The 72089-nt window shown below is 28.8% G+C and overlaps 1 protein-coding gene across 1 annotated transcript; it reads left to right on the top strand.

Moving 5' to 3' along the window:
- The first annotated feature begins 14119 nt into the window (after window positions 1-14119).
- On the top strand, window positions 14120-70244 carry LOC107446563 (acyl-coenzyme A synthetase ACSM3, mitochondrial). Its single transcript, XM_087168030.1, has 16 exons — window positions 14120-14441; window positions 18630-18730; window positions 28824-28936; window positions 37436-37554; window positions 38696-38754; window positions 39975-40029; window positions 42674-42795; window positions 45566-45719; window positions 48074-48202; window positions 49930-50004; window positions 52253-52333; window positions 56274-56369; window positions 60109-60236; window positions 62971-63070; window positions 67443-67556; window positions 69928-70244. Exons 1-16 carry the CDS (start codon window positions 14202-14204, stop codon window positions 70012-70014), a joined length of 1773 nt encoding a protein of 590 aa, XP_087024156.1. The 5' UTR covers window positions 14120-14201; the 3' UTR covers window positions 70015-70244.
- Window positions 70245-72089: the final 1845 nt, after the last annotated feature.

Here is a 72089-nt window from a genome sequence, read left to right as displayed (position 1 = left end):
GCAGGCAAAAGAGCATTTTCCCTTTTTTCCCCTTTATATTCGATAATATCAGAGTTGAGACAAAGAGAAAAATATCACATATATATAAAAAAAGAGAACTGGTAAGGAAATGAAGTGAAAAATATTGACTTTTATCTTTGTTTTTTATTTGCTTCGAGCAAAAGAAGGAAAATATTGTCTTACTTTTTTGGGCCCTCAAGGGCACATAAGAGCGAAAACGAATTTCGTGACACTTACAGAAGTTACATTATGCGATATGTCACAAACGTAAAAGAGAATAGAATCAATATATTCTTAGAAAAAGGCATTCTGGTATAAGAGCGATCATTAGAACAACATCCGGGCGCCATTTTGTTTAAAAGGAAAAATTGGAATACTGTGAAAGATTTCGTGAAAGCATAATGAGGCTTTTTCTAACGGCTCCTTTTACCTTCATGATTTATTAAGACTTTTTTTCAAAACATTTTTCATTGCAATTAACAATTTGCAAAGAATTCTAAAAGGTAAGCTAAATGTTGCTTTCGTTATCCTCTGAAGCCAGCTGAAGTTAGAAATAGAGAGCAGCACCTAATGTGCACATTAACAATTAATTATTTGTTTTTCAATTTAGTCTCGTGTCTATATAGAAAATAACTGGGGCAATTGCACTAAACCTTAAAAATATTCCTCTTGGGTACTCTGGGCAGGGGTCATTAACCTTAAAAAAAATAAGTGTAGTAAAAACCAGCCAATGGTGCAACCTCTGATTTATCAGATTATTAATAATAATAAAAGGCAATAAGTACTGATTGTTTATCGTATTTGGTGTTTGATTTGGTGAAAAAATATAAGCATCACCATTAACGGAAAAATGCTTTCATTTTCCTGTACTTTCACCATTAGTGAATAACCTATCTATATGACTTTAATCGCCGTATCGTTTATTAGAAATAGTTAAAATAATTTAAGTATTAAAAATTCACATAGTGTAAGTAAATCAATAGTAGACCACTAAAATATTTGAATTGGTAATTTTGGGAAGTTCATCCGTCATACTTTTAAAAAATTTTCACGATTCAATTATTGGAATTTACTTGTTAAGTGTTCTTTGTAGAATCCATAATGCTTTCTTTACTTAATTACTACTTGGTTAAAGAATGAATACAATTTCACCTTATATTGTACTTTTTTCTGTTATTTAAATTATTTATATTTGTCCTTCATATCACTACTTGCACTGACCTTTATGTAATCTATGAATTACAAATTTACTAAAGAATCATAAAAATGAATGTGAAATAAAATTAGTCGATTAATTTCACTTTTTGAATAGCATTAAATATCTAATAGTAGACATTGATGTAAACAAATCGATTAATAACAAAATAACAATCGTAAAACTAAATAATAAAATGCTTCTATGAATGATGTTCTCAATCTAGTGCATAAAAATTACAATATTTTCCTGATTTGAAAAAAGTCAGTTCATTGTCTTCACTAAATCACCAATTATTGTAAAACGACAATCAAAATTCCAACAACTATATAATGTAAAAAATCTTAGTGTATCCCAACAGTAACATTTATAATTACAATAAGCGAAAATACACATAAGATTCAAAAAATCTATTTTTACGACACGATATACATTAAAAATTATTAATTTTGGATGGACACATACACTAATTCTTGAAATAAAATTAGATTGCAAATCAAGCATAGCGTAGCACGAGGAGAATATTATGACAAATTTGAACTCGGCTTAACAGAATAGAATCGGATAAAAATTATACATGATAAAATTATTTAATACAGTTTACAGAGACTAAAAAATTAAAATTTAAATATCCGTATAACACAACTAAAAGCATACACACATAATTAAATAGCGAAATTTTGTTTTTGCTGATATATATAACAGCATTAGAGATATAAATAAACTCACGCCAGCTTGCAATCGATTGCATACATTCTACAGACGATATAAAAAATCGCGCCAACATTCATATTTTCTGAGGAGAAAATATTTACCGTTTGGTGTGAATGCGATCGAGCTTGGCCTAAACTTGTGTTTTAGATATAACTACATCCTTTAAATTGAATATAAAAGCTCAATTTGATGTTAATTTAAGAAAAAATTTTCCTTCACACACTTTTTTAAGTTGTTCAACATCAAATTTGGTGAGACAATAGACTGCAGCTTTTACAGTGGTCATTTAGCTAAAGGGTCTAAATTGTAACTTCACTACTCTGTGCTTAATTATAAGAAAATTTTGATCGTTTTTTTTTTACCACTACTAACAGATTTTTTTCCTCATATAACAGCCAAATGTTAAATATCTCCAATAGAAATTCAGTACCAACTAGATAAAGTGTTCAAATTTCAGCTCTGTGGACGATGACAACAGAAAGTTTTAACTAATCACTATAGAAACAATTAATTACCATTTAATTATCAATGGGAATTTGTCACCAATTGAAATTTTAACCACTTTCAAACTAGTTAAATAAATAAAACTTTAATTGCAGCTTGGCTGCTGATGACAATTTTTTCCTGATCACTGCAAACAAAATTTATCGCCATATTACCACCAATTGAAATTTTTATCAACTTCATGTGTAAACTAACATTCATATAATTAAAGAAATAAGAAAGTAAAATAAAAACAGACATTTTACAACTACATTTCTAAAGTGAATTAAAAATAAAAAACTAATTTTAATTTTTACTGACTGAAATCGGAAAAAAAGTGCATCACTTTCGTATTGAACTTTGACTACCACCGAAACTTTCACACGTTTTTCAAAAATAATATATCCACATTTTTCGAAACTAATATATTCACGTTTTTTGTATTAGATCTGAAAAAGATAAAAATGTTCTTTTCTTTTTAGTTCACCGAAAAAACGTGTTTTTTTTTATATATATATTCAATTTGTGTTTGGTACATAAAATTTTGTGATATATATTTCAAGGAATTAGAATGTTATTGCTAAAATACCGGTTAAAAATGATTTATAACTCAATAAATTATATTATAACCACAATATAAACCTTTATTACGTATCGAATAAACATTTCATAGAGCAATAATATGTGAAAATATTTTTTCGCGCATATTTTTTTCATTTACCCAAGTACAAAGTTGGCGTGTTCGAGATAGCTCTTTTCTGTTACAACCACTTCAAATGTGATGCATTACGATGAATCAGAATATCATGTATTGAAATATTTAATATAGTATATGATTCAATAAATCTTTATACAACCACAACATATTCTACTTACAAAAAGGCATTCCATTGAGTAAGGAACTCAATCCATTGATCAAAGATAAAAAGCCTAAGAGAAAAAAAAAGAATCTCTTTGCTTTCAGAACAGACTGTGCCCGAAGGAAGTATAAGAAGAGTTTTACCATCAATCAATCGAATAAAAAGTTCGGTGGAAACATTTTTTTTTACCTTCTCTATAATTCGGAAAACGCTTTACGAAGAAAAAAAGAGTTAAGAGATAGATTAAAAGCCTCGATAGGGACTCTAAAAACTACAATGCGTGAACCTTAATGTTTGAGTAAAGTTTCTCATTCCAAAGTTGTAAAGTAACGTTGAAATTCTTTTGCAAAAACTTCTGCTTTTACCGATTTCTATTTCACGCATTTCTCATTTATAATGATCTTTTTTTACTTTTTTTTTATAAAAGACATTTGCTTTTCTTCAAGTTTTACACATGTATAACAATGGATAATTCAAAAAGTTTAATGGAAAAAGTTTACTGTTAATAAAACTAACATTAAATACAGTTATTTCTGTTGCCGTTAATTATCCAGTTGACTAGAAAAGAAAGTGAGCTTCCTTTTATTTAATGATACTGTAAAAAATCTGAAATTCAAATTAAGACTTCCTTCACACTAAAATTGACTAAATAGCACTTGCTGAGTAAATAGCTAACTAGCTTTTAATCGTTACTTTTGGAAATAACTGCCATTTTTTTGAATACTTGAAATGTAGTTTGATAATTTGAAAATTTTAAATTTTGAAATTAAGTCTAATATTTTATTTTCTCACTAATATTATGTTCTAAATTTCGAAGTAATACCATAGAATACTTATAATTGCTTCAAAAAAGGAATAATAAAGAATCTGTAATGCAACTATTTTCATATTATCAAATAGATGATTGAAAAAATATTTGTTCAAGGTGGTTATAACTAAAGTTACCGTTTAATGCTTTCAAAACCAATGGAATGAGAGAAAAAGCGCCTCTCCTGCCAAGCTATTTCCGAGTATGTACGTACTAAAAAGTACGTATACGGTCTAATACGAGATATGCGAGTACCACATAGAGATCAAATCGGTACGATCTTGGGCTGCTTGGAGTCAGAAAGGCTCTTTTCTTATATGACACGTCGGCCGTGAAGGAAAAATCGCGTAACTACTTAATATTCACGTTTCATAGACCATGGAAAATATAATCTACAGTAAAATTGTTCATATTTCGACCAACAGATGGCTTTTTCGCATACGAAACAAGACGTTATGCAGTATGAAGGGGTTTAAAAAACTCATTAATCTCTTCTATAAAATCACCCTGCAACATATAAAAGAACAAAACATGAAAGTTGACTATAAACTTGTTTTATGAGAATGGCAGAAATCTTTCCAATGCACTGCAAGAATATTTCCGTTTGAAAAGCTTAAAATAACTGACAAGGGCAAAATTATGATTTTAAACAAAATTTTCGAAATTAAGTTTATTAAGAATATAGAATCCTTGCAATTTTAGCTTTCCAGAAATTTTTTAATTTTGTCTGTACTCCAATTAATTACGAAGTTATAGCAGTTTTTGTGCTAGGTGATAAGGCAGATAAATTGGTGTGGTGATTTTAAGTCTTTAAATGCTTTTATATCAAAATCAGGTTTTTCTGCACCTTTCATACCACCATAAACACGATATCTCATATTGCTTTTAAAATAATTCTCTATACAATTTTTCATGGGTGTTTATGATTATAGCACGCATGTTTTAAAATATGGACTAAGAGAAATAGTAGAATTTAATTTTTTATGCATGTTCTTTCGCAAAGACTCTGGCGGAAATTTTTAAAATCTGCTTTTTTAACTACATTGATCCCTAACTCAGTAGTATATGCACTTTCTTTTTGGATAATAGTTCAAAATATAGTTGATATTTTTTTTAATTAAATCCTGAAGGGATTTTTTTGTTTTGGACTATAGAATTTTTTTCATAGTGTTTAGCGTATATGCAAAAAAATGACATATTCTTACCATTAATAAATAGCCATTTAATAAAAAATAATTAATTAATTAATAAAAAGATAATTTACTAGTTTTATAAGTTACACATAGTAAAAAATATGAATTAGATTTTAAAATTTTATATTGACATTTTAAAAAAAAGCTGTCAGAACTAATCGGAAACCTTCAAAAAAACATGTCGAGGCAGGTTTTGAGAAAAGCTGATTAGTCAATTTTAAAAACCTAGTAAGTTAAAAGTGTATTAGGTAAAGGAAGAAAGAGATCGAAGGCAATTTTCAAATAAAATTGGATTGAAAGCAAGTATTACGCTTCATGTTGCTATAATATATCCAGAAAATCTCCGTATTATATGAACAAATGTAATGAATAAACTAAGTTTTGAGAATCCAATTTCATTCCTTTCTACTCCTTCTTTCCTTGCTAAGCAATTGAAGCTTGAACTGATTTTGTCCCTTTTTTCATTCATTTTATTTAAAAAAAATTTAATGCCTGCCTGCCTGCCTGTGCGTCTGCCTGTGGATCTGTCTGTCTGAAATATATATTTCAGTAAAGGTTTCAATCATTTAAACAAAACCTATGTTTGCCTGTTTTTTGTGTTTTACCAAACTTGAATATTTTTGCCAATTTTACGTACGCTTACTTAGTAAAAAGTGTTACATTTGTGTTTAAAACAACGAAAGTTATCTATATACATAATAATAAACGCGGCTGTGTGTGTGTCTGTCTGTAATCACAATATATCGCCCCAGAAGCCTCGCCCAGGCACGAAACTCGGCACATAATTGTGTTTTGACATAATGAAGAAGTGTTTTTTTTCTTTTTCAAAAATTTGGATTAGTTTTTAGTTATCAGTCATTTTGTAAGGAAATCTATGCTTTTTCGTCTTCAAAGAGCCATATTCAAAAAACTATTAAAAAATGCATATACTTTTCTCCCCTCTTTGTATGCTAATGCGAACCTTACAATTGAAATATTAATTTTCGACAACTTAAAATAATAATATACGAAGGAATTAATAATTCAATTGTAAGGTTCGCATTAGTTTACATTTATCAAAGTGGATAAAAGTTTAACTTTTGTATTAAAAATGTGGCAACATATTCGATACCTAAATAGAACGCTTCGCTTTGATATATTTGTCGCTGAACGCAGAGCTATACGCGATAAGCAGAGAGCTCGCCGGACTTAACTATACTCAATATTCAATTCGCGATCGCAACGAACTATAGGGGGCGTTGTTGTATGAGACTAATACCTGCGATTTCTATATGAACAGTCATTCAGTTACTCTAGAGACGTCGTTAATGTAGCACGTAGCATTGCAACGTTCCTTCTTTATTGTGGCTAATTAAATTTAAAAAGAAAAATGCTTGATATTCTTTCTTATGCAAGCGAAAACAAAATGGTATCTCTTTTTATTAGAGAAGGAATATCCAAAACACATCGGAAAAATATTTGTACATTAACAGAAAAAAATATGTATATTCTTATAAGAGTTAAAACCTAATGCCCGAGAAATAGTATTACTAAATTTAATGATATAACATGAAAGGCTCATTTAAACTTTACATTCTATAGTTTTAAGAATCATATTACTTCAAAAATTAAAATGAACAAAAAGTATACATAAGCCTCATAATTTTATGAAATTTAATTTTGTAAACAAAGTTTTTTGACAACAATTTTTATCAAAAAATTTCAAGTTTCAATAAAAATCATTATTTAGAAACTAAGAAACGTAAAATAAAGAATGCTGACGAAACAAAAACAAAAAAAAAAACAATTCTTTTTTATCGCCATTTTTAGTGCTACGAAAATTCGTCTTTGGGATTTGCCAAAAACAAAACAAGATGCAATTTTATATTTTCAGGAGGGAAGTATTTTACCGAAAAAATGAAAATGTACCAATTCCCACAACATAAAACTTTATCTTGGTAAACGTACTTTTTGGAAATGTTATTTCATTTGGAATCTTATTTATCAGAGTTCATATGGCGATATGATTGTTTTGAATCTATGCTAAACTCTATATCGGCTCATTTTCCACCGAAATCCGATTGACTATTTTGATTTTAAATAAAGTGTTTTATTTTATGAATTGTCGCAAAAATTTTAAGTGCAGATTGTGGCACTTAAAAACCGCCAAATCTGTAGCGGCGGTGGCGTTAATACGTAAGTACCGAATTTTTATTCCATACTTTTCTGAATCATATTACTTCAAACATTGGAATATACAAGAAGTATACATAAACACATAATGTTAAACCATTTAATTTTTCAAAAAAAGTATTTTGAGAACAATTTTTATTAAAAAATTATAAACTAAAAAACGGAAAATAAAGAATTCTTAGGATAAAAAAACGATTTTAAGAATTCTTTACATTGAAATAAAAACTTTCATATTGTTTCTTTTTTTATTATTCTTATAGTTCTTAATCAGACGTAAAAAACCATTCTGTAGAGAACCATCATCAAATGAAAAAAAAATATTTACAAGCAAATTTTTTATTGTAAAAATCATTGCACTTACCTGATTTATAATTCCCGTAGAATTCCAAAATGATAAGTTCCTTGTTTGAAAACTTTATTCTCAAATAATAGATACATAGTTTATCCCTTCATTACTTTTAGATAACATACTACACAGCAAAATTTTATAATTGATATGAATTTGAATATGTAGCTAAAAACAGAATAGCTGAATTCTAGTTGAACTTATTCTTTCAAAACTAAAAAATACTTACCAAGAAAACGATTAAAATTAATTAAGAATCAGCACAAATGGCACTATTTCAAGTAACTTGGATAATTTTTTATTGTTGTTTTCCGAATTATATGGATACAGAAATATATACTATTCTATAACGAAGAAGAATATGCTATAACTATTACAATTCTGTATGTTCTGAATTCATATTTATTCACTGGAATGACGAAAGCAATGTTGACTTCACTTTAATTCGTAATGAATTGAAGACAGAAGAAATGCATTTTACCTTAATACACACATCTGTAACAGTATCCGAAATCGGAAGTTATCAGTTGCAAGTTTATTGATATTAGAAATTAAAAATTATTGAGGAATTTTTCTTCAAATGTTTGGCGTGTTCTGTTCCTGAAAGATTTACTAATATTCTGGAGATTTTTTTCAAGTTCTTCGGCCTTTTCCTTAGGGAAATTTTGCTTCTTATTTGCTGCTAAAAAATGGCGTCTGATTCAGTCAATGATTTTGATGGAACTAAATGAAAACGTGATAAATTAATGTCTGATATTTACCCGCTAGACGGCGTACTCGAGCATTGCAATCGCGAATACTATATTTGTCCCTGTTCATAATTGTTATAATAAGTTTTTCTTCTTCTTTCCACGCTCTATTTTTTTTTTCTTAAGCGCAGACGATAATTTTTGTAGCGATATAGAAATAGAAATTGATGCCATAAAAAATTATATAAAAACTAGGAGGCTTCCCCCCCTGCTCGCTGGCGCTCGCCAACCCCAGATTTCGGATTGCTTTGCAATCCGATGCTCGCTTTGCTCGCGCATTGGATACGTTCTTAACGTCTAGCTTTTGTATACTTTTTTGAACACTGAAGTTCCGAAAACTTTAACTGTAGAAAATTCTAAACCTGTGCATTTCAATATTAATTTGAAATTGCAAACAGTTCACATATTTTTCTTAATCACACTATTCTAAATTTCAGTTGTTGAGAAAAGTAACTTTTGTAAGTTTTGTCTTAAAATCTTTCCCACCAGAGGGCTAAAACCATGAGTTGTAAAACAATATGAAATAGTACTGAACGCCAGATGTAAAGCATCGGCTTCGATGAAGATAATTTTGTGAGAATTTTTCACCCGATTAGACATATGATATGCTCACTACGTGCTCTTGCGCGCCGAAGCCTATCAATTAAAACGTATTAGCGTTTTATATAATATAGATCAGCCATAAGATACTCACTACGTGCTCTTGCGCGCCGAAGCCTATCAATTAAAACGTATTAGTGTTTTATATAATATAGATTAGCCATATGATGCTCACTACGTGCTCTTGCGCCGAAGCCTATCAATTAAAAATGAAAACTGTTGCCAACGCGAGAAAAGAAATATCATCGGTTTTATTGATACATACGTATTAGCGTTTTATATAATATAGATAGAAATTGATACCATAAAAAATTTATTCGTTTTCGTGTTCTTTTCATGTATTTAGCATTTTAGTTTTTTTTTCTTAAGCGTTGTAGCTATATAATATATAAAATAGGAATTTAATTGTTTTTGAAGGAACGATCACACTTACCTTGGATCTCTTCGGTTTTTCTATTCTTTATTTTAACAGTTTTTATTAAATGTAATTAGTTATTTTCCAAAAGTTTCAGTTTGCAGGTAAGCACTTTGATTTTAATATTGAAGTTTCATGATTTGCTTTCATAGTAATTGTTGTTCTAAAGTATTCGTTGACTTCTTAAAAACCCGATTACTGACATGGCAGAACCGCCTTCCAAAAAACTTTGTATTTTGCCAAAGAAAAAGATATTAAGAGATTCTCAATGAAGAAGGGCCCAAGAAACGTCTGTGGAACGTCAAAGAAGGATGGGACATGACCGAATTTCGACAAGCAATTCTAGAGCCCAAGAAGTATCAGAGAAACGTCAAAGAAGATTAGAAGAGGTTTTCAGCTGTTGGCCAATGATGATTTCGAAAGCAACTTTTGTATGCTTTTACAATTTCTGAGGCCTTTAAAAAAAAAAAAATAAAAAAAAATAAAGTCTCCACCTGATAGTTATATTATAGGTTAGGTTACCATAGCAAAGTTACATCTTCAAACATCCTCAAGAGCTATAACACATCTGCAGCAGAACTGGATATGAAGACAAAATTGCAGGACAGAAACACTTTAATTGTCCACTAATCTTCAGATTTCCTGCTATGTTTTAAAAAACTTTATTTGTGAAAACCTTTAGCGTGGAGGACAGCTGGACGCCTTTGGCGGCTAGTAAAGGTATATAAGAAAATGTCGATTCGATGAATCTTCTTCTTTCAAAATAATTTAATGATGTAAAAATTGGGTTGGGAAATATTTTACTAATAGTGTATTTTATACCATTAATAAGGATATTATTTAAAAAGAAATTACTATTAAAAGAAAAGATATACTTTCTATTAATAAAAAATATTATTCAATGTTTTTAACGTTTCGAATAATGCTTGAATCTTTCACGAGTTTCATTATCTCAACGAGTTTATACGAGTTCAATCAACCGTTTTTCGAAATTTATTAAGAAAGAAATATTCAACAACAAATGCATATACACACACCTCCTCATTAAAAACAGTCTTACTCGTAATCGGATGCTATTAATCAAGTTGATACCAAACTTTTAATTAACCAGTTTTATTATTTGCAGAAAATGAGAACTAAACAAAAGATAAATTCAGCTAAAGGAAAAAGTAAAGACTATTGAAACAATATATCGATTACAACGCATAAAAAAGTAACTAATGGTTTGAGTAAAGAAAAAAAATTGGTAAAAAAAAACTCGAAACGATCTGGAAAAAAAATATTTTCTTAAAAAAAAAATTACAATATTCAGGGTTGATGAAGTTAATCGATAGATTCTCATTTTACTGTTTTTGATCATGATGGAAATTAGTTATTTCTTTGTTGCAAATATTTTTTAGCAGTTCACTTTAAACAACACAGATTTTTTTTATCAACTAATCATAGATTATTTTTTTTCCTCTTAAAAAATCTATTTACTTAAGGTTCAGATTGTAAAGAACAGAAAAAATTTGCATTTCAATAAAACAAAAAATCTATTTTCTCTATTAAGATGAATAAGTTGGTTAATACGAAGAAAAAAAACTAAGTAACATAAAATAATGTAATCTAGTTTTAATGATTGAACGAGAAGAGAAAGTTTTATGAGTTAATTTTATAAACGTTATCCTTTGAAAAATCTAACTCTAAAAGAAAGTAATTTGTTTTAACTCGAGAATACGCGCATAATATTTGGATTTTTTGAAGCTTTAAATATAATACTGCTTTCGAAGTGCTTTCGTTTGACGATACTTGAATCAATTTTTATCTGCAAATCTTAAAATGATTAAAGGTAATGTAAGAATTGTTTGAAAATGTAGATTAATAATTTTGCTGTGTTACGAATTTATTTAAAACTTCTTTGCGTTTCAGATTTCTTTATGGTTGTTTAAAAAAGAATTAAGCTGTGTTAAATTTTTGGAATGATAAAATCATTATTTTGAATGGTCGTTGAAGTTATTAGCAATGTATGTCAAAAACGGAGCTATATTCTTTCCCTAATAACTCTAAATATCAAAATTAGGGTTAGATTTTTCAAAGGATAACGTTTATAAAATTAACTCATAGAACTTTCTCTACTCGTTCAATCATTAAAGCTAGATTACATTATTTCATGCTACTTAGTTTTTTTCGTATTAACCAACTTATTCATCTTACTAGAGAAAATAAAATTTTTGTTACATTGAAGTTATTAGTAATGTTATTAGTTATTAGTAATGATCGTTGAAGTTATTAGTAATATATGTAAAAAACGACGGAGCTATTGTCTTTCACTAACAACTGTTAATATCATTACTAAATATTAAAGTCACGGATGTTTCTGTTCAGGATTAGCTATAAAGATACCCCGGAAAATATAACATATTATATTATTCTTGCAGATTTCGTCGACTTTGGTACATAAATTAATCTATAATTTCTATTAGAAAATTGAACAGAAAATTGAATTGAAAATTGTAACAGAATTAGTTTCATATTTACACTGGCTAAGTACCCGTCATACGCCCTGGGTAAAACGAAAAGTAAATAATCAATATAGTAGTATTAGTCAACTCTATACAATCACATATATATCACACGCTATCCCAATTTTAAAAAAAAGCTAAATTTCTAATATAATTCTAATATTTCTTTATTATTATTTCTTGAGCTACCCGGTGACTTTATTAAATGAATGAAGCAAAATATGTTTTTGTAGTTCTTCTCATTAAAATGAATATTCGGTACTGCAACTGTTGCTATCGCTCTCAAGATTTTCAAATTTTACTACAATGACTTTGTTACAATTTTACTACACTTATCTCCATTAATTTTGCACTTTAGCTCCTAACTTATTATTTCAATTACTATTAACTTTCTGTTATTTAGTATTTATAGAAATGCAATTCGAAAGCTGAGCAATAAGCGAAACGAATTTCACACATAATTTCAATTCGGGCAGCACCAAGCTGAACTCGTTTTAGTTTGTGAAAATTTGTTTCGGAAGCACAGAAGATTATTGGGAATCTATTTTCCAGGATAGGCTTGCGAAATTTAATATAAGTGGTTTATAGTGTTTTAGATGGTAACGAATTCGTATTTTGTTTAATTAAATATTTAACCATACACTAAATTAATATGAATGATATAAAGGATATATATGCCAAATTTCAGGTTTATTGATGCAGTGGTGTTAGAGGAAAATATTCTTTTTATTCCAATTTCTAGAAAAAACTTTAAAAAAGGGAGAGAAAAATAGCACTTTTGAGCTAGTGACTCCATGCGTTTTTCGAAAAGCATGAAAATAATTAAGTTTCAACAAAATAAATGTTAATTTTTTTTTAAATTATTAAAACTTGCACCTTATTTAGAAATACTGAGTTGTGGTTTTTGATCGAAAAACTGGAAATGACAACTTATTATTAAAATATTTTTTATTCACTTATTGCTCATAAAATGCATTTTTAAACAATGAGTTTTCCATATACTTCTTTAATTCTTATTAAGCATGCGATTTCTTCATACAATTCTTAATAATTAAATTAAATAACTTTTATATAAGGTAAATAGAATAAAATTATGTACAACAGATGGTCATAGTATTTCGGTTATAGGAGATTATAGTAAGCCAAATACTGCAGGTAAGGTACACCAGTTTTAGTTAAGTTTTAACGTAGTTAATATCGTAGTACGTAGAACATATATCATGAAATTTTTACACGAAGTACCATTTTTATTGTTGTTTTTTTTTCATTTACATTAAAAAAGAGCAACTTTACAACTTTTAAAATTTGAATAAAGCACTTAGTTATTTTGTAGAAAGAGTTTTTAGCATTTAAAAAGTAATTCAAAAATTTAGAAGTAAATGTATTCATTTTAATAAAATAAAAATTATGCAATGTCATTTTTTTCCTATTTCTGTTCACTTTATCATTCGTATAGAAATTATAACTTGTAGATTGTAAAAAAATAATATTATTTTATATTTACTGCGATTATAACATATTTCTAAAAATACATTTTATTATTTAGAAAATAACAGTATTTAACTTTCGTTATAAGATGTCACAGCCCTTGTATTATGACTTTGTTCAAAATGTACAAAGATTTGCCATGCGAGAATGTTATAGTTCAGTTTGACTCCTCATAAAGCCCGTAGTTATGGTCCAATTTATATCAGTATTCTAACACACAGAAATTTCATACATATAAAACCACTGTGTAATAAATACATAACTTTCTTTAAAAAATTATATAGGCTTTCAGTTTTAAGTTAAATAAAAAATTATTAAAAACTAATTCTAATATTGATCTACTTATGGAGTTCAATCCTCTGGTATAAAATATTAGTAACATTAACGAAAAATTAAGAAATTGCAAACAATTAATAAAAAATACCGTATTTTGCATATCTTTGATAATTTGAGATAGTAAAAGTTATCTCTAATTATTGCTCTAAAATGCTTTGATCAGGAAATGGAAGATTATTTGTTTATTTTCCACTTTCTTACCTTATCAAATATATATTTCTTGATAAAGCGTATCTGGAATAAATAAAATTGTGACTTCAAAACACTTTAAATGTTATCAAGTTTTCTTACAGGTTAGGCGAATGAACTGATGTCAAGAACCTTCATCTTAAGCAAAAATGAGCACTAACTCAATTTTGCGCATTTTTCTTAAGAATTTAAAATATAAATCAAACCAAATAGCGTTGAAACAATCACCTATAATTGTTTATACCAAATTTTGTAGATATCTAACATCGTTAACAAGAGTTGGTGGCTTTAGTAACTTCGAGGAAGAGAGATCAACATATAATCTAACAGTACCAACACATTTCAACTTTGCTTCAGATATTCTTGATCAATGGGCTTTTAAGGAAAAGGTAAGTAATGCTTGTTTCTATAAAATTTAAATTTCTAACGTATTAAATTGCTTGCTTATGATGTGCCAACTACACAGTAAAATATTCAGGATCAAATTACTGGATCAAGTATCGGTACTTTGAGTACGTCATCCGTAAAATCCATCTTACCGTAAAATCTATTTTCGCTGTAAAATATTATACTGCAATTTTTACCGAAATATTTATTTAATTAGAGGGATTCAGTGGTTTTATGGTAATTATTACTGTAAAAATTACGATATATCAGAATTTTTTTCCGTAACTTTACGATATGATTTTACGATAAAAAAGAACCAACACCCTGAGCGCCGATTTTTATTACCGAAATTTGATTCAGAATTTTTTACAGTGTACCTCTTACACTCTCAAAAAAATCAACTCAATTTGATTCATAATATGAGTCGAATTTATCTCGAACTTTGATTAGTTAACTCGAACCATGTTTCCGTCCAAGTTGAACCATAGTATAGTGCAATCTAATTCAAGAGAGATTACTTTACACCCTATTTTAGGATGACTTGGCACGAATTAAAGTTTCAGTTCAACTTAAAAGAATGTCTCCATTTAAGTTGAGCCAAGTGTGTAATATTATGTAATCTAGCTCAATCAAGATTAATTTGCACCATATTTTGATTTAATTTGCAACGTATGAAAGTTTCAATTCAACTCAGAAGAAGTCTTCGTTCAAGTTGAACCATGTTACAATATCATCTAGTTCAATAAAGATCATTTTGCATCATATTTTGGTTTAATTTTGAACATATGAAAGTTTCAGTACAACTTGAAAAAAAAGCCTTCTTTCAAGTTTTACCGCGTTATTATATAAATCTAGATCAAAACAGATTATTATTATATATATTTTTTTTTGATTTACCTCAAAAAGCATGAAAACTTTGAATTTGAACAATATTGTAGTTCAGGATTGTCCAAAATATCAAACATTGTGTCAGCTTTGAATTTCAAGAAAATTTTGATATTCAATAATTTTCTAATATTAGGGGAACCGGAAAGTAATGTCGTTTTGGCGCATTAAATTTTCGTTAGTCTTAAAACCAATTCATTTTTTTTCGATCCATTTCGATTCATTTTCAATCCGTCATTGAAAAGTTGCTCCTAACGAGGGTGAATACATTGTTGATTATAAATAAAATCTTGATAACAAGCAACAAATGCACCGAAACGACATTACTTTCCGACCCCCTTTACCGTCTAACGATGTTTTAAATTGATACTTATCTAACTATAATATTGAATAAATTTGCTAAAACAGAAAATATGCTGGTACCATATAAAGATACAACTTAATCCGTCATGTAACCTGATTACAAGATAATATAACATGTTCAATTACAAGCGGATTATAACATGTTCAATTCGACATCTTATAAAGGTTTCAGCAGTTTCATATATAATATAGTTCAACACACCGAGACTTATGGTTCAAAGCATGATTCCAAGAGTGAAATATAAATATATATATGTGTTACTTGCATTTTAAACACAAAGGAATAGACTCTAGCTGCTTATATGTTCTCAGAAAAGTCTTCTTAAAGATAAATAACATTGGAACAATAATTTCAGTATCGATACAAGTGGTTTTTACTATCGGTACCACGATTTAAATGATATTGTGGATGGTTTCTGAATTTTTATTCAGGTGTTAAATTAATCTATGTTTGCTTACCAGTTTACTATAGTTGTTCAAGTTCAGTCATCTTTTTATTTAGGTTTTATTAAAATTTTATTAAGATTTTATTTTAGTTTTTAGTAAATTTTGGATAAATTTTAAAGTTCTAACCAGTTAAACTTTAAAGTTAAACGTTATGAATTCTTTAAATAGAATTTGAAAAATTAACATTATACTATGGTTCAAAATGCATCATATAATTTTTCACAATATAATGATTTTGGTTACTTTAATTTTAACTGGCAAAATATATAGTAATACATAAAAAGGCAGTAAAATATTTATGCAATAAACTATCATACTCCATACTATGAACTTCTTTGGTATTACTTACTGATTACTTAAACTAGCAAAATAATAAGAACGCGTTTAACAATGCTGCAATCAGTTGCTGTATTTAAAAACAATAGAGAAAAAAAAATAGCTCCCCGCTTACTTTTTTTTCCTTATAATTAGAAGAAATTTTCCCAACTATAATCTCTAAAATATGCAAACAGCTGTGATGCAAAAATTAAAGAACCAAACAACAAGCTTCATTACAAAACAACAACAAATTTGAGAAGAAAAGAACACGGTTCGTTGGTATATCTAAAACATAATTTTCAAAGAAACTTATTTTTATAACTTTTAAATTAATTTCTCAATAAAAAAAACAGCAGAAAATTACTTTTTTAGACAGTTAGTCAGCTATATTAATAATAGTTTTAGGAGTATGTTTTTTTTATTAATGCTTTTCGATCAATTGAATTAATTTAAAGCCTTGTGAAGTGGCTAAAACTGAGACAAAACTTATCAAATTAAAAATAATCCGAATAAAATTGAACAGTCATAAATTAGAATTAAAAAATTTTAAAAATACTGATTTCTATTCAGTTTAACTTATTAACGGTAATGAACTCAGTTCTGGTAATGAACCCAGTTCAGGTAATGAACCAGTTCTGATAATGAATTCAAGTAATTCTATAAAAAAAGAACTCTGGCATCAAAATTTATAGAATGTTTCATTTTTTTATGAAATTCCTATTCAAAAAATAAATATCGTTTCAAAACATTTTTATCTCATATCGAATTTATTACATTTCTAGTCAATACACGGTAAAAAATTCTGGATCATATTACGATTTAAAGTACCGGCACTCCGGTTGAATAATGCAACCAATCTGCACTGAATAATGCAATCTTGTATCATTTTATTGCTTTAAGACTTGACTTTAAAACCTTATTTAATTGCTTAAACAATTGTATTAGCATAAAAATGGAAAGTATGAATTAGTTTGAGAAACCATTTTACACATTCTAACTTAAATAGTTTTCATTGAAATTGTCTCATATTTTATCACACTTTCACTTGCCTGATTGTTACATTTCTGAAAAATTTTAGTCTTTTCCTTAACTATTCATTTGTTTTCATATTTGTCGACTTGGAATGTGAAAATATCATCCTATTTCTAAAAACATCAATCATGAATGTTATTAATGTTACTCAATACGTTTGCACAACAAAAATATTTCTTAATCTTTTTTATTGCAAAATTTTCGCTTTGTTTCTTTATTTTATTTTATTAATTTTACTTCTTTATTTATTTATTTATTTATTTATTTATTTATTTATTTATTTATTTATTTATTTATTTATTTATTTATTTATTTATTTATTTATTTATTTATTTATTTATTTATTTATTTGAAGTAAATGATCAAATCAAAACCCTACTACTTTTTAATAATTTTTAACTATCCACCAGGTCTCAAATAAACTTAGAATTTTTACATATCCTGTCGAGCATGTTAGTCTACGAAGTACGCGCATCTTTTTTGATTATAGATTAATTAAAACATATGAATGCACCGATTATTAAACTGCCAAAAACATTTATCAGGAATATTATATGAACATCAACACTTTTAAAGTTCAAAACAGAAGTGTGGAGTATTATTAATAAGGAACTATTAAACATGAATAGTAATTGATGAAAAAAATACAGAACATTCTTATTAACAACGAAGTGATATTATCAGGCAAATGTTACCGCAAAACGGTGTTATTAACCCTTATATTAATTATTTTCTTATGCTCAGCGATAGGGGTATACCTTTTTCAAATAAAAATAAGTATGACTAGGCGAATAAGAAGGAATATATTATTATATGTACAATTAAGTTCAATGATATTAAGGCTCAAATCCGATTGATTTTCGTTATATTTTGCTGAGGTACCGTTTAGTTGCCCCATCTGGCATCTTGGCGGTTTTCATTATAATTTGAGTAGCAATAAATCACTATTTTATGGTATTTTTTTTTGTTTGCTTCTTTCAGAAAATCTATTAACGGTGCATTAATGTACCATCCTGTATCTTCGACAGGATATAAAAAAAAATTCCCATCTCAGCTAATTTCATAACTCAACCTTACTGACACATAAATCGAGATGCAAACTTTTATTTATTTTTTTTTAAATATCACTTTTTTATTATTAACAGAATGGTTACAGAGCAACCAATATCCCCGCATTGTGGTTTGTTTCTGATGATGGCAAAGAAATAAAACTAAGTTTTGAAGAACTGGAGATCAAATCAAAAAGGTATGCATAATTTATCCAATAAATACCAATTACGTTTCATTAAATAGCAAAAAATTCTGTGAAATATATTATTACAAAACAAATGTGAGAAAAAGTAACGGGTATTAATTATGCAGTGGATTTTTTTTTCATTTACATATATGTCGTGAGCTAATTGAAAAATTCGACTCTTTGTAACCGGCCGTACAACAAAGCTCATTGCAGTAAGCGTAAAAAATGACGAGACAGTTAAATTTTTCCACAACACATATATAATAATTAATGTGTGTGTTTGTTTATACAGTATTGGTACTACGATTATAAGAATATTAGTGCCAGCTTTCAGAATTAAGTTTATTATTAAGTCAAATATTTCCTGTTACGAACTAGTATTGTAAAAAAATTTATATAATTACGTATTTTTATTCATAACTACCCTTTTATAACGTATTTTGATTAAACGAACAACATAAAGTCACAAGAACGAGCAAATATGACTTTTGTATACAAACTACTTGCGTAGCGGGGAGGGAAATTTATAGCCGATCTAAGCCAAAAAAGGTATCTCTAGTAATGTATGGAATTTTTCATCAAGAATTACTTAATAATATTTGTAACAAATAAGTCAAAGAATTTATATACAATACACAATTATATATTTGAATATTTAGAGTTTTGAATGTTAAAAATCTTGAGAAATCGAATTTTAAACATATAAATTTTTTTTAAATTCAATTTCTTAGGAATTTCGTATTTAGCCATGTAAAATTATATTCTTTAAAATGATGAAAAAAATTTTCCCTTATTATTCAGAATTTTTTCAACTATTATTATATAAAATAATAAATTATTACTAAAAGTTACTCCTTGCACAGTGTTGTATTTGAAAAAACGAATTTTAAAATTATGTGCAAGAAATTTTTAATTCATTTTAAAGGGCTTCGAGATGTAGTGAAATACGAATGAAATAAAATTATCATTAAGGGGTCTAAACTTTGGATCACTCTCCAGACCAAATTATTGGAACCTTATTCCTCGGAATGAGCAGAAATACGAATCTATCGAAAAAAACAGAGAAAGTACATTTTGTGTCTGAAACGTAAAATATCGTCTGCACCAATTAAATCGCATATTTGAAGTCATCCCCACGAACTATCAAGATTGAATCCTAAAACATGAAGATCCGATCATTAGATCAAAAGTTATTCAGGGTGATCCGTTTATTTTTTTGTGGATGCTCAATGTTTACATCAAAAGGTTTATGTTTAAAAAATTATGTATGTATAACATCTAATTGAACATTGCTTATATCCCGCATTTTAAACTAATAATTTTGTATTTAAAAATGATCATCATCATAATCATAGTTGGCCAGACAGCCCAATGTGAGCCAATGTCTTCCTCTGAAGATTTCTCCATGACGACTTCCGATTTATCTTTGATCTCCAATTCCTTTCAATAATTGCGAGAAAATCAGACTCCACTGAGTCAGCCCATCTCAACCGCGGCCTTCCCCGCTTTCTTTTTCCAGTGGGTCTAAAAAGCAGTATCTTTTTTATTGTGTTGTCGTCACTCATTCGAATCACGTCGGCGATCCAATTCATTCTATTTATTTTTATGCATTTAATAATATCCGGTTGTTAATAAATCTAGTACAGCTCAAAGTTAAATCTCTTTCTCCAGTTATTCTTTTCATTTACACCACCATGTATACCCCGTAAAATCTTTCTCTCCAATATTGCGATACAATTTTCCTCCAGTTTTGCCATTGTCCAAGCTTCAGAAGCGTATTTCAAGACTGGCCGGACAAGAGTTTTGTAGATTAAGAACTTAGTTTTTCTAGAAAGAAACCTAGATTTAATAAATCTTCTCAGCCCATAGACAGCCCTATTCGCCAGATAGAGTAGGTTTTTTATTTCATCAGTAATTCTGTTGCCAATGGTAATAATTGATCCTAAGTAAGTAAAACTCCTCACTGTTTCAGATCTATAAGAATTTATTTCAAGATAGGAGTTTGGGACTCTGCTTCTTGAGAATTAAGTGTATTTTGGTTTCTTTACATTTATGACCAAGCCCATTTGCCTTGCAGCTACCTCAAGGGCAAGAAATGCCTCTTTCAAGGCAGGAAGGGAACGAGCAATTATATCAACATCATCAGCATATGCAAGTAGTTGTACTGATCTAGTAAAAACTTTAAAAAAAACTAAATACTCAAATTTTAAAGATTGCGAACACTAAATATTTTTAGTAACTTAGTTAGTAACAAAACTTCGAGTAACTTTATAAGTAATAAATTATTTGATTGAGATGGAATTTCGATAGCAAATTTGATTTAAAATTAATGTTGCGCACTTAAATTTTTTTGAATAAAGACTTACTAACTGTCAAACATTACGATAAAAACTTCTTATGAAGATGATACAAAACACAAGTGTAATGAAAATGCTGAACATTATATTATAAACAGTCACGGAACATGATACAAAAAACAAGTGTAAACACAATCTGAGCAGGCAATCACAGAGAAGGGTGCAGAGTTTCACGAATAACCATTCCCACAAAAAGGAAGGAGGATTCAATTTGTCATGAATACACTACTATCTACTTTCCTCGTTTAGAACTATTTTTCGAAAGCTCCGTCGTCTTATGAAATGATGCTTTTTTGCGAATAATATGCTATTTTTATAACTGCTATGAGTTTGCAACAGTTACTCATGACAGTAAGGTCCAGTACAGCCAATCTAAAGTCAGCGCTGCCGATGCTTATGTGACAGTTTGTGGTTTGACTTTTGTGGCCTGTTTTTTTTTTTATTTTTTAAAAACTTACTCCAATGTGGCCTTACTTGGGCTCATAAAAACTGAGAATAAGGCAGTAATTTTAGCGAATTTTCCTCTGAGTGAAAAATGTCGCCCAAATTGGAAATTTTTAAAAATGTCTATTAGCGTTTAAAATATGTAAGTCATTTATCCGCTCTAAAGTCACGACAAGATGTTATATCCCGTTTAAAATGATTGCATTGATTCAAATGTAAAGCACTTGAACTGTAGCTTTTTTATTTTCTTTGGCGACAGGGCTTCGAAAAACAATGTTACATCCCGTGAAGAGCAACCTATTCAGACAGTCTGGACTCCTAAATCAAATCTATTAATATTAAAGCTAATGTTATATAAGTTATTCCTTTTTCATTGTACGTGAACAAAATGATGGACGTTTTATCACTGAGCGCTGATGGTACTACATAGGACGCTTTCCATTTCACTGCACATGGCACATTCAACCAGCGTATTGTTTAGACAAATTTTTTAACTACTAAACTATTTTTTAACTGGAGTTCAGACTTTGGGCGCTCTTCATTTTGTTTAACTTGGTCTTTAGGTTATTTTTCTGATTTAAAAAAAAAGATTTTCAATTTTTTTTTTTTTTTTTTTTTTTGAAGTTATACTTCTTATGCGACTTTCAACAAGGTTGCGTTAAACGTTTAACGCTACATTTTTATTGCCCGGGAAATCACGTGGTAGGATCCAGTTTTCCCTCATTCATTTCCATATTGTTTTGGTTCTCACTAGCATAAAAATAATAAAAGTATTGTTTTTCTATAAATATTTTTTTAGTTTGTTTTGATACACATATAATTTAATAAGATAGTATTTTTTATTTTCAAATTTAGTGGATAACAATTGTAAAAAATGAGTGAAAACAATCCCACGGACAATGCGACGGATTTAAGGTTATGTCAAGGTACGACTCTTGTTAATATCAATTGATTGTTAGGTTTTCTCTTCTGAAATTACATTATGACGCATTCACATACATTATTAATACAAATACATTTTCCATGGCGAGACGATGAGGCAAGCACAAGCACTTCCACAGGTTCAAGAGGTCCACGAGGGAAAAATGCACAATATTCGTGATTACAGAGCACGGAAGCGAGCGGAGCTGGAAAAAGAGTCGTTGAATAGAACTAGTGATCTTTCTACGATTGTTGATTGTTCTACAATTAACGTCACAGGTTGCGAAGTTTAACTTCTGCCGAGCGGAGGGACTCCACGCACTATTTTTGGTACTTAGGAAGTCCTCAAATGTACAGACGTACAGACTTCTAGGGCACATCACCAGGAACCCATGCACGGTACCCAAGCATACTCCGCTAAAAGTACTTTACAATTGTTAACTGCTTGTGTGCTTCTGAACAGTTCATAAAAGAGCAGCATCCTTAGCCTTGTACAAAGACATTTCTGGGTGTGGATTCCTATACAATTTTAATCCTGATAATGTGCCATAACTCCCCGAGAAGTTTGTCGCAATATTTGCATGACACTCTGTTGTATAAAACGTGTACGTGTACGTTTTAAACTTGCACGTTTAAACAAAAAAAATTAACCAAAAATGTCATTTTAAACAAAAATCTATAGCTTTAAGAGCAAAACTAATTTCAGAATTGAAATCCCCCAACCCAAATAAGGCAAGATGAATTATTTGTCTAGATAAACAAAAAATGTGCTCTCCGGTGTAATCAATTAAATATTTTAAACTTCTTTTAAAGAATATTTGTTATTCAATAAAAACCCAAAGTTTAGTCACTTGTGAATAAGATGGACATTTTCTCAATTATTACAGATATTCATTTCATGTTCATGAAATTAAGTGCCATGAAAAAAATAGTTAAAAACAACAACTCGGATTATAAGCTTTAACATTTAAAATTTCTATGATGCCGTAATAGACATTATATATTTTCTAGCTTTTGAAATTTCTTTAATTTCATAAATGTTATTTCTTTAATCTCTCGTAATCTAATTTTAAATAAATTAAGCCAATTATTTAATTTTTATTACATTTTATAAAAAGAAAATATAAATATTGTATTCTCTTCTTAATCAATGTAACGACTAACTTTTTAATTCAATACAAATATAAAACTCGTTAATTCCCTGTCGCGACTAAATAGAACATCAAAATCTATTTCTAACTCCTTATTACACTCTATAGCAAAAAACTTGACGCACCAAGAAGGAGATGTCCGATTGAAACGAAAATTGGTGGATAAGAAGACAATATACAGAATAGTAAATGATTAAAATTTCAGAACAATTGAGTAATTTATTGCAGAGTTACAGTAACAAGTTCAATAAGGTGTTGACCCGCCTCTAGCCTGGATACAAGCTGCCACGCAACGTGGCATAGACCGATAAAGCTCTCGGATGGTCTCTTGCGGTATTTCCTTCCAAATTCGATCCAATTGTCGAATGAGGTCATCAACATTCCGTGACAGATGCAATCGCCTTTCCATCATATCCCAGACTTGCTCGATGGGAGAGAGATCTGGTGATCTGGCAGGCCAAGGAAGAGTTTGACAAGCTGCAGACAGTTCATAGCAACACGTGCCGTATGTGGTCTGGTATTGTCCTGCTGAAAAACCAGCCCAAGGCGCTGCAAAAGGAACGGTAGCGAAACAGGTCTTAGGATGTCGTCGACGTACCGCTGTGCAATAAGTGTACCTCTAATGACGACCAAAGGGGTCCCACTGTCAAAGGAAATGGCCCCCCAGACCATAATGCCTTGTTGAGAGCCGGTGTGGCTTGCAATAGTGAAGGCAGGATCCCCCCTCTGCCCTGTGTGTCTCCAAACACGTCTTCGATGATCGTCAGGACACAGTTGGAAGGGGGATTCGTTGCTAAAGACTATACGTCCCCAATCGGCATCATTCCAGCCTGATCGAGCGTCGATTTTGCGTGTCTTAGAGCGTTCTTGGTGCGTCGATTTTTTTGTTATAGAGTGTATTTATTACTCTTACCGCAAAAATGTTTTAGTTACGAGGTTATATAAATTCTCACGATCTTTTTGGTCAATATGCTATAGCCAAATTATTTCAAATTTAATACTTTTGTAATACTTAATAATTATAATACTTCGTTTTCGGCTATTTATCTTTCGATAAATCGCCAACTATGGAACCTTTCCCGTGCTTCTAACTGTCCGTTAGGGACAATTATATTATTTTTAATTTTTAATTCTCGGCTTCAACCCTCGGTCCGACCGTTATTAAAAACTTTTCCGAAAATTATCAGGTTAAAAAATGCATCTCTTTATCCCTGTACGAGATCATCATTTTATTTTTGATAACATTTATTTTTGTGATGCATAAATTCTTATCAGCAAAATACAAGCAATAGAATTAGCTTATTTTTACAAAAAAAAAATTTTGATAGCAGCGCTCTTAAAATAGCAACTGATCGTAATTAAATTTCGCTCATTAATTTTACAAACAGTCTTCAAAAGGTGATATAAAAAAATCCTTGTTATTTCCTCCGATTCTAGTATACAATTACATGTTTGTATAAATTTATTTAGATAAAACACAATATTCATTACTTTTATTTATTAGTTAATTTTGGTTTTTAAATTAAAATGTTATGTAAATTTTTTATCAAAGATTGTTTGCTTAGCACACAGTAGCTTTAATTAAATTATACAATCATTAAAAATTTCTATCATGCCCTTATAAAGTTATTTTTAAAAAATTTAAAAAAATCTATGGGTTTAAAAAATAAATAAATATCACCTGAGAAAATATCTATAAGTGCCTTTGGTTTTTGTTTCAGGTTTTTTGTTAGGTAAAATTTCAGATACTGAAAAAATAAAGTTACGTATGTTTTTCTCTGTTTAATTTCAGTGAAAAATCAGTAGCCGAAATTTATGGAAGTTTGTACGTAATTTGGTCATATTTAAGCTATTTTCTTAATCATTACAATTCTTACAATAAATGATAATTTAAAAATTAAAACAATAATTTTACTTTAATCTTGAAAAAATCTTTAAATAAAGCTGCAGTTTTATTACATGAAAGTAAACAATGATATATATATCTTTTGCGTGGTTGGTAGGGCATTAGCCCCATGTCCAAAATATCGTGAATTTGTTCCACACCATCCAAAGTGTAGTAAACGTTGACTGGTGCACCTTAAGTTTGATTGGTCTCATAGACCTTCATGTTCTCATAGCAAATTATACCAGAGGGGCAACTGAATTGAAGAATCATTCTCTAGTTCTGGTCAAAATTACGATCTGTAGTTGAATGTATGAGTTTGTTCGCCCAATAAACGGGTTGAGACGTATGTGTGTGGCGGAATTTGAATACATTGCCACAGTTGGTGCCACTGGAAAACAAGAAGAAGCTCGCCTTCTTTTTCTTAATGGCATATGACAACAACAACAAATCTATGTTTTAAGAGAGTAAGAAAAAACGATTCCTTAAAGTTGAAATTTTCATTCAATTCAACTGAACATAATGCTTTTCAACTATATAATGTGGTTTCTATTATACAATTTCATAATGTGAATAATGTATGATAATAGTTAAATTGCAAATAAATGAAAAATGACTAGAGTAAAACAGGAGATGACTAGAGTAATAACTTGTAATAAGTTTATAAAACTAACACGTTCAACTGAGTAATTGATAATATTGGCTCATTTATAAAAAAGAATAGCACTATATTTAAAATTCAAAATGGGCATTTAATAATGATTAATGATATTCAATTTATCAGAAAACTCTTTATATAAATCTGTCAAGAAAAAAATATCAATAAAAGTTGAAATACTCAAGTATTATTTCAGAGTTGAATTTGAAATTTTCATTATAAAATCGGCTAGACCCAAAATATAATTTGAAATAGGATAAAGGAAAATGAGTTATGGTAAAATTCGATATTATGATTTTATTTAGTATTTCTGTATTGCTGGAATGACATTATAAAACTATTGTTCTATGTTTTACTGTTTCACAACAATGCAGAAATTTAAATAAAATCGTAACTCCGACTTATTATATTACCATCCGAATCATCCTCTTGCTTATTCCAATAATAAAAAACGAAGCAAGATAATAACATAAAAGATAAAATTTAATATTATATAGCATCAATTCAATGCAAAATAATATTACAGTGAATGCTAGATAATATTATATTGTATAGAGCCTAACGTCATATAATGCAAGGAAAGCAACGACTTTTTATGTCTTTTTCATATTCAGAATTTATGCAAAATAACGTTAGATTTTCTAGTTTCATTTTGTTATCTAATATTACATGCTACTTGGGATTATTTCCACAAACTATGTTTTAAGAAGAATGAAGAAAAATATTGCAACACCACGTTGTATTCATGTATATTCAAATATATTGTAGCTTATGATATAATAAACTGTTCTAGTGAGTGAATTCCTATTGACTTAATTAATTTAGTATAAAATATTAGTACAATCACATGTTTTTCTCCTAAACTTAATTCTTTTTTTAGCGAATCCTAACTTAAAATTTGTCGTAAATTGTTGAGCACTTTATGGTTGCTGAATCACTTCATAAATTTATTTAAAGGTCAATTTAAATTAAATTTTACAGCCAATTTAATGTTTTGTGAATACCATTAGCACACAAAAGTTAATACTATCATATTCAGGTTACCATAAATGATCACTTTTATTTATTAACATGTAAAGTTGTCTAATCCATGAGCTTCATATTATAGCTTAATACAAAAAAAAAGAGACTTTTCCGTTATCTTTATGAAAATAAAATTTCATACTTTCGCAATCTGTAAATATATTTTTCTAATCACAAGGTAACAACAACATTCTACACTGAGAAAAAGTCTTTTTTATAATCCCAAAATATTTAAATCTTCCATTAATATATCTTAAATATCTGTACTTTCCAAATATTTTCGGACATTTAATCTTCGAAATATTGCTCAAAAATATATGTAATAAAATTTCTAAAAAAAACTTTTTTCGCGTATCATATTTTAGTTTACAATAGACTTTTTAAGTGAATCTGTAAATTAGGGAAAAACTGTCAGTTTGACGAGATTTCATTGCAGAGTGAGGAAAAAGATTTAAAAAATGTTATTAACTTTTGATCCAAATATCGGATTCCAAAGTTCTGATAGGTTTTCTGATGAGCTTAAAGGTTGAACTGACCTAAAATATAGCGATTAATTAATACAGATTATATTCTAAGTTGCGAAATTGAATACATAAATGCACTTTCTCATAATAATCATGCATTTTTGACAGTTGAAAACAGTTAAGAATAGCTGCAATAAGGGAAATATGGTCAGAAAAGCGGTTAAACGTTTGGATCCTTAATCAACAATTTTTATAATAATTATTCATATTTCAATCTCCATATTAAATTGTCCTTCTGATAGACTTGTCTTCCATATCAGCCGTCACAATTATTCAAATATATTACTACTGATATGGTCAAAGCTACTAGAATATAATTAAATTTACCGTGCTTCTGGCTCTACGGAAACACCAAGAAGCTCTATAATTTTTACCGAAACGCTTTGGTAATAAATTTTGCAAAACTAAAAATAAAATATAGTTCTATAATATGTAATAAAATTGAGTAAATGAGGTAAATTTTGGAAATTTTATCATATTACTTTACAGCATAGCATGAAAACTATTTTTTTTATTAAATTTACATTTCAATTTTGTACTTTTTCACTAAATGTGTGGTAATAAGATTAAAAACCAAAATTTCCTGAAAATCGTTACCATATGAATGGAAAATTACCAAATAAATAGTTTAAATACTGTAATTTTGGTTTTATTAACCAGAATGATATTGTTTTTTTTACTATAAACCATATTACCATACAGTATTGTAAATATAAAAAAAGATTTAACTGCAGACAATGAAAATGTTCCTGAAACATCTTTCGAATTTAATTAAAATACTATAATTATTTTCATCGTAGTAAAATTGCATCTCAAAAATATAAATGCAAGATTTTAATAATGATAACAAAGAGGGACATTTTTAACACTTTTAAAATAAATAAAATAAATTTCTAATATTTTTTTCTTAATTTTTGCTCATAAATTTTAAAAAGTTAATTTTTTAAAATTACTAATATATAAATAGTACATTTTTGCAGTAAACGTATGTAGTAGATGCAAGTAAATTTATTTTTAGAACTGTAACTAAATTTATGACGTAGAGAATCTAAAGTCTTTACCTACGTTGATAGTGGACATTTCTAAAACATGTTTATAACAGTTAGAAGCACCATAATTGATTTTTATAAATTTTTCAGAATTGCAAACATACTTCAAAATCAATGTGGTGTGAAGAAGGGTGATCATGTAATAGTTATGCTCCCTAAAATTCCCGAATTTTGGTTGGTTTTTATAGCAGCCCTCAGAATTGGTAAGTACTTCTGTCCATATAAAATTATTCAAAGCTACATAATATTTATTAAATGCAGATGATTTTTTCATGGATGATAACGAAAATATCACAATAAAATTTTCCTTCTTCTCTGCAGAAGGAATTCGAGACTTAGCTTTACATAAACTACAAATTCAGAGTTATTTTGACAATTCATCCTCTAAACATTCTCTCAAGGAAAGAGTAATAAACTTCAAATTTTGAAAAAAATATATAATTATTGATTAAAGAAATGGAAGTTAGATAGAATTAGAAAAGATATGAATATGAAAAGATACGGAAAGAAAGAAGGATATGAATTAGAATGGACACTTCACTAAGTAATTAAGTTAGATAACCTAACAGATTAAATAATAAGTTAAACATTTACTATTTTTATTTGCTGTTTACTATTTTCTTTAACATTATATACTATTTTATTGCTATTTACTACTTCCAATAACATTATTTACTTCTTTTATTGTTATTTATCCTCATCAGCATTAGCACGACAGCTCTTTGTGAACCTGGGCCTTCCTCAGAAGTTCCTTCACCCAGCAATTGATTTCCAGTTCTTTACTTTAAGGATGGTAAATCGTCATCCACAAAGTTTTTCTATCTCCTTTTGGGCCTTCCTCTTGACCTTTTATTGGAGGGGGTTGCATTAAAGACTCTTAATGCTGTTCGTTCTGGGCTCATTCTCACTACATGCTAGGCCCATCTCATTCTACTTAGTTTAATAGATTTAATAATATCATCTCTATTAAAGATCTTATATATTTCAAAATTATATCTTTTTCTCCAGTTGTTGTTATCGAGGATAGCGCCAAAGATGGTTCGTAGGACCTTCCTTTCGAAGGTTGCTAATAACTTCTCTTCCCTTTTTGTTAAAGTCCATGTCTCTGAAGCATAAGTCAAAACTGCCTTGATTAATTCCTTATAAAGTAAAATCTTCGTCTTTCTTTTTATTAAGTAAGATTCAATAGAAGCGGCAATTGGCTGCGATTATTCTTTTTTTGATTTCAGGATTAATGTCATTTTGATAGTTTATTTCTGATCCTAGATTCTTAAAATTTTTTACAGATTCAAATTATTGTTATTTATTATTTCCATTAACATTATTTGCTATTTTTATTTACTAACATTCTTTATTATATTTATTTATTATCATATATATTATATATATAGTTATTTATTAACATATATATAATGCATATAAATATAGATAATAATATATATTATTAACATATATTATCACATATATTTACTATTTTTATTGATAACAATTTTGATATCATTTTCTTAAGAATCCAAGAAAAACAACTTATCCCAAAATCCAGGAAAATTATACCTCTTGTTCCAAAAATAATCAAACTTGTCAGTTATCTATTGGGAGATCTTGTACCAAAACTGTGTATAATGAGAAAGTTATTTTATGCTTCCATGTACTCAAATGCTCTAACTTTCAAAAATGGTCAAAAAAAAGTTAAACAAATGTCCTAACTAACAGAGCAGAGCCATAAAACAGTGATTTCTATGTAGATAAAACTTGCTGGAATATTGTAGCTCATTTAAATGACAGTGCAAATATTTCAGTTAGAATGGTCGAACGAGCAACAAAAAGCACTCTTTTATAGTTTTTTCGGGTCAAGAATGCCATCTATTGACAGACTTAGAAACTAATTTTGAAATAAATTTAATGGAAATCTGGTTTCCAAAACAGAACGTATCAAAGCATACATTTATTTCTATCTCATTTCGTATTACTTTAATTTGATAATATTAAAGAGTAAGTTGAATGTTAAGTTAAATTCATTTTTAACTAACTAATATGTATTCATATGCATGCTTAAGAGTCAATTACAATTTTATATACGACATATAATCACGATGTTAAACGTATAGTCTTTTAATCGTCTTCTTCTGTCTTCCTCTTGAAAAATATTCCCAAAATGTGGACATTTCATTGATAAAGGACAATATCAACCACATACATTCAAGGAACTGATTGAAATAAGATTAAAACGATATCTCTATTTAAAAGATTCAGAAATATCTTAGTTTATTATTTTAATGTTTTCGAAAAATATACTTTAATTTAAATTAATATCTGAATATTGAAAAAAAAGTCATTAATATACATAAAATGAACCATAATTTTGAAGACGCAGCAACTCAAATTTCTCAAAATTTACATTTAATTTAGCTGTAAAACAGAAAGAATGCTAATAAAAAATGATATATCATAACAAAATTATTTTACTTAGAATAAAAAATTCAAGAGTTTTGATTCAATTTTAAAACCGTTATCTTATTAAAGCCCAATATGAAATTTGTATAATTTGAATTTTAATTCCAGAAACTTGAATTATTCAATTAAAATATCACAATGTCAAGTAATATTTGTAAATACTCCAAATAAAAACGGTAAGACATAAATTTTATTTTCGAATGTAATATTAATTTGCAATTTCAAAAGTGAAAAGAAAAACTTGAAATTATGCAATAGACATATCTTCATGAATATGAATGCCTCCGAATGCTTAATTCAGTTAATTTAAATGTGAATAAAAAACGTATTTGGTTTTGTTAATTAATTTCAGATAAAAACATTACATAAAATATTTTAAATGAAAATACATTAATTTAAAGCATATTTAGAACTTTTTTAACAATATTACATCTTAAGCACGTAAATTTCATTCTAATTTAAAGCAACTTGTTATTACTATTTCCATAAAAAAACAACAAACATCTTACGAAATACTGTGTAAATAAGATATTGTAATTATCTCTCTCAAAATTCTTGTGAAATAATAATTTTCAAATACCATGTTTGTTGTTATCTTTCTAGCAAGTTTGTACTTTGACATAATTCAATTACCGCCATTTTGTGTTATATAAACATGCGTTTAATTCAATAACACAAAAAACTTTTTCGGTTAGAATTATTCTAGCTCGATATTGGTCTTCTAGAAACTCTTAACATAATCGCTGATTCAAATTTCATTAAGGTAAAATATTTGCGCTTGTTCGTGAATTCTCTTGAATTTAGTTTTTGTAAATAATTGTGCCTTAACTTCAAGATACAGAATAACTTAAGCGTAAATAACGCGAGTAAAAATGTAAATTGTTATAAATTCTTTTCACTCTTCAAATTATGTTACATTTTGAGAAATTGCTTAGAAATATTTAAAAATATGTTTAGAATATTTATAAATATGCTAAAATAAAACTATTTTCTGTCAATCCAAGTGAAGCTGAGAAAGATATTTTGCTAGAAATAAGTGATGCTAAAGAAACTAAATTCTTTTCAACCCAAAAAATTGAACTAATATTTCATTGATTAGTTTTATTTTTTTATTTCACATAACATAGTATTTTATATTGTGTATAGTTACGCTATTCGATTTAAACTTGCATTTAAGACAGATCTTACAATTTTTTTACATTAAAGATAAACTTTACTTTCTTAAATTGTTTTATAGTTTGGCCGCATTTCAGAAAAACTTAGAAAGCAGAAATCGTTTAAAGAGTACTTACCATACATTTCAGAATTATACTAATTTCTATCTTCTTATCTTTAAATTCTAATAATTTTAAAATTATTTCAAAATTCAATAATTTAACTGCGTTAAATAAAAACGGGATTTCAGAAACAGTAATAAGTAATCAAACACAGTACGTGCGTACGTAGATGTGTATGTTTTATTTAAGTCTTAACGGAACCACTTAGATTTCGGTGTGCAAACATTCTACAACAACGAGGTAAACATTGTCAACTCTAAGACTTCTTCTGTCTACTAGTTAGTGACTTCCTTCCAAAAAGTGATTTCGATAAGATTAAAATTTTTGTCCTTCTTGCACTCAAATCACAAACTATTCTGTTTTTTAATTTGTTAAAAACAGGACGTCCCGACTCTGTTCTCATTTCAGGTAATAATGGCTTTATTTCAGGCTTGAAATTGACTTTATTTCAGGCTTGAAAATGGCTTTATTTCAGGCTTGAAAATGGCTTTATTTCAGGCGAAGGAGTGGAAGGAACATACTTATCCCGTTTGAGGCGGTGATTTCAGGTTTGGCATTTCAGCTGTAAAAAATTGCGTTCAAATTACGGTATAAAGTACCATCACTTTGAGGGCATCGTTCGCTAAATAAATTTTACAGTAAAATCCATTTTTACCGCAAAATAATATACAATAATTTTTACTGTAATATTTATTTAATTAAAGTGATTCAGAAGTTATACTGTATTTATTACTGTAAAATTATGGTTTATCAGATTTTTGTTACATTTTCACAGCAACTTGTTCCGGTAAAAGTGGATTTTACGGTAAAAAGTACCAACATCGTAATTTGATGCGGAATAATTTTTTAGTGCAGTTTAGCTTCAAAATAAATTTCTAAATATAATTTATCTATGCCAATTATAAAATCATACAATATTTTATATTCGGGCATTCCTTCATCATTTAGTAAATGGGATAGTTTTTACTTTTTTTTTCTTTCAATTTTATATTTTTTTCCAAAGATATATTACGAATAACATCAGCGTCTGGAATGCAGGTTGTTCTTGATACGGTGTAGCGATTAAATTTTAAATTACCGGATTAATAGCCCAACAATAATATATGAGTTATTACCTGGTATTTCCTCTGATGTTTTTAAGATTAAGAACCACTACCTCGAACCTTTCCGATTTCTTTGCACTGATGTCTTAAAGGTTACGTGCTATTATTCGGTATATTATCCAAGTATTCCCTTCACTATAGGTTTTTTTAGGCCAAGTCCTTTAGCCAGGTATTTTCTACATTGATGCTTTTAAAAATACACACTAATCATTGTTATAATAATAACCAGCGATTACTAATAACAACCAAATAAGACCGTTAAAGGGAAATTTGAGTTTCATTAAAAATTGATTTATAGTTTTTTAATATTTATAGTGTGCTGTATTAATTTAACAATAGCAAATGAACATAAATAGTGTTAGGGACATGTAGGAGAAAGTCTAAAATATGTATTTTTAATGCCATGTAAACTACGTGCTTCTTTTGTTGATCGCTACACTGGTGAAGAGTATTTTTGTAAAATAAATATTGCAAAGTCAATTAGAATTTTTTTTTAAATTTAAAAAGATATATATATATATAAAGCCAATTTTTTTAGAACACTTCTGGGGAAAATTGGTGACCAGGGATTAACTATGTATGAATAATAACGTTTACGATGTCGAATAATATTGTGCGCAGCTAACCTCTTTGGATGTCGGAGACAAAAATCCGGATTGAACTACTGTAAAAAGCATCGGCGCTTAGGTTGGAAGCATCGACACTTACGTTTTATAGGAACATGCTACGAAACAAAAACTCTGATGAACCGTAATTTATACAGTATTAATTACCGTAAAATCACTGAATCACTCGAATTAATATTACTGTAAAAATTGCGACATAATATTTTACGATAAAAATGGATTTTACTTTAAAATGGGTTTCACATCAACCGTAAAATCCATTATCCGGATGAGACACCCAAAGTGCCAGTACTTTAAACCGTAATTTGATCCTGAATTTTTAGAGTGTGCTAAAACAACCAAGCAGTAGATCTTTTTTTTACCCCTTTATAACTACAAAAACTACCTAAAACAGATCTATATCACCCCCGGAAGATCTTTTAAAAATTTCGTTTATAATTTGTACACTCTTATATTTTAAAATAGCTCCATAAGATCCATATAAATAACGTTATACTCATTTTAGCAAGATAAATTTCTGGTTCAATCAAAGTCCAAAAAATTACATAAACCGATGTCCAGTATGTAATAAATCAATAAATTTGTATCTCTTTTTTTACATAATAATTTATTTTCATACATTCTTAACAGTAGAGCTCTTCTAAAAGAATAATTGACGATTTCGAATAGATTATTGTTACTGCAATAAAATATAAATTACTTTAATTTAAAATTTCTCCAATATTAATCGTTAAATATTTGAAATAAAGTTCTTTGAGAAGATTTTGAAACATAAATTTATGATAAGTTAATAACAGAAAATCAACTAAAAAATTTAAAATATAGTCGTATGATAAGATAAATAAGTATGACGTGATATGAATTCAAATCCTTTCGGGAATAGCATTTTCATATCATTTATCATGGGTTAAATTGAAAACGATGACATGCCAAGATTTATTCATGAAAGTTTGAATTAATGAAATCGAAAGTAATAGGAATAAAACAGGTGTATATTGTCTCATAAATGCCTATTGTTCATGAGTACCAGGTCACAAAGGCATTCATACAGAAAATTAGTGTGAAATATCATGGCCATAAAATATGCTTCAAAATTAATTTGAGATCTCATATAAACAAATGAGTTTCAATACTTTTTTTTTACAAAAACGGTTTGTTGTTTTAATAAATTCTGTTATTTTATCTTTTTGTTTCAAAATGAAGTGTGAATTCGAAAATTAAATGAATTCCATATCTCATTCTGAATTACAAATATTGCGGCTTTTTACTTAGTTCATATGAATATAGTTTTTTTTTTAAAGTGATTGCCAATATTTTAAATTAAAGGCACAATTATGATTTTTTAGATTAAATTTTATGATTTCTAACAATAGTATATGACAAAGATCAAACATGGGTAACTCATGTCCTCTTCGGTTAATCTAATCACACGAACTTTATTGGAAATAAAATTATGCACTGACAACGATAGTATGGTAAAAACTACCAGGATATGGAAATATTTCCCGTATGAGAACACCAAAAGATAAATTAATTTCATGACTTTTGATAGTCTATCTTTAGGAGTCTATAATAGCTCTTCACCTCACTCTATTTTAGCCAAATATTTTGCCTTTTCTCATGTCTTGCTTATTGTTTTTAATTTATGCATAATCGTACTACGCCAAGTATTTTTAGGTCTACCACTTTTACTATTCCCCTGAGGGTTCCAGTCAAAGACTTGTTTTACTTTAAATTTCTGTGATTCACGTAGAACATGAGCAATCCACTCTCATTTCGTTTTTTAATTTAATTCATTTTATATAATCTCCATTTTTGAATGTATGATATGAAAGACACATGTCATATTATAAGATAGCGACATCATGCATGTAAATAAAAAATTCTCACATCACAAATACTTGTACGTATGTTATTATAAATGTCCTAAAGGTTCTAATTTTAAAAATAATAAAAGAAAATAAAGGTTTGAAAAAAACTGCATTTATCAAGGTGTAAAACAGAAAATAATTTTGTTTTTGACAAACCTAAAAATAAAAAGTTTAAGTTTTGAAAAACGTTGAGAGACTATTCAGAGATGATTGAAGTATATCACAGGTGTGATTACACTATACCCTACGCATTTCGCTTTAGATCTGGCAAAAATTAGTTCAATTGTTTCAAATGACATTAGAAGACTTCTCGGGAGTGATAGAAATTTGTTACGAAAATGATGCGCCTTTCTTTTTTCTTTATAGGTATCACAAAAATGTAATTATTTTCTCCTCTACGCAATTTCTAACAATTATCTTTAGTTTATTTTCTTTTTTTAGCTATGTTTTCTTAATTTTCTCAAACTGAAAAGTAACCCATTTTTTTTAATAAAAGATCCTTGAACTCTTCAAAAAATAAATACAATTCATGTGCTATGTATTTTAGGAAACAAATGTAATTTTGAAAATGAAAATGTAATTTAATGTGATTTAGAAAATAATCACAATTTAGAAAACAAATGTAATTTAAAAATCAAATGTATTTTATAAAGCAAATGTAAATTAATTAGGCATTGATTTACAGTAAAAAATTGAGCATTTTAAGTGGCCGAAAAAATTTCGACTCATGATAACTTCTATTTTGCTATATGCCCAGAAATTCGACTTGCAGTAGTTAGAAAAAGCTTGTATAGTCATCCAGCACAAAGCTCCAGTTAAAATTTGTGTGCACTAGGGGGTCAAAAATTGGTCAAATTTTAAGCTGGTGATAATTTCTCTTTGGCGATAATATGGTAATATATTCCTTGCGTCTATAATATGCCTAGATGCTCTTTTTTGTTTAGTTCAAGAAACGATTAAAACTTCGATTGTCATCTATATCTATATTATCATCATGTCTTCTAATGTAAAGCTCCAGAGGAGATTTTGGAGCTCTAATTAGTTGAAAAATTATCAATTTTGAATCACCAATAAATGTGATAAGCAATTGCATGACAATAAATTCTGTTTATAGAGGTCAAAAATTATTGATGGAAATTAACATAGTCATCAAGGATGGAATTTGAGCGTTTTAGTCAACTGGAAAATTGTCAATTTCTTTACTGAAAAATTCCACCTTCACACATAAGCGAGATACTTTGTAACATAATAAAATAACAAAGATAATAAAAGTAACATAAAAAAATAAAGTAGCAAAGTAACATAACAAAGTAACGTAATAAAATTTTTGCTTTGTGACATTTTAAAAATCTCTTAAAATATTTTCTCTAGGATCCATTTTAAGTCCGACAACAATGCAACTAAAAGTAAAAGATTTAACTTATCGTTTGGAATCCTTAAAAGCTGAATGCATTATAGTTCATGATTCTGTAGCAAACATTGTTGATGAAGTAAGTAGTTCATATGTATACGATTTTCTATTCTACGTTGTCTCCTTATGGCTGTAATAAATGTTTGTATTTTTCCGTGAAAACTTTTTCTTAAAAAAAATAAAGTAACATTGCTAGTCTTACTTAGTCGTATGTTTGGAAACTACTTAATCATTGTCTTTAAGTTATCCCACTTCTCATACTATTAGTCGATAGTAAATAGTTAAAACATTTTTTTCTTGATCTTTTTTTTTTACCAGTTTTTAATTTTTCCCTTGATCTATTTTTAACCAGTTTTCAATATTTTCTGGAAAGTGGCTACTCTGTAAAACTAAAATTTACGTTTGTCATAATGAGGTTCACTAACTTCTTATAAATTAATTTCAGAAAAACAATCGTCTTATTTATTACGGAGAAAAAAATTCTGGTAAAATTACCGTACTCTATAGTAATGAAATTTCTAGTTACGAAAAAAATATATTTCTGGTTAATAAAACCAAAATATACGGTTTTTAATTCATTCATAAGGTAATAGTTTATTGAATTTCAGGTTTTCAAAATTATAGCTCTTATTTCTACACATTTAGTAAAAAATATGAAACTGGAAAGTATATTTTACTGAATAAATTATTTTTTGCCCCTCTCTAAGGAATCATGAAGAAATTACCAAATTTGCCTATTTTTACTATATTTACCAAATTTTATCACGTATTGAAAAACTATATTTTATTGTTAATTTTATCAAATTCATTACCAAAGCGCTTCGGTAAAAATTACCGAGCTTTCGGAATTAACTTTAATAGTTTATTAACAAAAACTTTATTAAAATTCAAAATTAAATTTAAAAACGACTAACGCAGAATAAATTCGATTTAAGTAACTATCAATTATCACGCATAAAGAATTTTTTAACTTGACTCTTAGCGTTCTAATTAAAAACTTTTTCAAACCATGACTTTTATTATACTTCATGGAGATCAATGAAAGAGCAATTTGAACTTTTTTTAAGATCAACTATAGTTTTTAAAAGCTTTCCAAGCTTTCACAACAATCTTAAAAAATGGCTACTTAGGATATTTTAAAAGACTAAATTTAGCTAAACACTAATGCAAATTGAATTAAAATCAAACTTTTCAAAAACCATTTTTTTTTTCATTAACAGGCTTCTAATTCATATAAATATTTGAAGAATAAAGTTTTAGTATCTGAAAACCCAACCAGGTAATATATTGTTTGATTTCCTTTCAATTAAAATGTTCTTCATTTTCTCGTGAAATACGCAATAAAATAACAAGAAAAAGTTGACTAGGGAAGAATAATGAAACCCAATAGCAGTAATTCCTAACTTAATACGCAATAAAATTAACTATATTGCTAGTCGCAGCTGTCCATAAATATCAGACAATTAAATAAATCAATTAAAAAGCGGAAGGAGATAGAAATTATTTTCTGCATTTTACAGAAGAAACCAAGTTATTTACTATAAAAAAATTTCAAAATTGCTTGCAAAGCTCTTAAACATATGTTGCTATTGTTCGGGAAAAACTATTTAAAAAAATTTAATACCTACACCATTTACAGAACAACGTGGCGTAGTCAAGAACGATTTTCGAATACGAACATTCGTATTTCAATACAATACGAACATTCGTACTTCGACACAATGTTCGTATCTCAATACGAACAATCGTATTTCGGTTGGAATATATTAACATAGCATCAGAAAATATTGTCCTATAGTTGTTCTCGAAATTAACGGAATCTGTTGTCTAAACTTGTAAACAATTTAAAGACTAGATGACAATAAATTCTCCAATTTCTTTTAACAGAACGTAGCAAAACGTAAATATTTATATCTTCTTCCATTTTTCTTAAGTTGATTTTTCCACTTGTCAATATCATTTTTTGGGAAATTCGGAAAAAAGTTTTAAAAAAATCTCTCAAAATTAACTCATTAAAACTCATAAAATATTTTAAGCCAAAAATATCACTTTATAAAATTGTGCAAAAAGTTAATTCCTATTATTATTTAGGAATATTTTATTAAATTATTCATTGTTTTAACTGGACACAGTTTAATATATATAATTAAAGTAAATATTATTTATTGACAGTTTAACAGTTGTGAAATGCTGCGTAATGAGTTATTATCATTGGATGCATGCGATAACCAAACACCGCTTTCAGTTTTTATCCTTTAATTTTCAATAATGATCAAAATTGAACTCATAATAACAGCAGACGTAAATAAATATTGTTTGTAAAAATCCTTAAGTTCGGGATAAAAAAATATTTTTCGATAGACAATATTTCTAGAAAACTACATTATATCATGTGACTTAACTGTACAATAAGAATGCCCGTATGCCATCCTTTTCATCAGATTTTTATGCACATTGATGTAAATAATAAAGCTTATTTTTTTAACTTTTTTATTTTAGAAAACCTGGATGGATTGACCTCAACCATGTACGAACTGACGCAGTTGATCATCAGGTATTTATATAACAAATGCTTCCACTATTCCCTTAAATTGGTATTATTTTCCTACTAGGAGCAGTATACTGTCTGGCAATCACAATATGAACCCCTTACTCACTGTCAGCAATCTCACTGGGAGCTGAACTTGTAAATGCCTGACAGTAGTCGCTTCAGACATTTGTGCCATTAAATTGCAGAATCACTTAATCAAACAGCCACATCAGACAAATTTTTACTTTTTTTTAAATAAGAATTTTTGAAGCCTTGGCAAGTTCCTAAACTGAACAATATAAGATAGGGGAGAGTGGAGTCAATTGTAACATTTTTTACTTAACTATTTTTAACTAACAAAAAATCCAATATATTATTAGTATTAATTGACAGACGAGTAAAGTAGACTATCCTCTACTAGAAAAAATAAATAAATACCTTATTTTAAATGTTATTTTATTAGTTATCAACAATTTTTGACAGTCGTGCACTTGTTACAATTGTCCCCACTTACGGGGTCAATTGTAACAGTTCATAAATTCAACTAAAACACAGTTAATTATACATATTATCATAGTTGTGATATATTTTTTTATTGATCAAAATAGTAGTAATATTTTAGGAGTAAAAATAATAATGAGCAAAGACCTAAAGGGTTAAACTTTTAACTTTAAGGGGTAAAAATTTTTAATTTATGCTGTGAAAGGTGACAAATAAAATAATGCACTTGCAACGTAATATAAATGATATAGGAAACTATTGGTTATTCTTAAAGAGTTAAGTAATGGTTTGTAAACATAAGATTATTTCTTTTCAGCTGTTACAATCGTCCCTTTACTTATTGTTACAATCGTCCCCAAGACGCCATTTCAGCTTTATTTGTTAAAAACAATGCTAGTTAATTAACAAAACTAATCTTTTTTTTTGAAATGTTAATTAAGGTGTCCACTTACATATTCGGTTAATAATTTTTATTTGTTTAAACAGAATTACTTTGTTACAATATAATATTATAATACCAAAAAAAGTACTTACGTAGCGTGAAAATATCTTTTGTAATGTAACTCTTTCAAAAGTACATAAAAATGGTTGCCAGCAGGGGTGTACATGTAGATTTATTAAATACACCTTGTGCGCTACCGAGGAACCAAATCTAGAACCCGACACTCGAAATTTTTGCTTTGTTACAATCGTACCCTGTTACAATTGACCCCACTCTCCCCTACCATTATATAATATTCATATCAAATCTAACCTCACAATGGTATAATGAGCTGACAGGGAAATTTCCGGAATCAAATCACTCAAACTAGAAATTGTGTACCGACGATTTCACGAATCGCCTGATCCACGCGCGCTGAACAAGATCATCGGTAGACACTAGCTTCCTTCCCTGACCGCCTGCATCATGAACATCTGTGTGTCCAGTATCAAAGTTCCTGCACCATTTTTGTACTTAGCTGTCACTCATGAACGTTTCTTCGTACACTTTACTCATTCGTCTATGGATTTCGGATGCATTGCTTCCTTCAGCATGCAGAAATCGAATGACTGAATGCAATTCACATTTGGCGAGAGACTCTATTTTTTGAAGCATGACAACCGTGAATCCACGCGTTCACCGGGCCAACTACAGACACAGTGCAAGACGTCTAAGCACGGACCTAGCGGATTATATATGTAAGTATATATATTATTTCTCGAAAAGGGGAAGCTCCGTCACCTATAATTGGTATGACAGTTTGCGGCACCTTAGCACTCTTTATGCTTAAAATCTCTAAAGCCATTTTATAAAGGATCAAAAATTAGTCTAAATAATTACTCCGTAAATAAGTTTTTATTTCTATGAAAATACGAAATCATTCGAAATAAATACTTAATGTATAGATAAATATTCAACATGCTAGAAAGTGAGTCAGGCTGGTTTTCCGTTTTATCTTCTTCGTACATTCAAGTTTTTTCATAATATAAATTTAAAGTATTTTCATGCTCTTTCTGATTTAATTCTATATCACTTTATCATTACTTTTATTCTTATCAATAGAATCTACGTTTGTTTGTTGCCTCTTCTTTTATCAACAATATAAATGCAAACTATTCTACAATTAACTCAAGGCTCTGGCGCTTTTGACCCTAAAATCCATTTTTTGCGATATGTGTTAATGAACAAAAAAACCAATATACTGAAATTTTTTAGGTAATGATTACCGTAAAATCCATGAATCACTCAAATTAATATTGCTGCAAAAATTATGGCAGACTATTTTACGGTAAAAATAGATTTTACGGTAAAATAGATTTTACGGATGACGCACCAAAACTGTCAGTATTTTATACCGTAGTATGATCCAGAATTTTATATTGTGTGCCTTTAGAATATTTTTAAAAATTCATTACAGTTATAAATCTTATTTGAAAAAATTAGATAATAACTAAGGTTAAATAAGGATTTACATAATAATTAACTATAGCTTTAATTAATAAAATGACGCTAACTAAGGATCGATGTAGTAATTAGTAATAATCAATGTATAACACTAATAAATAATTCATAATAATTCAGAATTAAAATTTAATTTTCATTAATATAGTTTCATTTTAAAATAAAATATATTTAAAAAATATAATTTGAATGAAATTGGAATGTAAACTGTTCTGGTATTTGCAGTGTACTCTGACAAAAAGTGATGATTCCATGATAATATACTTCACAAGTGGAACAACAGGCAATCCAAAAATGGTAGAACATACTCACGCAAGCTATGGAATTTGTTTAAGAGATTACGGCAAGTAAGATTCTTTCGCATTCATTATAATATTTAAGCGTTCATCACAAAAAAATAAAATTTTTAATCGGCAAATTATTAAGCAGTGTATAATGAAACAGCTTTAAAATTTAAGTATTAATCTGGAATAAAATTTAATTATTAATGTAGTTTAAATTTAACTATTACTATATAATATAAAACAGAAAAATGTCAGACGGATTGAAGATTCTATTTTTTAAGTAGGCAGTAAGAATCATAAAAAAATAAGCTAACTGAATCAATAATGAAAATCAGTACAGCAAGATAAATTAAAGGGCAGACGATATTTTTAGAACTGATTCAGAACAGACTTTTTCCTACCGAGTTATTATGAACAGTGTAGAAAAACCGTTACGGGAAATATAAGATTCAGTTTTTGTTGAGAAATCAGAACTGCACTCTAAGAAATAAAACTCTCCATTTTGTCAATTCGGAAATCATTGCGATATATTTCGTTAATTTTGTTACTCATTTCGTCTAAAAATCACGTGTTTTGTGAGAAACGCGAACTCTCAAATATCCGACGAAAATGTTTCCTCTATCCAGAACCTCATCGCAGTGCATTGGGGAGATTGTTAACTAGAATGATGAAATTAAAATGAATGCTAGAAGATCGAAAATAAAGTGACGAAAAAAGCCAACCGGGCTATATTGCGGTCAAGGAATTGGCTTCATACCAGAAGGATCTCAGGTGTCAAATCTCGCTGGGGGTATATGTGTTATTTATCTCTCTGTTCTAAACCTCTGCTTCTTGTGTTATTTAGATGACAGTTATTCACTTATGTAGTGCCCTAGATAAAGTGCCCAAGATTATTAGATGATGACGCCCAATCTAATCAGAAAATGAATCTAATTTACGAATATAGAAAAAGACCAAAAGGTAAATTAAAAATTAAAGCATTAAATCAAAATGGAAAAGCGCCTAAAGCAGCTAAAACCAAATTTGCTTTATTTTAACTCAGTTATTCAAAAAAAGCACATTTAAAGCAAAAAAAAGCAATAAAAACAAAAGATATATGTGTTGGCAAGACAGCACTTCATCAGGGGACACACTGCCTGCCAACACACAGGAGCCTTTTTGTTGTCAGTGGAAAAACCAAAACTGACAGTGCCCCAGGGTCACATAATGGATAGACAAATAAGAGAAAAATCATTATAAGAATTGAGAAGCACAGAGAAATAATGAACCAGCAAACACAACTTAAAAGTACACATAGTAAGATTTAAAAATGATACGCCCACTTATAAATAAAAATAGTTACAGTTAGAATAACCAAATCAAAGTAAAATATAAATTGCCAAATCAGTAAGAAAATATTATAAATAAATCAAGTGCTGACCTCTATTTGAAAATCTTGAAAAATGAAACAAAAAGATATTCAATGAGTAAAAGTTTTGATGCCCAAGATACTGGAGGTGGTTCCCAAGATTATCTGAAAAGTGAGATGCATTAGGCGCTACGAGGTTTTTCTGTTTTGGAAAAAAAAATAGAATGACGAAATATTTCTTAAATATTGATTAAATTCGTTTTCTCGAAGAAGTAATTGTAAGAAGTAACAATAGTTATTATGCCACTTTAGTGGAATTTTCGCTGGGAGCAAAGACCAGGAAACGGTTTTGTCAAAAACGAAGAAAGTTTCACGAAATTTGAGCATCCATTTTTTTACAGTGCACTGGTTACAGGATAAGAAAGTAGAGAAGTTTGAATTAGATTATTGACTGAAGAATTTTTCGATGTTTCATCAAGTCTATTATCATCATATAATAAGTCGTCTGAATGGATGGAATCGTTAGTGTTTTGTTTTAGTAAGAAGTGATGAAAATCATCCTTGATATTTAAATAAAAGCCATTTTTATAATAACCGGATCTCCAATTGTAACACTCGGTACAAGTTATAAAAGAAAAGAAAAAATGCGATAAAAGTAAACCAACGCTTCTAATTCTAATTAGAAAATGATAATCATTAGTTAAATATAAAAGGGAATGCAAATTAGAGTAAAACATTTTTTAATTAGTCCTACAAAAAAGACAAAAAAGTTGGTTTAAAAATTGAAACTACTGTAAGAAATTGGCAATATTAGCATTTTTATCATACTGTCTGTAATTCCGGACGAAATTACGATATAAAATATCAGCACTTTGGGTGCATCATCCGCAAAATCTATTCTACTGTAAAATCCATTTTACCGAAAAATCCCTTTTTACTGTAAAATATTATACCGCAATTTTCCCAGTAATATTTATTTAATTCGAGTGATTCAGTAATTTTATGGTGATTATTACTCTAATAATTATAATCAATCAGACTTTTTGTTCCCTAACATGTTTCGGTAAAAATAGATTTTACTGTAAAGAATACCGTCACGAATAAAAGTGAAATATACGATAAAAAAATATATTCCTTAATTTTTTAGTTCATATGGTAATGATTTACAGGAATTTCTGATTTTCCAAATTAAAATACTTATTTCTATTTTGTAAAAAAATACAAACTCTGAAAAGTAAATTTAACCGAATAAATGTTTCTTATGCCATGCTCCAAAGTATCATAATAATATTATCAAATTTTACTACATATTATAAAACCATATTTCATTGTTTATTTTAACAAAATCATTACCAAAACAATTCGATAAAAATTGGCGAACTTTTGGTGTTCCCATGAAGTTAGAAACACAGTAAATATTACAAAATTTTCTGGTAGCTTTGACCATACTTTTTTCTCAGTGTTTGTCAACTCGCATTTTTTCAGGTATAATTTAGATCTTACAAGTAACAACATACTTTGGGGAATGACTGACACAGGCTGGGCTCTTACAGCTTATAACTTATTTGGAGCTTGGACGCAAGGTGCTTGCATATTTGTTCATGAAATGCCTAGGTTTTCAGCTAAGAAAACACTTCAAGTAAGTCGCTGTCTTAAGATCTTAAATTAATTGAACAGGTTTTCTAAAAAACGATTTTATGATATTGAATAAGGTTTTTTAATTAATTACTCCATGTTATTTAAATCAATTACTTAAACAGGAAATTTCAATATTTTGCTGATATTATTTACTACATGAAGAAAAAATTTCGGTTAAAATTACCATACTACAAGTAATAATATTTCTAATAAAAAATATTTTTAAAAAACATATTTCTGATTAGAAAACCAAAATATACGGTATTTAAACCATGTATTTGTTATTTTCTGGTTCCCAGCGTAACAGTTTACCGAAAACTTATTGTTTTCATAAATATAGGTAACCGAACAAATTGTTTTAACTCCATACTCTAAATATCATCGTAAAACTACAAAATTTTATCATTTATTGTGAAATTATATTTTTTTTTCAAATAGCGGGCACTGAACATTATTCTTCGCCTTGGAAGGTGCCGGAATTGTTACTTATTTCACGTTACCCAGTGGGCACCTGTGAACCAAAGTCACGGAGGCGAGCAACATCACCCACGCCACACTGCCACAAACCCGTTTGACATATAGAGAGAAACATCCATGCCCAGAGCAGGATTTGAACCCGCAGCCATTGGCTTCGCAGTCAGGCGCGCTAACCGCTTGGCCACCTGGCCGGCAATTATATTTTATTGTAAATTTTTCCAAAATCATTACCAAAGCGATTCGGAAAATATTACTAAGCTTTTCGGTGATCTCGTGAAACCAGAATTTATCACTCTCTTACCTTTTGCATTCAGTAAAATTAAAATTGACTCGACATTTTCAACCGTTACCGCACAAAAAAAATTAAAAATGAAATAATAACGGTAATAAATAAAATAATGGTTAAAAATAAAATAAAAACGATGATTCTAACAGCAAGAGATCAGAAGAATAAATGGCGAAAAAATGAACCCTTTCACCTCTTTTCTAACGAAATTCAACTTTCGTGTAGGTATACATATGAAATAACCAATCAGGTTTAAGGAATTTATGGTGTGATCGTGGTGTGATTGGATGTTCAAAATAATCTCCCCGAAATATCTTCCAGAAACTCAGTTAGCGAGATTTCAAAAACTTCTTGGAGATATTTAAAAAATTCGGCACGGGAAATCGCCAGGAATTCTATGAGCCACCCAATATGTTTAAACACCGATGTATATAATTTTATTATTTTATGCTGATGACAACCATAGTAAGATATGCTCCACTCGTAAGACATACAGAGTATAACAAAGCGAAATAGCGAACAGTTCATTGATATTAAATTTTATGATTAAGTATTGATACATCTTATGTCTAAATGTGTGTGCTCTTTTAACGTGTGATATAAAGCACTAAATGTGTGATATAAAGCACTCAGATAAAACTACTTCATAAATATGAAAGAGAAATGAAGAAAAAATAAGAACAATAAACTATAGCTTGCTTAACTTTTAATAAAGTTACTTTTACGTTTCTTAGATTTAAACTCGTTTTAATTTTTAAAGCTCATTATCCGATCCCACTATCAGATCTCACTATGGGAAAACAACATCAGCATTTTAAATACAGCGGTTGTTGTAATTATTGGTAAAATAAGGGTGATAGCTATTTTAAGTGACGATCTAATGTGAACGTTGAAATAAAAAAGAAAACTATTTAAAAAATAAACTCTGATATACCAGAGAGAAATTGCCAGATTAGAAAGTGCAACTCTACAACATAAACAAAACAAAAAAACGTGAGGCTCGCTCATAGAATGCTAGATTTATAACAGCAATAACAGGTGTTATTTTATTTATGGCAAAATTTTTAGGTTTTGCGACTTGGGGTTTATTTCAGAGAGTTTTAAATGAGGGAAATAAGTGTTTCAGAAAGTAAAGTTAACAATATCATCCGTGTTTTGTAAAACGATTAAGAATAGCAGATTTGCATAGATATCAATCAAGCAGATAAACTTTTATTTTTGTAAAATAGTTTATAATAATGGCGTCAATCCAACTCCAATCCAACAACTGAAACGATACGCAATTATTTCATTGAACGCCATCTATTAGCGACAAAACAACTTACTGTTAATCGATTTCTAGTCCCAATGAGAATAGGCATCTTTTATATTTTTGTCTCTGATATATTTGTGTTCTGTTTTCATGTATGTTCTGCTTTGGTGTATTATTTTTTAACCCTTCTATGCTCTATCATTTGGAATATTTATATAAATATTTTTGAGGTGTGATCAGCCTTTGTGTTTGCAGAAGAATGGTTACATTATTTCATTCTGAAACTATTTTACTATCTAAATTAAAACACTTTTTCTTTAAAATCTTTATCTCTTCTCAGATTTTAGAAAAATACCCCATCGATACGTTTTGTGCTGGAACGTTTATATACAAATCACTTGTGCAGGAAAATCTAAATGTTCATAGATTCAACAAACTGGAACACTGTTTCTCTGGTGGAGAGACACTGGTAAGCTGGTTTTCAATTTTTAGATTACATTTTTATTCATATTCAATAATATATGTACGGCTACAGATAATTTTAACTAAACATACACAGTTAAAAAAATTAAATTTACAGAAAAAAACTGACAGCTGGAGTGACTGTTTGAAACTACTATGAATGTATGAAACTGTTTTTTAATAAATGGGTGGGTTCAAACTAAGAAGCTGATATGCGCTTTCCAATGGTTTATTAAAACATATAATACGGCACATAAATGTTATTTACAGAAGAATTAATATATTATAAGGAACGTAAACACATATTTCCAGAGAGTAACAAAGTTTTACGAAATTCTTTAACGCAACGTAAATTTAGAACACAACCATTTTCTTATTGCCAGATTACCAAACATTATATATCTCGCTGTCATGGAAATACAAAATAAATATCGTTTGAGTCACAACATCATATAATGTTTGGTAGTCTGGGAATGATAAAATATTTGTGTTCTAAATTTACGTTGCGTTAAAAGAATTACGTAAAACTTTGTTACTCTCTGGAAACATGTGTTTACGTTCTTTATAATATATGAATTCATCTGTAAATAACATTTATGTGCCGTCTTATATGTTTTAATAAACCATTGGAAAACGTATATCAGTTTCTTAGTTTAAACAGGGTGGTTGTTTTTTAAATACATAAGTGCTGTCATTTTAACATTCAAACTCTGTTTCTTTAACAAACAAACTCTGTTACTTTAACGGAAAACTCTGCTATTTTAACAAGAATTGTTATAGAACAACTATTTCAACATTGCAGTCGAGGCGAGCAGAGAATAGAATTCGCATGACATCTCATGACTGGGATTTGTACCCGGGTCACCTCATTGAAAGATGAGCGTCTCTGTTCCCTGAGCCACAGCAGCTCTAGTATTTGCTTATTTTATTTCACTATCGGCATTGAACTGCCGACCCAATTCTGAGTTTCTGAGAATCAAAGTAATATATTAATGACTTCGTAACCTTGTAATTTTGAACCCAATCCAGAAGATAAGGGAACTCATTGGGACAAACGAGCTTTCATGGAACATTTTTGTTGACACTAACCCCCATTTACGTTACATAGAGAGAAAACCGCAAAACCAAATTACTTTTCAATAAAATCGAATCTCAATTTTATTTATACGATGTCCTAAACCATAAAATAATTTCTGAAAAAAAGGACAAGTAAAAAAAAAATAACCGAAAAATGATTTAAAAAAATATAACTTTATCTTACAGTAAGCAAAAGTGGGAGCCATAGACTAGAATTTAAATTGACAGTTTTCATTCGTTTCTGATTAGGGAGAAAAACAGAAGCAAATTGTTTTGTAAAAAACAGCATTTTATCGTCAAATATTTTATCTAAACCTGACCGGAAATGTACGAAAAAAATCTACAAAAAAATGAGTATTTTTTGCAGCTCGTGGATAACAATTAAGAACAGAAAAAATCTGTATTTATCTTTCAACTGTTTCTTTTTCTCTAAAAAATATTTTTTGTAGAATTCGCAGTTATTTTTTATAGTGTATAAAGAAAGTAGCATGTTTCCGTTATTGTCTGGGGGAAATGAATTTGAAAATTGAGCTCATCATTACAGGGATAGCGTAAAAAATAAAATATTTCACTCTAAACTGATATATTTGCACATTTATTTGTTGCACAAACTGTAATAATTTATTAAACTAAACTTTTTAACATTTATTTTTTCAGAATACTGAAGTTATAAGAAAATGGCTGGATAAAACTGGGTTAAGAATATACAATGGTTATGGACAAACCGAAACTGTAAGCATTTCACTAAAACTGTGATGTGTAAAGTTATAACATATACATGGTGTTTCTTCCTAATGCTTTCTAAAGCTTTTCGATTCAACCTAAATTATAATCCTCCCCAGTAAGTTTTATTGTACTTCTGTGTTACGCAAAAAAAAAGGTTGAATATGTATCTCTTTTTAAAATTGGGCTTTTTTTTTATCGGAGCAAGCTCATTAGCATGTTCTGTCTAATTGCCACGCACGCCCAGGAAATATTTGTAAACCACTTTAAAATGGAGATACCGCTTTTGATGGTGTTTATTTTTTAAAAATTTTAAATCTTAAATTCTCTGGAACTTATTAGATTATGTACTTAGAACAAGAGCAAATGAATCTTAGTATTTGATTCCGTCCTCGCTGTTAGAATTTTCCTTCTAAAACTACAGTAAAATAATCGGCAGCAGTCTGACCATAGAATTAAAAGTAAAGTTTACTGCAAAGAACATTCTTTATCCGCTCGATTTTAAAATTACTTGCAATTAATATGGTTAAAAAACCATGAGTATAAAACTATACGATTTCTAACCATTAACAACTAGCATGGTTTCAAAATTGTGAAAAAGAAATTTAACTGGATATTGAAACTGCGCTTTTCATTAGGTAATGATCGTTGGACTTTGGTTATGGTTGAGTTGTGTTTTATCAAATGAACCATGGAAGGTGATTTAATTAATTTATATGGTTGTTTAACCTATAGTAAGATATATTAAATACTGGACTTTTTCATGTTAAGCAGAGTTATGGTGCTGTCATCTATGCGTGAATAAAAGTATCGTATTCTAATAGTACAGCGTCACAAATTGGGCACTAAAAACTCTCTATGTGTTGAAGGGGATGGAGAAAATACTGTAATGTCAAAGCTGCGACTCGAACCCCTGTTTTTGTCTGTCATGACATTGACAGATGAACCAGCTCAGCTATAATATAAACCCATCTGCATGAAACTTAGTGGCTTTATTAAGTGAGCCGAGATAATCTGAAAAATTCTGGTTGTTTAACCGTATTAGGTGAAAGCAGCTAATAAACAGTTCTTCCCAGAATTAATAGTTTAAATAGTATCTTATTTATGGTTATTTGTTTGAATATGGTAATATAACAAGGTTTTAAATTGTTATTTAAACATTTTTTCGAGCAATTTTAGCAGTGCTTTTTACTATAGTCGTTTGTGGTCGGTTTCTTAGTGCATAAAAAATAGTAAGCAATGAATAGCATCATTTTATCTCATTTCAATACATATCTCACCTTGATGCATCATTTTATCTCACCTGAATACATAATTTAATTTCATTAAACTTAATAAGACTATCAAACCGTAATTTCAAATCGTTTAAGTCTCCAAAAGCATTCTGGTCATTTTTCCTGATAAAACTTTTAATTAGGTAGAGTTTCTCTTTAAATGTTTGGTTTTATGAGTACGCCATGCAAAAAGTTTAAGTATCCTGTGACTATGGCTGGTTAAATTAAATTGTGACAGCTACAGTTGCTGTGCCAATATTCCTGTAACTTAAATTTTGGATAAAACAACACTTCTGTGTGAGTTCGAAACATTGAAGGAAATCTGTTAAAAACGTCAAATGCATTCATCTGCTTTAATTTCCAATTTATTGATAAAAGTGGCATCAAGGAGTAATTAGATTTTCTTAAGGTTTTAATACCCTTAACAAAAGTTTACTAAAAAACTATATATTCTGAAAATATAAAATTTATTTTCAGTACTAAAATAGCAATTGTCTACTGCGAATGGTCCAGAAAACTTTAAATTTCTTTCAGTTTATAAAATTTAGTTTTAAAGTATATATCAAATTTTTTAAATAAATTAGGTATCCTTATATCACGAAACTATTAAAGTTGTGAATCCTCATACAATATCACAATATTGTGAATTTCGTTACTCTATATTGCCAGTGAACGTCAGCATAAATTTTATATGAATGTTATGAGCTATGGTTGAGCAGCAATATCAGAGTGGTTAATGAACTGAGCTATCGTTATAAGGTACCGGATTCCATGCTGTGTGGTGGCATGAAGCCCAACCGGCTTTAGATCTATTGGTACCATTATGTGTCGGTAGTAAATGTGATTAGTTTGCAGTGACGAGTACGTTGCCATCATCACGTCGTTGATCATGAAATAAATTGCTGTTTGCCTTTAACCTGCTAAACCGATAACTAACATTAACTTTTTAAATTTAATAAACTATGCTTTATTTCCTATTTCAGATAATTATGACTGCTACACGTAAATGCATAGATTACCGCATGGGTTCAATCGGCAAATGCATGCCAGGACTTGTTGTAAAAGTATGACAATATTATGTTTTTATGATACATAATTATATTATATTTTAGCTGTCTTATTATACTTATTATATTTGTTTTAAATGCAAAATATTTGGGGTGTCCGAAATGTTCTTCTTAATTTTAGATGGATATCGGAGAGCATCACATCTAAGTTTTATTCTATAGTCATTAAAGAGTTTTTTTCTGGATTCATTGAAGATTTTGTGAAATGTTCATGAAGTTTATTCCTTTTTGTTCAATATATTCATAAAAATAGCGATACATTTCATAGCAAAAAATCACTAATGTCATTTTGTTCTATTGGCCTTTTCTGTACATCATGCAACTTTTAAAAAAATCCTCTTTATTTTAACGTATCTCAGATCTTTTGATGAAAACCTTTCAGCACTAGTTTTTATCTCGCCCTTAAGAATCAAAATGTTTTCATTTAAGACAATTCTGCAGCGACCAAAAAGGCTTCTGAAGTCACTAACTCTGATGAATAGAGTGAATGGAGTAGATCATTCCGGCAAAGCTCTGTTGACAGCATATGCTGATTTATCAAAGACGCGTGAAACAGTGCATTTTCCTGATCAAACATAACCCATTCCGATTGCTGTCTTTAATCCGTTTATTGGCAGCTATAATTTTCTGCATACCGTCTTTTAGAATATATTCGCATGTCATTTGCATTCAGTAATTCTCATATAACAAGTCTGATATATGCAATACACCGTTTTTCTCAATTGGCACGTACTTTTTGAACAATTAAATATGAAATTGTGGTTAGAGATTCTTTAAGATGTGATTCAACTAATAAAAACTTGTCACATATATAATTATTAAAAAAATCGCTACAAATATTTTCAACTAGTATTAAATTATAAATTGTTTAGTTACAGCTATTAACCATTCTCCAAAAAATTGCTTAGTTATTTTTTTCATTCAATAATTTCGTTGTTAACTTAATAATTGAAGAAAGTTTGTTAATAGCATATTAAAAATCACAAAAACTGAAAAGTTTTACTAATGTAATGTATGTCTTTCTAATATGAACACATTTATTACACAGTACACATTTCTTAAATAAAATGAAGATTCTGTGTAATGGAATTAAGCTAAAAAATACCTTTGCGAAAAACAATTGAAATAAATTGTGGGAGCTAATTAAAACGGCATTAAAAGGCTCCTGACAAAAAGTTGCTCCTCGTTTGAGAAACTAGTGTATTTTTCTTCAAGTTTTTTTCCTAAAAAAATCGTAATTTCTTCTTCAGGATAGAACTTGAGCATTTTATTTCAAAACTCAAAGAGATTTTTATATTTATTTAATATTCATATTAGGCATAAAATTTGATATCTCTTGTAAGTTGATAGTTAGTTATGTTCCACAAACAGGAAAAAAATCATTTTAATTCATTTAAGGAAAATCAAAATTCAAATTTAAAAAATCTCATTTTAAATAATAATTAATTTGTACCGAAAAGAATATATCCAAAAAATCAAGAACAAAACTGATATTTAACCACGTTTCACTAAAAATTTTAATATTTTGATGCAGTTTTTTCTTAAATACAAAAAAAGTTAATATTTCAACGGAATATAATAAAAAATAAGGTTTTTAGTTTTTCAGAAAGGTTTGCTTTTCCTTTCTTTATTTAGTATGTTTTTCATTCCTTCCTCTCAAAACAGATTTTTTTTTCCTTTCTGGGAAAAATTTTGTATATTCTTTGATGTTGAAGTATGCTTGCAAATTCTCATATTAAATGAGAAATATATAAAAAAAAATATATAAAAGTGCATGAAAGTTTTTAAAAAAAATATGTAAAAATGTATGAAGCTTTTAACTGTACCACGAAAGGCAAGAAGTTTATATTTTTTATGGAACTGTATGCATTAAATATGCTTTTATCTGTTTCACCCTGGGAGAAAACAATTTTCCTTTAAAAAAAATTTAAATAGTTGCAAAGTTTTAGTTAAAAGATATTTCATAGACGTATATTTACATTTCACTGTCATGAAAAAAAATTACTTTATTTTTACATTTTTTGTAAATTTTTATTAATTATTTTTAAAAGTAATAAATTTAATAGTTGCGAATTTGAGGTAAAAAAATTTGACAATTGAGCCAAAAAATAACACTTTTCGAAGTAACAAGATTATATTTTGAGTTTAGTCTAAAAATAAATCAATGAAAGATTACAAAAAATGAGCATAATTAATTATCTATTTCTCTATGTTGTTCCAGTTTCAAAATATTCTTTCAAACGTAAATATTTCTTTTCTACCTTTTCCTAGAAATATGACTGACTTACAAACATCAATAATTTTAATTCAACATCTTTTCCGTCTGAGGAAATCAAATTTTAAAAAAAAAACATGAAAATTCGTTAACTTGAAAGCTTTTAAAATTCTTAATTAAAATTAAAATTCACTGCAGAATCGAAGTTTCTGAGTTTTCTATACTCATCTACATCTTAATTAATTTAAAACATGAGTTGAGTTTTAAAAAATAGAGGTTTTCCATTTCAGCGCCATTGAAATATTTCTTAGAAATGTCTGTTTACCAAAATTATTACTTCGTTTTTCAAAAGGATTCTAAAATTACATTTTATGTATGTTTTTCAGTTATCATACATTTCTCTGAAATGAGATTTCTGAGATGAAAAGATTTTCGTAGTTGATACTTTCTTCGAAAAAAATAATAATATTTGGACGAAACGAAACAACGGAGGCTGTATGAAGTATCTTTTTATATAAAAAAAGGAAATAGCCTCAGAGTTTTTTCGTAATTTTCCTTCCTATTTTACATCAGGTTTCAAAGAAATTCCTTTAATCGAAATCCAATGTAAATAGAATTCTTAAGAAGTTAGTTAACCACGGTTTATTTTATTCGTATTACTGTTTTTAAAAATATCTAATATTAAACGTGTTTTTACTTTTTTTTTTGAAAAATTAATACCACATTCTAAAAAGTTTCACCGCTCGATTAAGGTTTATGACTGATAAATAATAATTCAGTCACTCACAGAAAAAATATGCCCGTAAAGGTAACATAATACAGTAAAAATACATGTTTGCCTCTAAACTTTTTCTAATTAGAAAATACGATTTGCTTGGAACCACGCAGCGAGAAGAAATATTGTAGTGCTGCATTGTAGAAAATTTAGAGAATTGTATGTTCGTTTTCCCTAGTCACCAATTCAAAGAGATTAAGAAATATGTGTTTTGGTGTCGAACTTAAGTGTCCTTAGAGTAATGATGTAATCACCGTGGTAAAGAATATGGTTTCCTGAAATGAGTTAGGAATCTTTATGTAACATCCATATACGGTCTATATTATGCAATATCCATATTATGTAATATCGACGGTCAACTCTACTAATTTTGCTGATGTTCGTTAGAATGCCGGGTACTGAGCTTCTTTCTCAAAGAAGTGTTAGATGTATAAACTAACGATCAACCGTTGTGAGATATAATTGCAGGTAAATTTTTTATCGGGTATCCAGTTAAAATACTTTTCTGAAGTTCATCAATATGGTTGAAGAAATGATTTTAAATTTTTACATCAGATAGCGATGACAGCATAGAAAGAAAATCAGCTATAAGTTGATTCAAATATCCATGGATCGATATGTTTGGGATTTTCTAGAACAAACACTAGTAAATGCAACTTTCACTCAGCAATATAATTGATGAAATATTTTTTTTAAATATTATTCGATGAATGAGTTTTAATCTACTTCATTTTTTTTCAGTTTTTAATTAATCTATTAATCTTTTGTGGCCTACTATGAGTCGACAATACCAATACAAACGTTCAGATACCAAAAATTATAATTTTTATTTGTCAATGTGCTCGAAGAAATTTTTTTTAGATATACTTTTTTTCAAGTTTAACTTTTTAAAATTGTTACTTTATGAAATATAATGAAATTTTACTACAAAATGCATATTTCTTCAGATAGTGGATGAAAAAGAAAATGAAGTTGGTCCAAAAGTCATCGGGGAAATCGTATTGGAAAGAAAAAGTACGCCTGCAATATTTAAAAGATATAAAGTGAGTTGGTGCGGTTACAATTAAAATTCTTTTTTTAGACATCAAGAAAATTTTTTAATCAGCTTTTGAATTTTTTTATTCTTCTAACAGCAAACGGAATGTGTGTTTGAGAATACGGACGTAGGATTTATTTCCGACTTTCAAACTTCTCTCGTGAAAAGTGTTCTTTTAAAACAAATGATAATAAACGAATCAAATCAAATGAATTTGTAATATGACTTTTTATATTTGCCTAAATCACATTTTTAGAAGGTTCTCGCGGGTTCTATAAATTTATAATAGTTATATTAAATTTAAAAGCATTTCATGGTTTAGTGCTCTGAATACGAAAAAATGCCTGAAAAGTTACATATTTAATATACCCAGCCATATCGACCCCGATGTCCGGGACGCATGTAAACTCTTTTTACACATATAGTATCCCCAAGAGATTTTGAGTGCGCTGATTGGCTTTCTTGGCAATGCCATCTGTGACGTATGGTTACTTCATTCTGCCATGCTTGTTATTTTCAGCATAGAGTGATTTTTATACTCCAGCTTTTGTGTACAAACTTGAAATGTCAGTTTTTTCAACAGAGAAATTGCCTTCTGCATTTAAAAGTAAAGTAAAAAATATTTCCTCAAATACCATTACCCTTAGAAGCAATGCTCTAAATTTAGACGATTGCAACAAGTGGGTAATGGAATTTGGGGAACTTACCAATATGAAATGAAATTCTAGAACTTCCAAATCTCATGGACAAAGATTTGTTTGTAGGTAAATAACTAGTTTAGTTATTTTAAGAAAAATTTTGTATTTAATTTTTATGGGAAATGCTTTTTTCGGTAAATTTATGATTATTACATACATGAATTCTTATGAAGCTAATATGCCTCTAATTTATTGAATAACATTGAAATCGAATTTAATTGCCTTGCTTAATTCTTATATAGCTCGTTCACCAGGAGTTGGCACTTGGCTCCGCCTTCATCACGTGGTATACGACGATACCATTTCGCTATTTTTGGGAGAAGGTTATGAGCAATCCTGAACAATAATGCTATTTGGCGATCGTTTGGCAAAAATATTTATTTCGCAAACCTTATGCGAATTTTTTTAACAATAAATATTTCATAAATTTGATGATATTTTGCATCATTTTTTATGATATTTCTTTCTTTTGAGTAAATAGTTTGTCCTTTATGAGACATTTCGCTGGGAGAACAGCAGTTTTTAACTTTAAACTATATTTAATTAGCAAGTGTAACAAAAGGTATAATAACAGATGATAAAGCAAAGTAAGTGACTGAAAAAGAATTCACTTTTTGTGTTTGGCGTAAATTAAGGGTTGTCTCAATTTCAACAACGGAGATGTTTCTCTTCTAACTCCCGCGCTGAAATGAACTCTGCGTCCCAGGAGGCGGAGCCAAGTCTCAACTTCTGGTGAACGAACTATACTCACTATAAAATGAAAACAGAATAGTTTTCACTTGATATTTATTTAATTAAATTAATGCTCATCGAATTAAATTAATATTTTATTTATTTCTTGTGGATTACTAAAATTAAATTATAAAATTTTTAATTTAATATTTATTAGTGGCGTCATCTATTATTATAAATTAAAACTAAGAGATCTGCATTATACCTACCTATTCATAACTTATTTTTAATGTTTTTCTTTTTTATTTGTGAAATGTTTTATAATACCGAAAAACTATTAATTGACATCTAAGAAATCAAGCAATTGTCTTTTAAGATGCTTATTTTATTAATTTTTGATTGCATAATTCCCATCAAGAAAAAAATTTATGATAATGAATTGTCCATTAAATTAACACCACGAGTATTAAAAGAATAAATTTTCAAAAAATTCCCTCTTTTAATTCTAGAACATTTCTATTGGATTGTAAATATTTTTTTATTATTTAATTGCAGGAAATTATTTGTTTGTCACCACAGTGCGTTTATAAAAGTGCCGCAAGAGAAATGTAAAAGTTTTTGAAAAATTCTACAATTTCTTTGCTGAATTATAATTACATTTTTTTAACATTTTAGAACATTTTCCTCTAAGATATGATAAAATCTTTTTCAAATAATCAACCATAATTTTAAAAATTTATTTATTTACATTTTAAAATCTCATATAATAAATTCAAACTTAACTGAGTGGTTCTGCAATCATACTTAATAAATTTAAGTAAGAGATTTTAATTTCTAAGTGTATAAGGATCTTCACAATGCTATTCAACTTGAATATTAATCAATTCTTATATATATATTACATAAAAGCTGGCTAATAAAACTTTAATTTGTGTTTAATAATTATTATTATACTAATTTGATGTTTTACCAAAACATGATTGTATACCTTGCATTTACCTAAAATTTATAACAAAATATTAGCATAATAATTAAAGCAAATTGGATTTAAATAAATGTGTTATTATTAAAATACAATTAATAACGCTGTTTAATTTTTTGAACGAAACTTTAACATTTGTCATAAAATTAATACGAGAAATATACTGGAACTGTTATTTACGATTGATTTACAATTTGGGAACAAACTACGGAGAAATGTTATTGGGGAAGAGCTACAGAAAGCCAATCAGCGCTCTCAAAATATCTTGGGGATACTATGTGTGTAAAGAGAGTTTACATGCGTCCGGGACTTCACCTGGCGGACACCATCTGGACTGGGCGGACATCACCTAGAATAAAGAAAGCCTTCACATAGTTTACCGTAACGAAAAATGCGATCTTTTAGTAGTCCGCATGTTGAGACATCTGTCTTATTTTCCCCCTATTCACACTTAAGTAGTCCAAAGATTGTGAAAACTTTCCTTGTTCCATCCATATGAGATGGTTAGATATTTTAAATTTATTATAAATTTTATGAAACTTTATCAGTTAGTTGTACTCTATACCCTGATAAAAGTTTTTAAGAATATTCTTTTTTCTTCAAAAAATTGTCTTAAAGCAGTTACACGCTATTCCATTAAAATGGTGATACTCAAAGCAAACTAGAAGTTCGAATCTTCATCAATAATGTAATCAAATTAGTGATTGAAAATATAACAATATTTATTTGGTTCGTTGATCTTATTCCTTCTGAATACCTACTTACAGCAACTTTAACTTTTACTGCGATTTTTGATAAACCTAATTAACCAGTTTTAGGCTACACCATTTGAGTCTTACATAAATTTTCAAATTTACTACATATTTTATGAGTTACATGCAACACCATGATAAAAATCTTACAGCATATTTTAAATTTCTTTCGCTAGAACTTTAAGAAAATTTTTATACCAATTATGTACTATAACACGTAAAGAATAATATTTAATAATTTTCATGTCAAACTCAAGTCATGAATTTTAAGAAGAATTGTAATCAAATTAATGTTGGAAAATAAATACACGACTCGTTTAGCTTATTTATAATTCGAGTCAATCGCTGTTGCGTGTAATCTTACAACTTTTAAAAATACGTTTTAAGTCAAATTGAAGTCAAACTTAATTATGGTGAAGAAACGGAAGAATATTACAATTTTTACAGATAAATAAAATAAATTAAAGGATTACAGAATTTAAAAATAACATTAACAATATGAAAGCGTCTAAAGAAAACGGATCAACTTTGCTGTCTGCGAATTGTTAATTAAAGTTAGTAAAAAGAGTTACCTATCATCAAAATTGTGTGACTTTGTAACAAACTACGTATATTTTTTTCATTAAATTATGCTTACTTTAGAATAACCCAGAAGCAACCAAAGCAAACCTTTCTGAAAAATACTTGCATACAGGTGATTTCGGCTTCTATGATGAAGATGATTTCTTCTGGTTCGTTGGACGAAATGATGACCTTATAAACTCAGCCGGGTGAGAAATATTTGTTCTTGCTTACCAAATGTGATGATAGACATTTTAAGCCCTTAAAATAAAAATTAAAAATTGGGTTCTTTCTTTAAAAAAAGTATGTTAGTTCCGATAGAGGTATTCAGAAATGATTTGAAATGATTTTACAGGCAAATATTTTGTACGGCCCATTTGTATAGTAAAATTTTCATTCAAAACGCATAATTGAATTTAAAAACACATGAATTTTCAAAATTATATCAGCCATTTTAAAATTTTTCTTACTTTGCTTATAAGATCTATAATATAAAATAAAATTATGTCTGCCTGAATTACGTTCTAAGTTAATCTAGCCAATCTAGGTAATCTAGTTACATTAATGTAGTTAATAGGTTGCAGACCAGGTTTAAAAGTTAGAAAAAAGATATATGTAATTAATTTTTGAAAATTATCCTTTAAACCAGATTATAACCCAATTCCAGATGATGATAAAATTATGGTTGTTAAACCATATTAGGTGAAAAAAGTCAATAAAAATTTATCTTACTACTAACATTTTGAATACCATATTTTTGAGGTTATTTAACTGTAATGAATGAATATGATGATAAATTAATAAATAAATTAATTGTTTTTTAACCATTTTTAACAGTGTAATATTAAGAAATAGCATGAACACATTAAAATAATTCGCATTTTTATATATTAAATTCACAAAAAAATATAACTTTAAATGAAGTTGAGTGGGAAATAAATACTTTATATAGCTAGTTTTCAAATTAATTTAAATTTGTTTAGAAATATTAGTAAAAAAACTAGCGAAACAAGCATTTAAAAAGTTCGTGACAGATGGTTTTTATTAATTTTGCATGCGCTTTAAAAATTAAATGACAACGAATTTTCATTAATTTTTTAACATGTCTCAAAATAAATTTGAGAAAACTCCATTTTCAAATATTTCATTCTTTCATTTCAAAAAGTGAGTAAAGTACTAAAAAATAAGACTTTAATCTTTAATGATTTATTTTTAATCTATTTTGAAAAGAGTCGTCCGAATACGAAGTTATTATAATTTCTGTATTGTGCTTGACATAATTTAATGATATATTTTTTCATCAATAAAACCAACAATTTTTGAGCTAACAATGTTTGAAACTAACAATTGAAAAATTATTTATTCAAAAAATTAAACTCAAAATATTTTAAATTTTGTTTTACGGAAATTTAAAATAATTGAGTTTTAGATAATATAAAAGCTCCATGTAAAATTTTTCAATTAAATCCGAATTATTTGAAAATTTAACAGAATTAAATGAGCCATGAAACTAATACAGACAGCCGACAATACCATGTTTGTATTTATAATTCTGAAAACAAAGAGAGTCCAAGAAACCTACTCATTAACTTTACTTAGTACTTAAAAAATAATGAATTTAATTATCTTTCAAATGAGAAAAAAATTTATTTATAATTATATATAATTTCATATTATTTCATATAATTTCTCATATATAATATTTATTTATAATTTCATTTTTTTTCCTTCATATTAAGCTCGATATAATGCTGAAACTTAAAAGACTCTTTCTTCGCAATCAGTTTTTTTTATTTATTTAATTTAAAAATAATATATCCCGAAAACTACTAAACATAACTGTATTTAATCTGAAATGCATACTAACATTTTAATTATTTTTCAAGAAATTCGCAAATCACGTTCATATTGTATTCCATGATTTTCTTAAAAGAATAATGAAAAAAATATAAAATTTAAATTTCACAGTTTTTTCTTAACAATTATAGCAAAAAAGGCTGAAATAATTAAATTAAAGTAATATTTTATTCAAAAGAAACCAAAAAGTTTTATCATATTTTCAGCATAATATTTTCAATTTTATTAAGAGTTAGAAACATCAGTTTCTTGCCATTTTAGAATTTTTAAAATAATTTTTTTAATTAAATAAGAAAACGCTGCCAGAAAAACGCGAATATTAAATAAGTGGATGTCGGGTCGCTACTGAAACAGATGTAATGAACCTTTCGTAACAGGTGTAATGAAAAAATAAATGCCACCGTTCAGCACGAATAAGTAGAAGTAACGAAAAGAAAACGTAAAAATAAGTAAAACAAAAATATAGGCAAAATTACAATAAAAATATTAATTCGTTTCATAAAGCTGCAATGGCTCAAAATATAGAGCATCACCTCCCGATGAGGAAAAACAGGTTCAAATCCCTGCGGTGGCTGGTTGATACGAATTCTGCTCCCAGCTCGCACCTACCACCGTGCTGACGTAAAATATCCTCAATGGTAGACGGACCATAGGTTAAAATCCCTTGCAATCGAGCTAACCTTGGGAGGTTTCAGAGGTTTTCTTTCCATGTAACACATATAAAGGTTAGTGCCATCAAAAAGTTCTCCACCAAAGCTATTGTCCCAATGCTTGATCCAGGAGTTCACTTGTCCTCGGGACTGGGCTCAAAATTGCAAGGCAAAGAAATTGAACATTGATAGTGGCAAACTCAGAATTGAGTCGACTGTACAAAGCCGGTTATGAAATAAAATAAAACTTTTTCGTGATATTTAATAGGTTTCAGTTCTTCGAAATGGAGCAGTGGTGTACTTCCTGCTCATATTTGTCATAAAATGGAATCAGCAGGTTTGATAACAACTAACAATAACGTGTCTGATGGTAATGCATTTCTCTTGACAGTTAGTCAATAATATGAACTTAAAAAATTCTAATAATTTTTTTCAGTTATCGCATCGGTCCCACTGAAGTTGAAAATGCATTGATGGATCATCCAGCTGTTGCAGAAGTCGCTGTAACAAGTAGCCCGGATAATCAGAGAGGAGAGGTCAGTATATTTCTCTCATTTAAACATGTTTATAGATTTAACAGTCATAAACTAAGCGACTAAAAAAGAAATTACTAATTATTTTTAAATCATTTTGCTTAACATTACGTTCCATTTCAGTATGTTTAGGGAAAAGGATGATTATGCGGATTTTCATGATACCTATATCTCAAGTTTGCAATACAAGAATAAAGAAAATTAATCAAATTAATCCTCTCAGATGTTTAAACACTAGAAACTGAATCAAATTATCTTACCGTATCACCGCCGTATCACCAAAATATCTTTCCGTATCAGTAATCACCGCCCTTTAGAGGCATTTTTTAAATCCCTGTCGAAAATGAAGTCATAAAAGTACGCACATCAGACTTCGCAAATTAATATTTGAGCAAAGGAATAATAAAAACGAAATCAAAATCTGACGAATGACTACTGAGAAGGGAGGAAATTTAAGCATCGAAAAACAATCTCATAATAATTTTTCTCTTTCCCTCAGTTTACTTCAATATTAAACGATTTTAATGTTTTTATTCTTTTAAACGATTTGACAGGTTTTAATAATGTTATTTTTACCTCGGGCAAAATATCAATTTGAACCCTCTGGCAAGTATATTTTACTAACTTAATTTTAGAAAAGGATTCTAATATACATTACCAACAGAGATTAAGAAACATCCATTATATAAAGTGTCAACTTTTCGAAATCAGATATCTTTTTTGAAAACTTTGGAAACAAACTTACTGTTTGAATTATCCAATGACGACCTTTATGTTTTTACGTTAACATACATTTTATAAATTATTTTATTCACAAAATACTAACTTTTAATCAAGACAAACAACGAGGGTGATTTGCGAAATTTAAAAATTATCCTAGTTTGTTTGTTTTTTTTGATCGACATTAATAATAATTTGTCAGATTATAAAAACTATTTTCATTTCTTTTCTCTCATAGGAACTATAACTAACACTAATATTTTCCTGATTTTATGTTCGCAAAAATTCCTGAAAAATATATTGTGATTATGTAGCACGCTCTACATTCTATAGATCTGATAAACTAAAGATGTCAAGATAGGAAAGTCGTAGGATAAATATACTTATGAGCAAAGTACTCAAACTATGACGTGTAGCGCAGAAAATAATTTAAAATACTATAATCCGAAATCAAAATCAAATATCTGTGTTCTGCTACTATTCATTTTGCCTTTTTTCATGAGTGAAATCTTCCTTTCCATCTTAAATTTGCCTGCCACTCGGTTAAATTATAACGCTACAGTTAATTTAAAACTTATTTAAATAGCATGAAACAAAGAACATTCGTATCGCTTTCTGTAGATACGAGAAATACATAATAATTTTTAGATTCAGAAGAGATCATTGAATTCCTTTTTTTTATCACGTCTTTCCAGAAAGAAGCGAATTACTTTATAGTTTTTTTGAAAATAAGAACAAAAAGAATCTACAAATAGTAATATCATCAAATATATTTTCAAAAATCTTGTTTCAAAGCAGTAAGAATAAATTTATTATCTGTCACAGATAGGCGCATTTATTTTCATCTTGATTGATTTAGAGGTACATGAAATTGGCATTACTCTTAGCATATGAGGTGAATATTTATTTATCTCAAATATTTCGATGAGGATGTATTGTGTGTATTAGATGAAATTTTAGATAAGAATTAAGATAAATTCTTTTAAAAACTGGCCAATTTAATAAAGATAAAGAAAATAATAAGTTTACTTTGATTGAGTTTAAAAAGTATGCACATGATTTGAAAGTTTTCCCGTGAAACAAAAACGAAAAATTATAAATATAGAAAAATTCCGGATCGAATTACAAGTATACAATACCGGCAGTTTTGGGTGCATCATCCGTAAAATCAATTTGACCATAAAATATATAAAATTTATTACCATAAAATATTGTACCATAATTTTTACAGTAATATTTATTTAGTTAGTGTAATTCAATAATTTTACGGTATATCATATATTTTTTTCCGTAACATGATCCGGTAAAAATGGATATTATGGCAAAAAGTAGCTGCACTTATGGTACCGGTAATCTTACCAATCATTTGATACGAAATTTCATAATGTCTAGCATAAAATTAAAATGTATAATTCCATCCCAGTTTTTAAGGGAATTTAAAAAAGAATACAAATGGATTTTTTTCCAAGCTGATTTCTATGGTATATATAATGAGCGATTTCTTCAAATTTTAGATATTCTTTTCTTTTTTTAATTTGTAGGTTTAAACAAACTTTACCTTCAAATGAATACAAAAAATCTTGGCAAATTTTATCGAACCAACATTTTATACACGTTTAAAAAGTCGTTTTGCGTTCGATGCTTTTTTTTACTGCAATACCGAAAAAATCCTGCTGATGGTGAGTAACAACATAAAATATTTGTCAAATGTTACCTTGGATCAAGAGTTTAGTAATTACTTGTTGTTAAGAACTATTATAGTGACTATACACTGAAAATTTCTAATTTATTTTATTTTGTTTTATTTATTTATATATTTTTTAACTATTTATTAAATCAAAAAAAAAAAAAAAATGATTGTGATGCCTGGTGACGTCACATTCGACAATAAAGAATAGAAGATGGCGGAAAAGAATAGAAGATGGAACTCTGGGAGTTCTGCAAAAGACATTTGCTTGTTTTTTGGGGGGGGGGGTTTCGTTTCTTTTTAATTATTATTTTTTAAGGCTTTCTTACAAATGTTAAAATATTTTTTCTGTGTTGCAAACAAGCTGATTATTGGCAGTAAGTTTAGTGGTTTCTTAGAAAGCGTCGGGGGGGGGGGGTGAAGAAAAGAATATAGAATATATCAGTGATCCTACGTGATGTAGAAAAGAAAAAAAGCCAAAGTCGTTAGTATTCATTTTGTTTACCATATATACTTTTAGTCTTGGATTTGGCTTTCTTTTAATCAAAATTTACAGCAGTAATTGTCAAATAATATTTGGGTATTTCGTAACAATATTTATTCATCACCAGTTGAGAAGAAAATACTCATCACCAGTTTATAAAACACATTATCACAACTTTAAGCTATATCAAACATCAAAACCATTCACCACGAGAGTCTATTTTTTTTTAATATAAATGTTATAACTTTTGTGCCGCAAAATTTAATATTATTTACTTTTAAATTAATTTCAATGTCAGTCGTAACATTCAAAATAATGTTTTGATGGTTACTTGTATGGAGTAAAAAGTAACTTTAAATATAACTCGCTTAAATTATAGGATTTCAATTTTTGTTTAATACAATTTAACCGAACTAAACATTTTTGTCTGTTGGCAATCTTAAAAACTCAGTATTGATATCAAATTTAAGTTTTAATTCGTATCAAAAACAAACAACTCCAAAGTGAGTTGAAATACTAGCCAAGTCCAAAGTGTAACAAAATTAATTAATTCCCTTTCTTTACGTGCCCTTGCTACTTTATATTGTTTTTTGTTGTTGTTGTGCTTTGCATTAATGCTTCTTAAAGTAAAAGTTTTGGGTTCTTACGTCATTTTGGCTAAGTGTTACAGAAAATAAATTTTCCAGAAAATTTTATGTTTTGGTGATAGCCAGTTTTGCAATTGAACTAAATAATTGTCTTCTCTTTACAGATGATGTGAAGCAAGCAAATATTTAGTAAAATTATCTTTAAGAAACTATCCCAAGATTCAGGAGATTTTTTTACCGCTAATCTATTACGGTAGCATTTAAAATACATTTTTAGAATCCTTGTGGAAAAAGAAATTAAAAAACTAAGCACATTCGAGATTACAAATTATTATTTCAGCTGACAATGAATATCATTGATAAAGGTTATGCTATAATACTCTATTGATAAAAGTGGTATTAAAAGCATCTTAGTCTAAATGAAGATAGGGAATCATTTGTGCTACGTATGAATGCAGATAAACAACGTGAATAAAACGCAAGCAGTAACACAAAAATTAAAACACTATAGTTTCGATTTTATAAACCAGAACCTTCATAGGTGTCAAAACACAAAATGACAGAAGAAAACCAAAGACTAACAAGTTGTAATAAGGAAAAAAGTTGTTTAAGTGATAAATTAAGCTTGTTTTTATGTGTGTCTTGTATTTTCTTCTATCATTTTGAATCTCGACTGCTAAAATTGTCGCAAACGTTGTAAGTTTTAAGAAAAAGGAAATTAACAGTACGATTTTTTTATTTCTTTTGGGATTAAAAGGAATTAATTACTTAAGTTATTTGACTACAGAAGAATTATTTTTTTTAGCTGTTTTTAATAACTCTCTCTGTAATATTCTTTTTTACTCTTCAATGATGGAAAAATAATTTTCACTCCTATTTCCTTTATATTTGTTCTAGATTGTAAAAGCTTTTATCCGTCTCAACAATGATACACAACCTAGTGAAAGCCTAATTAAGAAACTGCAAGATCACTGCAAGCGTTCAACTGCACCTTACAAATATCCCAGAAAGGTAACACTAAGACTTTTCCTGTACAATATCAACAACAATAATGATAATAATAATTCTTGTTATTAAAGATGTACCTGCTACTTGATCTACCCGGGAAGCAAATTATCAATTCTAATTACAAAGTGTCGGATATCCGGTCGATATTGCCGGGTAAAATTCATCTACTACTCGGCACAACCATATTAACAATCTGAGTAAACAGTAATGTATTTATTAAAGCAATATTTTTATTTGAAATTAATATAACTTATCATTTTCTAAATTATTTAAGTTAGAACCGTGGTGGCTCAGGGGATAGAGCACTTGCCTCCCGATAAGTTGATCCTGGCTCGAATCCCAGCTGCGCTGGTCGATACGAATTCCTCACCCGACTGACACAGACCACTGTGCTAATGCAAAATATCCTCAGTGGTAGACGGACCACAGGTTGGAGTCCCGTGGTAGGTTTTTGTGGTTTTTCTCTCCATATAAAGCAAATACGGGTTAGTTCCACGAAGAAGTCCTTAACGTAGGTAAATTTCATCCAACACTTAATCCTGAAGTTTCCTTGTCTTCTGTATTGGGTTCAGAACTACAAGGCTACGCAGTTGAACATTGGTTGTCGTAAACTCAAAATCGGATCGCTGTTCAACGACGGTTATAAATGCATAAATCATTCAAGCTAAACCTACTGGTTTAGACATCATAAATTTTTCTACGGTGCAAAATTTTAATACTGATTAATAATTGAATTGAGATGAAAAAGTTATATGACTCATTGAAAGCAAAATAAGTTGTATATCTATTCGGAAAAAAATGCTGTTAAAAATTACCATACTGTATAGTAATATTAATTCTAAAAAAGAAAAAAGAAACATAATCCTGGTTTATAAAATTAAATTACAAGATATTTAAATCATTTGGAATCTTTCCATTCCTTTAGTAACGGTTTGTTGGAAATAATGGTTTTTAAAATTATTGTTATTACCACACATTTTATACATATTGTAAAAAATACAAAACTAAAAAGTAAATTTAACCAAATGAATGGTTTTTATGCTATACTCTATATTATCACGATAAAGTTAATCAATTTTGCGATATTTTATCTCATGTTATAAAGTCATATTTTATTGTTAATTTTAAAGAAATCATTAGATAGCACTTTGTTAAAAATTACCAAGCATTTGAGTGTTCCCATATAGGTGATCACCGTAAATTTTACCATATTCTGCAGTGTCGACTATGCATTTTTTCTCAGTGCAATATTTTTACTATAACTTTTGCTCGCGAAAAAATCAGATCCTAAAATTGCATTGATTTCATTATATTTTTAATTTAACTTATTAAAAAGAATAAAGCAACAAAGTTTCTCTGTCACTGACACATAAAGTTGTTTTTATAAAGCACAGAAGTTCATGCTTTTAAGGGGTTAGTTTAAAAGAAACCTGAATGGATCGCTCACAAAAAAGTTTTCTTCAAAAACAGACTCTTCACACAATATTTCCCATATTCCCCACTCCATTTTTTGTTTTTCATTATCTAAAACTACTTTTATCAATATTTCTCAATACAATCAGATTACTTCCCAAAAATAGAAACTTTTTTTCACAAATTGACAACAATAGGATCCTGACTGGAAAAAGAACCGATATAACGCTCCTTTTAGATTCTCAAAAATATGAGTGGATTTTTCACAATTTCAAAAACAAAAACTTCTGCAAAAAAAAATCTAGGAAGGAGGTTCCAAACTATTTTAACCCAGTCCTTATTTTCATTATTGCTAAAAACTTATTCACCCATTCAATACTTAAAACATATACGCGCCAAATTTATTCAGATGCATCATTATTATATGTAAACACATCGAAATAATTAATAAAAATTGCTATAAAAAAAAATATTCTAACAAAAAATTTTATTAACTTAAATGTTTTTTAATCGATGAAGATGGAGGAACATAGTAAAGTAGTTTTACTATGTGTTTTAATACAATAAACAAAATAAGAATACAATTATTCAACTCGAATGACTATACAAGAATGAAAGGAATAAACATTAAAACTTGTACGAGTACCTTCTAAATAAAATTTTCAGAAAGATATTGAACAAATCCCTAATTCAAAATTCATATTTTAGTTTTATAATAAAAAATATTTTACCTTCTCAGAAAGAAAATAACTTAATACTACCATCTTTGTACAATCAGGAGTTTTGTTACAACTACCCTTTTTAGTTTTAAATAAGACTTTTTGAATGTTTTTGAGTATTAAATAAATTACATTAGACTTTCCAATGTCTGTACTTGATTTTTATGTTGAAATCTTAAATCCGCCTTAAGACATTCTGCCATTTCAAATTATGATTTTACTATTTTTACATCTTTCTATAGATAGAATTTTTGGAAGAATTTCCGAGAACAGCCAGCGGAAAAATAAAAAGATCTGAACTCAGACAAAAAGAGTGGAAGAATTTTTAGAAATTATTTCAACCTTTCAAATGTTTTAACATGAACTGACAAATGGTACTGTGTTCTGATAAGTATGGTTTTGAAATTTTAAGATAAAGAAGCATTAATTGAAATATGTATTTTATATTATTATTATTATTGTGTACAAATGTTGTAAACAAATTGGTTTTACTCAAACATTTTATATTCATTATGACAAAAAGTAGATCTAAATAAATAAAGTAGAAGGTTTATGTGTATGTGTGTGTGTGTGTATGCACCGATAACAAATCCAAACCGAATTCGCTTTAAATACATTCAAAGAAATGGCGGTCTTAACTGCCTAATTTATATCGGTTCGCGCACTGCATCCCAGAAAATGAGTTTTCCATAAAATTTGAAACATTTTTATAACAAAGCGATTTGCTAGCTTGCACCTCTAATTAATCCAAAATTAGTTTTATCGCACGTTCTTATAAATTATTTATCTCTGGTTTCATATGTTAAATTATCATTAGTTAAATCAACTCTACTAAATTCACAATTCAGAGCAATCATATCACCGAATTCGTATTTTAAAAGATTTATGAAAGATTATGTTCATTTTATTGATTCCTGTGGTTTTAAAGAATGTCTCTATCAACTTAAATGATGGAAGCTCAACAAGAAATAAGGAAATAGAATCGAAATTATCTATTGAGTCATGGAACTTGTATGGTAAATTCTGAATTTACCAAAAATTTTGAACGATATTTTAGGCATAGTTAATCTTTCTTTTAGTGCTTTGAACTTCTTACTCAGATTATGGTATATCTAATATTATGAAGCCGTGCTGGAATATACAAAAAATAATGAAAAAAATAAAGGTTATACACCGAAGAGCCATTACATTATGAGCACCCTCCATCTATAGCAATGGGCTCGCCCAGGTTTTCATGGTTTCTCACCCAGGAACAATGTTTTCATGTGGCACATTAGGACCCATATACCTCATGGAACAATCTCTGACATCTGTAAGCTACTTGAACATATACTGGTGTGCAAAACTTAAGCAACAAGTAGTTTTTCGGCCACAGCTCCCCAACAAAGTACAAGATAGCCATGAAATTGCAGTATAATATGCACGTAATTCAGTAGAAAGATTATTTGCATGCAAATTTTAGAAATAAAACGTCGTAGGTGATGTAAGTGTACGTAAACCTTGTGGGTCGGCGCGCGCAGGTCAAAGCTGTGATAAAAGGATGAAGAGCACCGTAGTTAAAGACATTCGCTGCAAGTGCAAGTGATTTGTTTTGTGAAACATGTCTTCAAGGAATCATTTAGACGACTTTACTCGAGGAAGAATGATTGGGAAGCTTGAGGAGGAGCGTAGTGTGACCAGTGTCGCAGAAGAGTTCGGGATCAACAAAAGTGTTGTTTCTCGTGCTTGGAATGCCTTTAAAACTACTGGTACAGCTGTTCGGAAGGTTGGTGGTGGCCGTCCAAGGAAAACAACACCAAGAGATGACCGTTACATTGTTCTCCAGGCGAAAAGAAACCGTTTTCAGTCAGCGAGCGCCATATCTCAGCAACAGCAGGACGACAAGTAGCAAGATTTACAGTTTCCAGACGCCTCCACAAAGGTGGCTTATTTGCTAGACGTCCTGAACGCTGCATACCTTTAAAAGTTAGCCATCGGCGGCACCGTTTAGAGTGGTGCAGAGAACACGAAACCTGGACACCTCATCAATGGAATCGCGTCCTCTTCGTAGATGAGAGTCGTTTTAGTGCTACAAGCGATTCTCAACGTGAGTTGATCTGGAGAGAGGTTGGAGCTCGATTTCATCCCAATAACATCGCGGAAAGAGATCGTTACGGTGATCCTGGAGTTGTCGTCTGGGGTGGCATTATGTTGAACGGGCAGACTGAGCTCCGACCGAGGTTCTGTAACTGGAGACCGCTACTGCAATGAGGTAATCCTACCCCATGTGCGTCTGTTCCGAGGGGCCATTGGACCACACTTCATTATTATGGATGACAATGCCCGGCCACACCGTACTGCTAATGTTCAAGAGCTACTGAAGAGCGAAGATATCACACGAATGGATTGGCCAGCTTACTCTCCA

The sequence above is a fragment of the Parasteatoda tepidariorum genome, chromosome 7 (assembly GCF_982258835.1).
Source record: "Parasteatoda tepidariorum strain Cologne lab strain chromosome 7, Ptep-v5.0, whole genome shotgun sequence".
Taxonomy (NCBI): domain Eukaryota; kingdom Metazoa; phylum Arthropoda; class Arachnida; order Araneae; family Theridiidae; genus Parasteatoda; species Parasteatoda tepidariorum.
This window is presented reverse-complemented; position numbering and strand designations above follow the sequence as displayed.

Bases quoted from the DNA above. Each gene is read 5' to 3' on its own strand.
- LOC107446563 (XM_087168030.1), top strand. From the start codon at position 14,202: ATGAGCACTAACTCAATTTTGCGCATTTTTCTTAAGAATTTAAAATAT. The intron at 28,937-37,435 runs GTAAGTACTTCT...TATTTTCTCTAG, and splicing joins TATAGCAGCCCTCAGAATTG to GATCCATTTTAAGTCCGACA. The intron at 56,370-60,108 runs GTGAGTTGGTGC...TGCTTACTTTAG, and splicing joins CAATATTTAAAAGATATAAA to AATAACCCAGAAGCAACCAA.